Genomic DNA, 60,000 nt, shown 5'->3' with positions numbered 1-60,000 from the left:
CCTTTCTGAGTATGTTACTGTGATCAATAAATATTAGTGATTAGAAAAGTTTTTTTTTTAATATGAAATGCCTGCCATAAGCTGGAGTCCAAACCCAAAATATTTAGCGCTCCATGTCCCTAAGCATGCATTCTATATATCAATAAAAGTGAAATTGCCTGCCTGAGTGTGTGTTTGCCTATGTTTGTACATTTCCCTACCAAATTACTCTGCCAATTTTTAGGTCACTAACTCAAGATTTGACATAAGGGGTGTTGAGCTTGGGGAAAATCTTGTAAATTGGTTTCCGGCCATAAATTTGGCTGCAAAAATTCCAAACTTCAACGATTCGAGCTTTGAAAACTCTACGAACTCCTCCGTTAGTTCGGGCCTTAAAAAGTTGAAATTTTAGATGTAGGGTACTTGGACATGGATCAAACTTTTTTAATTTGATTTAATCCCAAAGCAATATATGTTAAAAAGGCAAAATTGGAGTCAAAGTTTAAAATATTTAATGTCTACATTCTCTACTTAACTTTTAACAATTTTTTTATCTAAATACTTGAAATTTTAGATGTAGGTTACCTGAGTCAATTTTTTCAATATATGTATGCATATGTACATAATGTAATGCGCAGTGCATAGGGCCCGAGTAAAGCCAGGCTGAACTGCAAGTAACTTTAAAATTCAAGGTTGTTTAATCGACAAATGTACATTTTCAAATGACATGAAGTAACATGTTTAATCGACTTACGTCTGCCAACCCATTTATTCAACATTGACGGTTTAGAAACTATTTATTCCAGGCTTATTCCTTATCTATCGAGTTTCATGTATGCAGGCTAAAAATTGACAAAGAGGAGAATAGAGATTGGTTAAGCATGTATTTCAATGTACGTCTGCTTTATACAGAGTGACTAAACAAAGTCTATATTTTCTTACTTATTAACGCAAATATTATTATTAACCGCTTTAATAAACGAAAAAACAAAACGGATATAATATTGGTCTCCATGCGATGTTTGAGGACATTGTTTAGTATTTATGAATTTAATATATAAATTATAATAAGCTGTTTATAATCTGTACATTTGTGCAATAAATTCCACGCTTTCAGACAGAAAAAAGAGCCTCGGCGGATGGTGGCGACCAGGCTAGCTCGGGTGTTGGTAGAGGTCAGGTTGGTGATGTTATCAACTGATGACCAGACCAAGTAGATAAGGGGCTTATTGTCATAAGAAAGAGAGGGGCGCAGTGAGAGAAGGGTGCAAAGTCCTAGCACTCCTTCTGAACCCAATCTACAGTCTCTTCGGATTGCAGTCATGCTGCCACACCCAGATTCTGCTAAGAGCCGCCTGGTCTCACCAAGGGTCGCACAGCGCTCTTCAGCATATCCAGGTGAACTTTGGTGTGGACTTTCAAGCAGACTTCGAAGATTTGAGGTTGCATGATGTGTTCCTCACTTGAAACCACACCAATAACCAATTACTAAATTATTAATTTTTTCATCATCCTGATCACGTACCCGTTAATCGTGGCAATCAATGCATTTTAAAGGTGCTGGCAATGGTCCTGTTGTCACAACTTGGTCGGTAAAGAGCGTGAGTTGTACAGATGCGCATCTCCGATCTTATTCGTTGATCATTGTGTCTCTTTAAGATATGATAAAAGGCTCTTATCCCTCTTGGAATTTGCATACGACTGGCCAACTAGTAGATAGTTTGCAACAAAAATAGAAAACGTGTTTTCATAAAAGGAAACGGGGCTATGTTGTTTTTTCTAGGGCGACAATATTATCGTTTCGACGCTGTATTATTCGAATGTAGAAGGGTTCCTGTGTTTTATTAACACTTTCATTTGGCAAATATGGTTAGCCATATAGTTGCTTTGTTGATTTTTCATAATTAATTCTGAATAGAATTTTCATGGCTGAATCCCCCAAATAATATTTCTTGTTAATTTCTTTTTGAAAACAAATTCCTCGCTTCTATCTGTGCGTTTCATCGACTCACTCTTTGCCAAGCAATCAAGCGCAAAGATAAACGCGTTCATCGGAAAATGGTGCATTGTGGACAGGAAACAGTACGCACTCTCCCGACAATTTGTCGTTCGAGGAATAAAAGAAGATCCCAAGTCTGCATTGCAGACGTTGACTTATGCTTCATATCTGTTCATTGTTTTGTAACTCTGCAGACAAAATCTATTAGAAATACGATGAATTATAAGGAATTTCCCATAACCTGTATAAATGGTATGGACAAAATAACTTGTTTCGTTTGTTTGTTTTTTTTTTGTCTCCCGAAGGATTTTTTCTAATTCCATATATTCGAAATTGTCATTCTTATAGTGTTTCCATATCGTCATTCATTTTTATCTTTGGAATTCTCATTCAACCATGTTTTCATTATATTTTTTTGTTTTTGTTTTTTTTATTCTTTAGTTTCTATATTTTTTTTTTTAAATTTTCATTGGAATGTCTTTTATTCCATCTTCTGGGCGTTTATATAATTTATATTTTCATTTTATATTTTCGTAATATTTGTTCTACATCTTCGGAAGTTTTATTTTCCTGTTTTAAACGGAAAAACATTCTACTTCCGCTTCAGAAACGAACATTTTTCTATGTTTTCTTTCTAATATGTTTCTTTGTATTTTCTTTTATATACTTCTTTTTCTAAAGGGGCATTCCTCAAACAGTCACTATGCATGTCTTTTTCTGCAATTCTCTGTTTGATGTATCTGAAAAAAATATCTACATGTCGTCGGTTAATCACACCCAGAAAATCTATGTTCGTATAAAAAGGCATATATTTTTATTTAAAATTCATATGCAACTATGAGCTTGCGGAATTTTATTTTGATTTCAAATGATTTATTATCAGTAACATTTCGCTTACTTAGTATATCATTGTAAAAAGCGTTTTTTATGTTCTATCTAATAGTTTATATTTCAATCGTTATAGAACGATTATGTCTTGCTTTTCCAATACAAGCTAGGCCCAAAAATGCTGAAACATTTCGTGATATCATCGAAGGCGAGAAACCAATCCTAAATTCGCAGCACAATAGTCGTTTTAAAAAAAGTCGTGATGGCCACGAGAGTCACAAAGATGATTAACGGCCATCACAGTTTCAAAACGATTAATTAAGATGCTTATTCGAAGTCAATTCATGCACACCTACTCGGAAACATGCTTCTGAATTAGAGGTAACGTATATGGCGATTCTAAACCACTTTATAGAGATCGGAAAGACAAAAAGAAAACTGGCTGCCTCACAAATTAAGAGACAATGATTAGAAACGCCGTTATAAAGTGTCATCGTCCCTTCTTTTACGCAATAAGAACGACACTTTCTCGACCGCCTTTTTTTTACCCGGTGGTCACCACTTATCAAGGCCCGGAAGCCACTCAGGGGTAAGGGTTATTGCAAGTACAGTACGTTATTGTGGATATTTAATTAAATGTTTACTTAATAGGGCGGTTCATTAGGAATTTGTTAACGTTGGACTTAAAGACATCCAAGTTTTAGTCAGGTGGGAAGCAGGCAGACGGAAAGAGTTCCACAGGCGTGCAGTTTTAGTTTGTTCATGGAATCTACTTTTTTATTTAGGCACAGATAAAGAGTGAGGGAAATTTTGGACACTGGATTCAGCTAGACGGGTGTTTCTCGTGAAGGATTGGCGAGGGGGACCAGAGATTGGAATTAAGACGAGCACCTGCCATGGAAATAACGATAACTGTGACTTGCGATGAAAAGTAGGTTCTTCTTTTAGAAAACTGGCGAGACTTAGCAGCGTAATTTGACACAGACGAAGCCCCACAACTATTCCTGAAGCCAGAGTAGCACCAAAAGGCTGTGGGTAGTCTGAGACCTATCTAATTCCAAACATTTTCTTTAATGCAGACGAACTCATCATGGCAGGGAAGCACTACCTTTGATGAAATGCATCCGAAAATTCGAAAACACTCATGATTAGTCTAAAGAAAAAGCTCAATTCTCTTGAACGTTGAACCGACCCATGTTGAATGAATTGAGTTACACAACTTTGTTTAATCCGCCATACTCTCCAGACTACTCACCTACCGACTTCTACTTTTTCAAGCATCTCGACAACTTTCTGCGATAGAAATGCTTTAAAAACCTAAATGATATCAAAAATGCTTTCATCAACTTCATCGCCAATATAACACAAGATTTTTAGATTACTGGCATAAATAGACTTGTTTTGCGTTGGCGAAACTGTTAATTCTGATGGCGCGTATTTCGATCAATAGATGTTTGTTTGAAACGAGACATTTTCATCTGAATTTTAAAAAAAATTTAAAAACAGCAATAAATTTTTTGTCAACCTGATTTATATGGATTCGTCGGAATACTTTTTTCTCCTGTTTATAACATTGCAGTCGATTTAATCTCAGATCTTCTTCAGGATTATCTTGTTGAATTCGGGAAAGTTTCTGTCGAAAACGGGAATTTGAACAGAATCATTATTATAATTATATAATATTATCATTATTATTATTATTATTAGTAGTAGTAGTAGTAGTAGTAGTAGTAGTATTGTTGCTGTTATTATTATTAGTAGTAGTATTGTATTATTATTATTACTTTTATTATTATTATCATCATTGTTGTTGTTGTTATTGTTATTATTATTATCATCATTGCTGTTGTTGTTATCGTTATTATTATTGTTGTTATTATAATTACTATTATTATTGTCGTTATTATTATTATTATTGTTAATAATAATAATAATAATAATAATAATAATAATAATAATAATAATAATAATAATAAGTTTTCAGTCAGATTCCAGGGAACACTTATTTTTTTTTTCTGCGCTCATCTATTTTATAAAATACAATGTGTGTAAAATTTAAGGAAAACCTAATGGACGGTTATTATATGGCAATCGTCTGGAATAACATACTCACGACGCCACTGAAAACGTAGGTCACTCTACAATAAATCGTGGGACCAATACTACTCCTACAACTACTATTACTACTACTACTAATACTACTACTACTACTACTAATAATAATAATAATAACAACGTTAATGTGGAGACACGAGCGACTTGCTCAGGCCAGACGAGATGAAGCATGAAGCGTTACATGACACCAAGAACGATGAAGCTGCACATCTATAAGTTATCTATCCCCTTCCCCATTACTCAATCAACACCCCTACAGAAAAACAAGAATGATGCCAAATAGTCAAGAAGGCTCAACGAGGATAGAGAGACCGAGGAGAGATCGCTCACCAAACCTCCGCTGGACAAATACCAAGAGAACGGGTACCTTGGGGAGGCTTATTGCCACTCGAACTCCACTGGAGACCAATGACCGCTGCTAGCGAAACATCAATAAGAAGACGTTGTTGCGATTATTCAAATTCATTTACAAATGGTGTCGTAAGAGGTGGAGAGTCCGGAAAACATGGGGAGACTTGTTGTCACTCAGCTTCCAGGAAACACCACAGTTTGTTTTAAAGGAGATCCTTTATGACCTGTATCTCCTGGTGAGCCAATAATAATAATAATAATAATAATAATAATAATAATAATAATAATAATAATAATAATAATAACTAGCGGATCTGCGGAAATTCCACGGGAGGCCCATTCGTATATAATATGTTTATATTTGCATTCTGAAGTGTTTAGTGTAAATGGAGACGCTCTGATATTGCAACGGTTTTTGTTAAAACTTCCAAAGTATTTATCTAAGCTAGCACGAACGTCCGATAAAGCCCAGTCGTAAATTACGCTTAAATGTGATATTTTAATTATTCCATGTTTCAAATATATTATTATAGAGTTAATGTTCTATCGATTTTTATATATTATCAACTTCCGATTTCAATACACACACACACACACACACACTCACACACATATATATATATATATATATATATATATATATATATATAAAGGGAGAGGGATAGCGAGATAGAGAGTTGTATAGATAGATAGATAGATAGATAGATAAATAGATATATAGACAGATAGATAGATAAATAGATAGATAGATAGATAGATAGATAGAGATATAACTTGTGTTCCTTCAGCCATAATCGAAACCGAAATCAATACTAATGAAGAATTCTTGATAAAATATTTTATAAGAACAAATAGATTACTGGAGTGCCATGAGTTATAATCGAAACCGAAACTGATAAAATTATTTATGGCAAGAAATGGAAGTGCATAACAATTACATGATCCGGATGTAAGCGTGACACGAAAAATCTCATATATGCTATTGTATTAATATATATAAAAAAAAAATTTGAAACGTCCAGAAACAAAAATGTATGTTAATGTATCCTAAACTCCTTCAATGATCATGAATTAAAAACATTTTAACAACAAACGCGAAAGATTACTTTGTAATCTACTATAATGTTTGTATATTTATAGATATTCCGCTGGAGGCTATCCAGGAAAAATCTACCTTGTTTCAAAGTTAACAAGAAAAACATATTCAGAAATAAACTACAATGTCGGAAGGATTTTTTTTTTTTTTTAACGAATTCTTTAAAAGAGTCGCCATTTTGAAAGACAAACAAACTGACTGAAATATAAATAAGCCGTGAGCAATTAATACGGATGTTCGACGAATTCGAAATTATTAATTATCGCTGACTGCTGTCAGTTTTTAATGATGGAAATTATTATTAGACTTTCCGGAGGTCAACCAGAAAGTCAACAAATATGCATCATCATCATCATCATCATCATCATCGTCGTCGTCGTCGTCGTCGTCGTCGTCGTCGTCGTCGTCGTCGTCGTCGTCATCGTCGTCGTCGTCGTCGTCGTCGTCGTCATCGTCATCATCGTCATCATCATCACCACCATCATCATCATCATCATCATGACTACTACCAAGAACAGTATCATCATCATAGTCAGCACACATCACTACCATTATCACCATCCCAATTATTATAACGCACTATGCGTTCTCAAACGTACCATCCTGGAAGATGGTTTACTGAAAATAACTGGAGGTATTCTTGGAATTCTTTGTGACAACAAGTCTCAGCAGATTTCAAATACTCTCCACCTCTTCGATAAGCTTTTTTTTTATATTACGTTGCATTATCGGAACACCCGCTTCTTATTGACTTCTTGTTAGTAACAATAGCTGGTTTAACTGGAATTTGAGTGACAACAAGTATCTTCAAGTCACAGTCCACTTCGAACTGATCTAGTGGATGTCTGGTTAGTACTTTCTTTTCTCCATCTTTTTTATCCTCTTTGACAATTTATGGCTATTTATTGTCGCACAAGTCGCTGCCGACGCTGCTTTTTTTTTCAGAAAGGAGGTTTAAATTGCTAAGAATTTTACGCTTTCATTTTTTTTTTATTCCGTATGGAGTTTCCTTATCTTTGTGTTTTATCATCATCATCATCATCATCATCATCATCATCATCATCATCATCATCGTCATCATCATCATCATCATTATTATTATTTATTTATTTATTTTTTTACTTACTAGGAATAGTCACACAACCCATCATCAAGAATTTCTCTTTGAAAACAACTTGTGGTGTTCTCTGGAGTCTGAGTGTCAACAAGTCTCCCCAGACTTCCGGGCCCTGGATATGACCTTAAACTTTATCCGATGGTGAGGCCCTATGTTGCGAGCTTTGTGGAGTGTGGAGTCCCCCCGTTCTTGCCATTGCTCGCAGGTCAACTCTGACCCGGAGTGGAAGTACATTTTAGAGTCCCAACTATGGGTTAAGTAGAAATCGACTCGAAAAAATATATTTTATTATAAAACTTTTCTTCAAAATCACTGGATTTTGCATTAAATACCATGAAAAGGGTTGATATGCCCTAAAACAAAAAACAACAAACCAAGCAACCAGACTTTTGGTACTTTTCACTTCTTTCGATAAATATTGCAAAAAGAATTTGCAATATCGCACAAGCCGTTTGCCATTAATTTCTCGTTAGCGGCGATCATTGTGGTTCATTGAAGTTTTGATAGCAATGGGCTTCCCCAAGGTCCCAGTTTCTTTTGCAGTCACCCAGCGAAGTCTGGCTAGTGGTTTCGGTCCTCGGTATTTCCATCCTCTATGACCCACCTAATTTTTTAGTGTGGTGCAAGTTTATGGGGACACGCACATAGAGGGGCTGGAAGGAAGGGACGAAAAGGGGGTATGCTTACAATTATACCATTTCAGTTTTTATGATTCTATGCGATGTTCGTTCATGTGCTTGAGCAGGTATTGTCATAAATCGTGTGTTAGTCTCCGCATTCAAGGTCTTTATTTTTTCTGCAGTTATTCTTATAGTTTCCCGTTTTATCTTCTCTCCTGAATATGATGCCAATCTCACCCGTTCTATTTTCGATATTATTATTATTATTATTATTATTATTATTATTATTATTATTATTATTATTATTATCATATTGGTTGTCACACAAGGCATAACCATTTCTATTGCCTGTAGTCTTTGGGGCGTTCTATCCAATCGGTTCGACTAATCTTATTGTCATCCAAAAAGTTGTTCTCATATTACAACGTTTGTAATCTGTGGCCTGCCATCCAGAAATGTAAAACTTATAAAAATCGTTTTTGCACTCTATGGTTTGCGATCATTGAAATGTAAAAAACAATATGTAAACACTATTGTACGAGAAAATAATACTACCCAGCAAAGTTCTCGTCGAAATATCGTTAATGACGAAATTGTGATTGAATTCCGCGTTGATACAATCGAGATTTGTTTTATTTCATATTACGGAATTCAGTTATTTTGATTAACGTGTGTATGCTTGAAGTTCTTTAAATCTTCAAATGTTTATTCAGGATATTTGGGTTTGTTGTTTTGTAGAGAAATATTGTTGTTATTTTTTATGGTTCTGCTCAACATACTTATTTTGCAAAGATATATTTTTTTAAATCATAATCAAATCCAAGTTGATGCATTTCAGGGCACGAAGCCAGTATCTCCAGAGAGCTTGTTATGGTTCTAGTCTGAATATCAATTTTTGCGACGGTCCCAGACAACGTGTTGGTCCGAGTGGTTGCAATATAACTCCACCGTTCGAGTATAACTTTATATTACATGACTGGTCATGGATAAGACCTTAAACTATATCCGATGTTGAGGCCTCTGCTTGCGGGCTTTAGGGAGTGTGGAGCCACCCTTTAATTGCCAGTACTCCCAGGTCCACTCTAACCCGGACTGGTAGTACCTGTTAGGGCCCAGCTATGGGTTAAATAGAAACCGACTTTAAAAAAATACAAAACAAATATATTCTATTCAAAATTGTTCTTCAAAATCACTGGATTGAACATTCAATAACCTGAAAAGGGTTGATATGCCGTAAAACAAAAACAACCAACCAATAAGAAAATACATATTACATGCTGGGGATATAGCGGCCAACACTTTTTTACATTTTATGCTGTGTCACAGAAGAAAAGTACACCATGAACAAAGGTTAAAGAAGCAAAAACGTTCGTATTATTTGGATTCATTAGACTACTCTACTTATTTTGAGTGGTTTTCAAAACGTGTGGTCGATGTAATCTTCGAACTTCCTCAGGTGTATCTTGTCGAACTCGAGAATGTTTCTGTCGAACTCAGGAATTTAAATGGATTTGGAGCGGAACCCTTTATTTGATGCACGAGGGTAGCATGCTCTTGTTGCGTCAGACATGTTTGGATAGTAATTCGCAATAGTATTTTTCGGTCGCTTACACTGAGGAAGTAACCTTCAACCTTCAGGGGAATATCACATTTTATAATTGATTTTCCAAGAACTCTGATCACTGCGCCATACAGCGTCAGAACGTCGGAGGTTACATCGAGAAAAACGTTGTTAAAATCACACTCAATATTAGAACAGTAGTCCGACGACTTCAAGCAATACGAATTACCAATCCTCATCTCAGAAATTCAGAAACGTCATAGCAAAAGTATTATTTCCAAAACCGGTATTAAAAACTACTTGATAAATGTATTGTCGCAAATCTGTTGCCGCATTGAGTAGAGTTTATTGGAAGAAATTTTCCATAGCGATTGTTTCTTTCCATTATATGATTGCATATTTTTCTCCGATTGTATCTACTAAAAATAAACAATATAAAACATATGTTAAGCATCAATTGTATTTTTAACGATACGCTGATGTAATTCACCAAAATTTAGAAGTTTTTTTGTATAATTATAAACAAACAATGACTTTTGGCTGCTTCTTAAAGTAGATAATTTTTCTTTTGTAAAGTTCTGCTTTTTAGAACAAAAAAAAAACACACGTACTCAGTTAATATACAGTGGCCTTCGATAAGTTTCCAGCCCTTTTCGTAGAAGAATTTTGAATTTGTCGTAGATTCTTGAACATTCAGTATTGCATTGTTATATATCTTATGAGATGACTGGCTAGTTTTATGATTTCAAGTTCCAATAAAAAAGTTACAGCAGGTATTAGAATACCCCCTACTGAAGCTTGCTTGTCAAAGCTGGTTAATTTTAAAATGCAACCTGGACGGGAAGGCACTTCAGGAGATAATTTGCAAAAAAATATTATCTTTTCAACTTGATAAAATGACACAGATATGTATGAATGTTTCCCATTGCGTTTGTACCATATTACATATCGGACATGAGATTATGAGAAAGATAAGATTTAAGGAAGGCAGGGAGTCTATTAATAAGGACGAGAAGTGTGGAAGGAGTAAGGAAGTCAGACAAGCAGAGTTTATTAGCCAAATAATTCAGAGATAAGGGCTGTCATGTGTCGATAGAGACGATGAGTGCACAGTTTGAAGTCAGTATAGGAACTGTAAATGTTAATCGTAAGAAACTAAAGATGTGGAAGATATGCACAAAAGTTCTCCCAATGATGCTAAGAGAAGATCAGAAAGAGGACGTTTCCATGACATCAGGAAGATGCTCAATAATTAGTTTAGTTCCTCATCATCCCTATAGTTCAGACCTATTTTCCTGTGACCTTTTGTTATTCTCTTAGTTTAAGAAACACATTGTCGTTATGATAGAATTTAGGAGATGAAAGATGTTGTTACGAGAGGATTTTTATGGGGTCTTCCACCAGTTGTTGGAACGATACAGCACGTACATTGCAGCCGGAGGAGATTACTTCGAAGAGGACTAGATTCCCATGTGTGTACTATCAACAAAATTGACTATACGAAAAAGTCTGAAAGTTTATTATTGAAGGCACTTCATATTTTCACGTGAAAACCGGTTATGAAAATAATAAGTAGGTCTAATGTTTTCTCATTTCTTAAAAAATGTTATTATTAAACTATTATCATGTCTTTTTTATATTAATACATTGATGATCTTATCTTTTGTTACCTGCTTTCATGTATCTTTTTACAGGTCAACCTTGTATAGTTTTACTTTAAGTTTTGCACTTACACCAGTAAAAAAATAAAACAAACTCTATCGACGACATTTGTCGTGGACGCATGCATTTTAAAACACTTTGTTTACCCAATAAACCGAAACAAATTTTGTGTTTTAAGTTTTAGAACATAACTTCTTGTAAAAAGAAACTTATAACTTTTCTGGTTTGTTCTGTCATAGTGACTCTCACGAGAATCGCAGAGCCGTGCCGAGAGGGATTTGGTTTCCTTGATTGAATGCGGTCTATTCCGAATGGTTACAGATGCGTCTTAAACCCACTCATAGACTCTTAACTCGCAGTCAATCTTTGTTAAAAAATCATTCACATCGCTAAACGCACTGATATAATCGCCGCATTTGGATTTAGCGGCATCAGAGCACAAGTATAAGACGCAGTATCTGTTACACTTAAAACACCTTCGATTATCTATCTCATACGTTCTAAAAATACTACGTGGATAATTCCCCCCCCCAACAAAAAAACTTCAATCTTTTTAGACAAAAAATAAAACATAGAAGAGCTAAGAAGACGGGAGTTGTACCATTTTAAGAACTTTTTTGTTCCAGAATGTATATATAGTCTTTAAAGTCAGCACAGTTTCTTATTCACTTTTTTTCCAGCGATTATCTAGAGCCTTCACACTTGGTCTATAAGTTGAGATCGCACTTTGTAAATCTCATCGACGAACTCATCCTCTAACTTTACGGGCATCTACTGCATCGGATTTGTGAAAGTTTAATCGGGTCACTTTTTCTGCATGGAGAAATAAAATGACGCATTTCTCTTTCTGGCGCCCAGGTTGATTTCTTAGAGTCGCAGATCTTCAAAATTTGACACTGTGAGATAAAAATTTCAGGCCATAGATGAACAAGCTCAGTCATCGACACCATGCAATTTGCAATCTCCTCGGGTCCATTTGGACGGTATAAAAAATAGAAGGAATTACTTATGAAACGATCCTGATCTTGGTAGAAATTTCCTAGGAACTGCTTTTAACATTCTTGAGTTTGTGTTCGTGAAGAATCGTCCAAAGTTGGAAGTATAGTTTTTCAAGGAAAAGTATTTTCAACAACAACAACAACAACAACAACAACAACAACAACAACAACAACAACAACAACAACAACAACAACAACAACAACAACAACAACAACAACAACAACAACAACAACAACAACAACAACAACAACAACAACAACAACAACAACAACAACAACAACAACAACAACAACAACAACAACAACAACAACAACAACAACAACAACAACAACAACAACAACAACAACAACAACAACAACAACAACAACAACAACAACAACAACAACAACAACAACAACAACAATAATAATAATAATAATAATAATAATAATAATAATAATAATATATATATACATATATATATATATATATATATATATATATATATATATATATATATATATATATATATATACATGCGTGTGTGTGTACACAGGGTGACCACCCCCCAAAAAAACACAAGCTAAATGGAGGACATCTAGAACATATGCTGTAGAACGGAGAAAAAAAGGCCAAATACCATTGTATTTTGATGCGATGTTTTGAATATAATAAACTAGTTATGACCAAAGTTACATGTGTTCGGTAGGCAGTCTAGAGTTCATAATTTAGAATCCACGGTTCGAATTTTACAGTCTACAGTTTAATCTGTTGGGACCCCGAGAAGCTGAAATACCTCGTGGGAACGGCGAGAGATGGGAATGAATCGCACATAAACCGATAACATGATTCCCACACTCTTTCTAAGAATTAGTAGAGAATCAGAATGCAACTTCGACCGGAAAGCCGAATAAATTTCAAATTTTCCAGAAAAAAATGTTATGCATGAGATAGTTATGTTCCAAGTGACCGACATCGGGGCGAAAACCACAAGGCGTTCGGTGTGATCCAGTTGATAATGTAATTGAAAAGAATAAGTGGTGGAATTTATCCTTGTCAGACTCTAGCATGGATGTCAAAGGAGAATTACTCTTAACCATACACGCGGCCGTTAGTACAGGTGGAGAGATGGAAAGATATCATTGGTATATATGTCATCTACTTCATAAATGTGAACCTAATACTTAACAAGTGAATACGAAGAAAATTTTGTACACCTGTGAAGGAAAAGGCAAAAATAATGTTTCCTTGTAACTAAATTCTTCGGTACAGAAAAAATAAATAAATAAAAACGCTAGATTTGGTGAAATAAGCTAAATCGTGTCACAGTCTGAATGGACGTTTAAAACATTATAACACCCAATCGAACATTTGTCTGCGACTGTATAGGGAAATATCATAGAAGAATGAACTACCTCGTGCGTACCCGTGTAACAGCGCGGAGGAGCGCATGACAGGTATATGCAAATATTGAATGGTGTGTGAAATAACGTCACGTTAAGGAAAATAAAAAAAAAAGATGAAAAGGAAGACAGCACGTTAGAGAAGACGATCATGTTGGAGATTGTGTGAGGTCACAGCCGTAAGGAAAAGTAACTCGTGTGTAATGAATGATTGATAAAGTTCTTTGTTTAAACCTGAAACTCTGGTGGAAGTTCTCTCCTATTTTTTGTTCCCTTTGCGACTGAGCCCACAACGTGTTGTGTGTAATGTTACACCCTAACACACATGGAATGCCACTTAAATTCAGGACTATGTGAAAGACATACGATTTTGGAGAACTACGTATTTAATCGATTTGATTGATTTTGTTTTATATCATATTATACTTCTTTTTTCGAATAGTTCTGTTAAAATGTTATGCGCTTCAAGTTCTTTATCTCTTCAAACATGTATTCAATGTTATAATCTAATTTCGTTTTAATGTCTTCTAAGATGTGGCAACAAGTCCTCTATTTTTAATTTCTTTTTGTTTTAGGGCAAATCAACACAGTTTGGATTATTTAAATCACAATCCATTTTTTTTTTAGTTGCATTATAAAATATTTAATCATCGTGTTTTGTCTGGTTGGCTTTTTTTGAGTGTATAATCATTGCTTATCATTTGTGGCTTTGATTGCAGTCTACGTAATTTTAAGAGAAGACGAAAACAAATACAATTATATCAATTTTATTTCAGGAAGCTGGTAGTTTGAGAGAGCCTCTTAAAGGTGACACCAGCACGTGTTTTGCAGACAGATGCAAAAAGGTGAATGTTTAAATTTGAAATATATTTTGCATGTCTTATTGCAGCTATCTTTTAAGTAATATTTTTTATGAATAAAAACGGAGATTCAATGAAAACAGAAATATCTTTTTTATGTGTTTATTTCTTTAATAATTAAAAAACAAGATATTTTGTTGCTATAGTAACAACAATAGCTTGTCATTTGACAATTGATAATACAAATAAAAATGCCACAAGATACATTAAATATGTGAATTGTTTCTGTAAGAATACTGGCATTTTACATTTGTCATGCATTCCTGGAAAAGCGATCAAGATTTATTAATATAGCTCGAAAAGTTCGGAATATAAAGAAAAAAAGTATTGTACAAGAAGAATGTATTGCTACATATAAGTCACTTTGTGTGTGCTTGTGAGTTCTTTCCCCATAGGTCCCGAAACGACTGAAATTATCTTTTGCAACTTTCACACAAACCTTAATTTATATGGCTGGCAGTGTTCTTAGGTATGTGTTGTACAGATATTTACCCGATAAGTATCAAAAATCCTTAAAAATCCGTTCTTTAAAATAACTTTTCCCTTTTATAGATAAAAAAACAAGTTTTACAGGGGAATATTTTGCGTTACACGGAGTAAGGGAAACAATGCAATTTTAGAAAATCACTTCTTCTTAAAAAATAAATTTAGTATAAACTTGAGATATAGCTTAGTGGCAGATCATTCGACTACAGATCGGATTGTCTCCTGTTAAAGTCCTGGTGTACTTCGCCATTCTATTTTGATGTTTTCCTTATTAATGAATTCAGTTTACGATGAAAGAAGAGGTGCCATTTAAAATCGCCAGAAATCATTTCTTCCTTTGTATATTTTAAAACTAAACATTAATCAGAAGAGACATTTCCAAACAATTTATTATCAAGCAAAATATCAGCTGACGTTATAGTGTAAACAAACACAGACGGAATTTTATGAACGACATTATCATTATTATTTTTTGCAACTTTTTGCGATATACCAGGCTAATTATTGCTCGTAATATATAATAATTAATAGAGGTCGATTCTACAATAATAAATACGCAATCTGCATGCATATAGCAATAATAAAAATAAGAATGCCAGGAAAAACAACAAGAAAAACAACAACAACATGCCAAAAGGTATGACAAGTGGGGGAAATAAAAAAAATAAAGGAAACGCACGAACTGAATGAAAGCAAAAGACGGAATTAAACAAAATAAGGATAAATAAACACATATAAGTGAATAACGATACAAAATTGAAAAAGGTAGATTTTTCTTGTTCAGTTAGACATCGTCGGATAAAAGTCATAAGTAATTCGAAGTTATACTCTTAATAGCGTCAGTATTGCAAATCACAAAGTCAACGTTCCAAAGACTGTAAGTTCAACTGATTAATACTTACCATATTTACTTTGTAGAAAGGGTTTTAGAGGTAAAATTTTCCATCCTCAGTGCGAACGATACTGAAAATACAATCACGAAATAGTTAAAACATCCGTAGAATCATGACTGACAAACAACAGCAAACACGTATTGTAAATAAAACAAAGATGTCCGTTGGAAATTTGTACATATACTAAAATTTGTCAGGATTCCCGACTTCGACAAGATTCATTTGAACAACGTGGGATGTCACGTCGGCGGAAACGTTGTGAGAATAGGAATCAAGATGAGATGAGTGAAAATCTAATTAAAATCTATCAAAACATTGTAAAACAAATGCCCCAGATGAGACCAGTGATTCCTTTTGAGGTTATGCCCATCAATCGTTATGACGATCCTTTAACTTGCGAGCTGTTTACAGCTGTCTAACTTCTATGAACTGAAAAACGGTCGTCAATCGTCGCAAATTCAATACAGTCCGTAAACAGTTCAAAACTGCCGTAAACTGCGGTAAAACCCTATTACTTCTCTTAGAACTGTTTGCAAACCAATTTGAAACGCACACTGACCTCGTTCGTCTGTTCTGTATGATCAAATAAGAGTTGCACCTTGATTAATAATTCTTGACAGTTTGTTTTGCATATCTTAGTAAATAACTATCTCTCCATTGTTCAGCTGATAAACCTATTTCTTATCCTTAGTCATATTTCTTTTCTTGTACACTCTTACCTATGCTGGGGTTGAGTAACCCATGAGAGACGAAATCGGTGGATATCTATCCACACCTTGAGCTTATAGATAAGTTCTTACTATGTTAAATGACTTCTTCTGTGTGTGTTGTCAGCAGTAACTCTTCTCCAATACTTGTTGACCGAAGGGGATTATAATTACCAGTCAACGTACATCTGTCATTGTCTTCTTACGTCGCGTCATGCACATGACAATATTAGCCGCGTTGTTTATCATTTAATCATTAATTCGTGGAATTTGTCGGGTTAATGTTGGCACTTAAAGGGTTATTCTTCGATGCATGTATTTAACGTCGGAAAAATATAATGGTTAACATCTACTAACTATTGATAAGTGATGATCGTGACTATTGATATTGAGGACGTGGGCAAGAAACCAAGAAGATGTCTGCGAGTTGTAAGGAATTGGAAATTTTGGATAGTTCTGAAAATTATTCATAATACAGCAGTGGGGAAGTTATCAAAAATAGAGTTGGGGATATCCCTTGAGACTTGCAGCGATCCAATTCCTAGAGATGAGCAGCGTTAAAGATGAAAATAAAGAAGAAGAGAAAGAACGTAACAAGCGTTGAAGAGAAAAGAGAGATGGTTAAAGAAGACAGATGAAACCAAGTGCAAAAGAAAGGAAAAGGTATAATTGTTATAAAGAGAGGAGAGGTGAAAATTAACTCGAAATCCGGTCCATCAAAAATGGAACCTGGAATTGGATGAGCTGGTCCTATGACGCAATTCGGTTTATGGGCCAGACCGTTGAATGGAGCAAAGTTCGAAGGAACTTAAACCCTGCCCGACAAAAATTAAACCCGGGAATAAGATGACGTAATTCGGCCGCAAGTAAGACCAAACGCAAACGCAGAGAGGGTCAGAATGTGGGTCGATGACGTAAATTGGTTAACGGATTACGAGGTCGAAAATTCATAAAAGTCAAATGATAAACAAAAGAACAAGTCAGTCAGAGAGTGACAGCAGAGAGGGGAGGGCAGACGACGTTGAACTGCCTGTCACGGTCGCAACCACACCCTATCCACCTACACTATCTCCACCACCACCTCCACCGCCGTATATATTAAAAAAACGTTTTCTCAGTCATATGATCCAATTCCGAATTAGTAAAAGTGGACGATATCAGTGGATATTTTGTCCAAACTGTTATATATTATTGCACTGTGAAATAAATTAAAACAAGTAATCCCTCCCGCCTGCAATGTACGTGTTGTACGGTTCCCGCACTTTCTGGAAGATTAAATAGAAGCTCTAGTGTGTGCGTGTCCTCACAGCCTCAGTTGTCTTCTAATGACAGTCTTTATGATTTTCCTTGAAATTAAGCAATAACCAAATCTCACAAAGAGCAAGATTAAGATTTTGTCTTAATATCTATCTTGGTCAAATAGTTGTGACAAAGATGGAAGAGTGGACTCTTAAATTGTCCTAGGGCAAATAACACTGATCAAATTTCGAGAGTGTTGACCTGTTCCGATTGAATATCTTCCTGATCCCCCCTTAAAACTTCAACATAGTATTCATTGTTGACTGTCCGTTTAATGGGTAACCAGTGCGTGTGGAGCATGCTCATGCTATCAAAAAAGGATAATAAGTGACTGGGCGGATCCGCTTTGTGTGGAATTCTTTGGTCAGGTAGAGCCAGCATACTTTCAATGGGAAATCTGTTTTCTGGCATCTAACGCATAGCAGTAGATCAAGCTTAAATCGCGTTTTACCAAAACATCAAGAACTGCTGCTTCCTAATTGATCAACTGTATCATCTCATTGCTGTCATGACAACGTCTTTTTCTGATCTTCTATGAGCACTCTTGTGACAAATTTCGCGCAAATCCTCGGCATCTTGGGTTTCCCGGGAATAATTGTCCCCACATTGACATACAACTCTTATTGCCTATAGACATACGGCGATCCATAGTCATAAAATTCTTTATTTGCCCACTCAAATCTGGTGCTCTGACTTTCTGATTCCTCCCACGCATCTTTCACAAACTCCTCGCATTGGATTTCTGATGCAACTTAAAAACCGACGATTCGTTTAAACAAGATTGTCCAAAAGCAGTCGGAAGCATTGGTACATTTCTGTCATTTTAATAAAATTGAATTTCCTTCCTATCGTTTTTCAAAAGCGTCTTCATGTCCAGATTGCATTTTAAAATTCACAAGCTGTTACAGTCAAGCTTTAGTATTGTGTATTTAAATTCCTTCTGTAGTTTTTTTATTTGGATCTGAAATCATAAAAATAGGTCAATCACCTCATAAGATGTGCGGAAATCAGATACTGAATTTTCCAGCGTCTACGACATTTTAAAATCTCTCTACAAAAATGTCTTGAAACTTATTGAAGGCACAACGTATTTTACTGCACCACAAGTTAATTTCAAAATGTCTGAAATGATGAAAAAAAAAAAATTAAGAGAAAGAGGACAATTACCACGTCTTTTGAAAGTGGACGGATACTACAAGAATCTTCGTTGAAGGTTCAATGCTACTAAACAGGCGGAGAAAGACTAAACCGCATTCATCAAAACGGAATGCTGCGAAGAAAGCACCGGATAACTAAATATATTTTTCAAAATCTGATAATGTTAAAAAATTAAGTACCTTTTAAAAAAAAAAATCAAGCACAGAAAAATACACTTGGTTTAATCAACGAAGGATCATTTGCGAGAAACTACTACTACTACTACCACACTACTACTACTACTGCTACTAATACTACTAATAATAATTAGAAGCAATAGAAAAAAAACAAGTAAAATAAGGCAAAGGAGGAGGGAAAGATAAAAGAAGGAAGAGTTAGATAACGATAAGGAAACCACGAGGATAACCAAAAACCATAAGAAAGAGATACTAAAAAGGAAAAGATGAAAAAAAAGAAAATAAAAAAAAATATGAGATGAAGTTCAAGAAGAGGTAAAAAGCTTGGCGCTTCTACACTATTAGGACGAATATTTGTAGTCGAAAAATAAGGGTTTCAGATAAAAAAAAAATGGTTTCTACTGATTTTTTGTCAATTCTAATAAATTACCATGTTAGCTTCCAAATTATGTCGTCGAAATTTCATGAATATTTCTGAATTATTAAAAAAAAACCAACTTTAATCGCATTGGATGGTGAAAAATTGCGGTCATTTTGTCTAAATCGAAACGGAAAATTACCTTCCTTTTGAATTCTCCTGTATCTTAGGATGGGTTTATTCCTATTCTATTTTAATTCAATATTACGATATCCAAAATATCGTCCTATTAGTGTAGAATCGCCAAAAGTAGCAGAGAGAGAGGGGGAGAGAGGGAGGAGGAAAGTAAGAGGGAAAAATGCATCACGGTGAAGACAAACGTCTGGTCCGCCGTGGCGACTTTTAACTACGTGTTCGAGGATATGAACACATTGATTTTAAAACATTAATGCGATAAATTTGAAAATGCATGAATTAATGTATGCCATTTAAAGTGAAAATGCTGGGTGTAATTTCTTTTTTCTCTTTTTATGCTCTTGCGACTGTCTCAGATACAACGTGTGAGTACAGTTGTAAAAACGTAACGACACCTTTGAAGAAGTAGCACTAGTATAGGCAGATAAGAAAAAAGATATTGGCTATGCTGATGATTGTCTACTGCTGATGATGATGAAGCCTAAGGAGGAGAACGAGGATTAACACAATTACAATACTGAAAGGACAGAAAGAGTATTCGTAGTCGTAGTCGCCGTAAAACTTGAAAAAGACGAGGTATAAAAAGCCAAACACAATGAAAAGATGGAACGTAATGAGGAGGAAGACTAATATAAAAATTAATTCAAGGTTAAGGATCAAGAACATAATAAAAAGCAGGAAAATAAGCACAATATAATAATAATGATAATCATGACAATTGTTATAATACTACTACTAATAATAACAATCTTTATAATAATTATCATGGAACAACAACAATAATAATAATAATAATAATAATAATAATAATAATAATAATAATAATAATAATAATAATAATAATAAACGTAAGAAAATAGATGAAGAAAATAAGTAAAAAAAAAGAAAGCAAAGAAATACAGGATGGAATGATAAAGGTGGTTCACTTAAACGAAACAACACTGCAGCGTTATTTTAAATTTTTATTGAAAAAAAAACATCAATTCAGGTAACTTGGTTATGTAGTAGAGATGACGTCTATTCAACGCAGCCGCCTTCAGCCTCAATCACCACCTTGATACTAGTCTGGAACTAGAAGCATGCCTTTTCCACAAATACCAGCGAATACTCGGTAAATACACGGCGGAGGGCATCGATCAGGATAGCTTTGTTATTGTGGGAGGTCATGTTGGTAATGTTATCAACGTATGACCAAACGATGTAATCCACAGGTTTCAGGTCGGAAGAGAAGTAGGCCCAGTGAGAGAAGGATATGATGTAGAACTTTATCTGAAGACAATCCTGGGCCTTTTGAGAGTTGTGGGCTGGTGCAAGTCCTTCTGCAACACCAATAGTCTGCCATTAAACACCTGATTGCACCATCGGATTAGCACACATCCAGGTATATTTTAACGAAGACTTTCAAGCCGACTCTGATAGTGCCGTTAATTTTGTTCAGGAAATAAAAAAAAGTAAATATAAATAAAAAAAAATTAATCACTACTTATCGAGGTTAAAAGTCATCTGAGAATAAAGATTAATAAAATAAGCAGATTGAAAGTTGAAATGATGGTTTTGTTGTTTTGCTTTCGGCATATCAAGCTTTTTCAGATCATTTAATGTCTAATTCAGTAATTTTGATTAAAGTATTATACTTCAAGCCGCACATATCTTCATACATTTATTCATGGTGTTTGCTTTACTTGTTTTTCATAAAAAAAATATTGTTTTTTTTTTTTGCATAACATCATAAAATACTTCAACAGGAACGGAAAATCAATAATAATAACAAAAATAACATCGATTCTGTGCATTTTAGACCAGGACGCCAGTATCTTCAGATATCCTGATCTGGTAGATCTAAACAAGTTATATGATGACGAACGCAGTGTTATTGGTGGCAAGCCAGTGATGTATTTTGAGGGGGCTGGTAATGGCCTTGTTGTCATAACGGGGATCGTTAGAGAGCACGAGTTGTACAGCGGCGCATCTCCGATCTCGCTCATGAACGTTGTTTTACGTTAAACAATGAGATAAGGCTTCTATCGCTCTCTAGATTTGTACATAATTGGATAACTAGTAGATGGTCTGCAACAAAAACAAACGGTTTACATCAAACGGAAATGGAATCATGTCGGCTTGTTAAGAGTGACAATTTTATTATTCCATCCTGCACAACAACAAACATAGGAGATAAAGAAGAATAGGAATATGACGGTAGATAAAATTGAAGTAAAGTCTGGAAACCGAAATTACGCAATAAAAACATCTTCAGCAAAAAAATATCTTCAATAAATTGAAATTTCAACAATTGTTATTGGTATGTCTCAATAATAATTCCAGTGTTAAATCTAAAACAGATAAAATCAAAAATCTCCTGACATCTCGATATTTTTTATTCGACCAAATAAATAATCTTCAGCGATTAGAATATATATATATTATATATATATTTTATTTTTAAAGTCTACGTTTTAAAATTCTTTCTTATAAATATCGGTTTCTTATTCGAAATATTTTTTTTTCTTTTGCTTCTTGAATAAAAGAAGAAAAAATATTCTTGTAAGGCAAACTGTTGTTTTCCGTTTCCGGAAAACAGTATTTAATAATTTAAAATATATATTTACGTTGCACCCTTGAGGTTTGGAACTGTTCTCTCTCGGTCGGTTTGTCATGCTTTAGTTTAAATCAAATAGCCGTATGTTACAAACGATAGATCTATTCTGTAACATTTATCCTCAATATTAATTTTTCGTTGACCTCTAATAAGATGAAGTATGGAATTGCATTACCTAGCCTCAGTGCCCATGGATATGCTCAATGTATTCTCTGTAAATGGTTTGCCTTGGCAATACATGTTTATTTCTATACAGCTTAAAGACTTAAAATGGACTGTTTCGTTACAATAAACGTTTGTTATTTTTATCTGCTTTTATGTAGCAATTTTATGTAATGGCTATTACAATTTTTAGCAACCTTATGCATTAAGAGTATATATATATATATATATATATATATATATATATATATATATACATACATATATATACATACATATATATATGCATATGCATATATATGCATATATATATATGTGTGTGTGTGTGTGTATGTGTGTGTGTGTGTGTGTGTGTGTGTGTGTGTGTGTGTGTGAATACACATATATATTTAAGTACAATAGACTAACAAATATTCGCGATCATCAAACGTGGAAAGTTTGTGTATATTTTCAGTTTACTGCCTATATTCAAATGCGCATCGATCTGTGTGAAATTGGATACTGGAAAGAGACGCAGATAATATTACATAGATACATAACATAATATATATATATATATATATATGTGTATATATATATATATATATATATATTATTTTATTTGTTTACTTGGGGTCACCGCCCATCTAAGCCCGAGATTAAGATATAATTAATGTAAGGTTATAGTTAAAGAATCCTTAACGAAGTAAAATGGGTAATTTGTTTATTTATTAATACGACCTAAAAAGCACTTGTTCACATAAGATTTGAATGCTAATATGTTGTATTCAGCCGGCAAGCAAGCCAGCGGAACAGTGTTTCAAAGGGGGTCAGTTCTGTAAAAGAAGATCTATTCATATAATCTGCGTCTACATTTAGATAGATGGGGGAAATCATATTTTTCTTTACACAGTGATCAGCACTTATCAAGGCCCGGAGGCCACTCAGGGATAAGGGTTATTGCAAGTTGGTTTTAGCTAGTCCAGTGTGTTGTTTTTATATAAGTTTGGCAAATGGGGGCCATAGATTGGGGTTTAGACAAGTGTTAGCCATGAAAATAGCAATAGAGCAGGGACAGGGTGATTTCGTCTGTTCCGTGGGAAAGAGACTGCAGGAAAGAAAAAAGGCCAGCCGGTTTTGAACTATATCAAGGCATGATAAGGTGCGTCCAACTGCTCCCGCCCAGATGTAGTAACATACGCTATTGTGGGGCGAACCTGACTCTTATACAAATAGAGGATCTCATTGGGAGTGAGCTATTTACTGGAGCAGAAGAGTGATACAAACATCTTTCCAGCGATCTCGGTAACCGATCAGAAGTGAATGTCAGTTCCTTAAGCTTTTCAAAACACTGAGCTTCCAATACTAGATCTAATTATTTCAATTAGGGTGTAGTGGCGATCGGACCGATTATAATGAAAGGTGAGAGGCTTGGTTTTCCATACATTTAAATTAAACAATAACCCTTTCCCCCTTGCACCACGTTCTCAAGATTAAAAAGAGAAATCAAAACGACCTCGGTTAATGCCGGCATTTGAAGTGTCGCTATAGATTGTCGTGCCGTCTGCATAAATGTCTACGACTGACCATAGAATATGATTTGGGAAACCATTGATAAAGATCAGTTGGATCCAGAATAGAACACTGAAGGGCAGCAGCTTAATAAACTTTGTGAAGTAGACCTTAATGCCACACTCAATAAAACGTTTTTGATATTTCAAAACTAATGCTCTAAAAACAAATCCTCTACCAAGGAATTCGGTTATCATGTGTGATATAACAGTCAGTACATCAGTTGCAGAAAGGAAACCATATTGCATGTCACTAAGCAAGTTGTTTTTGCCGCAGTGGTTGATTACTCTGTTTATCTCAGATTTCAGCAATTGACTCATAACGCACAAAAGACTGATTGGTCTATGCTGAAAGGGAGGTGAATTTTTAATACAGGGCAGACTGATAAAGTTTTCCAAAGCGTTGGAAAACATTTATCTTTAAGACAACGATTAAACAGATTTGTAAGTATGGGGACTAGTTCCGGTTAAATCTTAAGGGGCACTATGACTTAAATGCCATCGGGACCAGTTGCATTATTAGAATCAAGGTTTTTGATCAGCTTGGAAACATAACCTCGAGAAATTTGTATGCGCTTAGTGTGTTTCTATTGCAGGAGGGAAGACAGGGTGGTTAGGCGATCCTGATCGCAAAGGGTAGAATTTGCTGCAAAGTTCTTGGCAAAGGGTTTTGTTTTGTCATATGCTTACGAGATTACCCCAGGCCCATTGATGATGGTAGGGATAGAGGACACGCTTCAGTTCTGGACCCTGTTTGTTATTCGCCAAAACTGGTGAGAGACAAGCCGTTTTTTTGCTACTTTAATTTAATTGGTTTCAGATTTTCGCTTAGAAAAATTAGAAGCCACTTGATTTTTAAAAAATAATAATATTAAATAAATACAAAACTACGTAAAATAAATGTAATCTATGATAGATGAATCCTGACTACAAAATTATGTATATAATAAAGTATATAATTTATTTAGAGTTTTAAGCCCCAAATGCAAACGCATGTGTCCAATGCATCTTCTATAATATATTTTACACCGAAAATGCATCCCTTTTCTATTACTGACTGTTGACTCTATCCTAGGTTGCTACGTGTGTTAATTTCTCTATTTTATGTCTTTTGTTTATGTCATTATTTTGTTTATCTTTAGAAGTCCTTACTCTGATATATATGTATATTGAAAAAAGTGTAAACATTTAAGTATAAACTCCATATATATATATATATATATATATATATATATATTTATATATATATATATATATATATATGGAGTTTATACTTAAATGTTTACAAATTTTTCAATAGCCAGGGAAATAAATGATCCTGCCAATCTCGTCGGACGATATAAGCCAAAATAAATTAAATGAAAAGATTATTTTATTTTACGTATGGGAATCAAAAACCAAGAGTTGAAGTGCTGGATAAAGAGGTGAATGTGGGGGAGTAAGAGAACAGAAAAAGAACTGGAAAATTGGGGTCAAATTTAAACAAATTTGTCCTATGAGGTCTCTACCAAATCACTCAGCCAATTTTTGAAATTTTACATAAGTGTATTCAGACAAGGGCAAGCTATTTAATCGGATTTTGGTCAAAAATATGCTCACAGTAAGTCAGTAGTTCAAAAGATGTTATCATTGCAGTCTCTAGCAAACTATTAAGCAATTTTGGGGTCTAAACAATTGAAATTTTAAATAAAGGGTAATTTAGATATGCAGCAAGCTTTTCAATCAGTTTTTGAGAGGAAATCCGGCTGCCAAGATATAAAAGTTTAAAGATTTTACCTTTGAAGACTCTAACAAACACCTCCTCTAATTTTGGGTCTAAACACATTAAATTTCAGTACTTGGACATGAGTTAAACTTTTTAATATATACATACATATATACATAAATTTATGAATAGTACTATAGTCCGAACAAAGCTGGGCTGAACTGCTAGTATAGAAGAACTGTCAATGCGGACGCTGTTCATAAAGAGACGAAGCAATTGAGGATTTAATAAGTGAAAGCTTCAACAGGAAATGACTCTCATACTTCCAAAACTGATTAACCGTCTCTTAAGGTAAAATGCTTCTTAATACTTTGGAAAAATTCATAAGTCTGACTTGTATTGAAAAGTTCGAGAGATCAGTCATCTCCCTCTTAGAACAGACCAATTCAGGGTCTAATCGCCTTCCTTCGAAGAAGGATGTTTCATGGGAGTATGAAATTCACAAATGGCCCCCAGTAGCATGTATATCCCCGTTAGGGGAGATGATGACTTTAAGTTTTTGCAACTTTTTGCAGGGAGGTGTCGACGTCCTCCTACATACAGCACCTGGACTTCCAAATTGGTCACCCATTTTAGTAATGACCAGGCTCAACGTTGCTTAACTTCGGTGATCTGACGGGAACCGGTGTGTCAACGTGATTATGCCGTATAGTGATTATGCCGTATACGGCATACAGTCTCTTATGCGTCATGATTAATTTGTTAGAATATGCGATAAATAGATACGTAGTCAAATACCTACGCAAAACAATCTACTTAGTGACAAGGAAATATGGTTTCCGTGCTGCTAGATCAACAGCTGATATGTTTATCGAAATAGCACACAGGATTACTGAATCTTGCCTTGGGCTTCGTTTGTCGAGTTAATGCTTTTGACATTTATAAAGTGTTGTACTATGAATGGCATAAATATCAACTTCACAAGATCTCCAGTTATAGAATAGCTGGTAATATCCTCTCCATTACCAAACCTTTTTATCATTGATAAATTTTGTTAATGAACAAAAACCAGAAGCTCATAATAACAGAGTTCCATTCTAAGCACAACTCTCTTCCGTGAGTTTCATCAATAATCTCCCAAATCACGTTCTTAGATCATTCGTAGACGTCTGTGCAGACAACTCTACCATCTATGGCAAGATTGAAAAAGCTGGTGCTGAACCAATTTCTTTCGAACGCTCCCTCTACTTATGTTGAACAAGTGGTACAATTGGAAAAAGAATTGCTGATTAATATAAATGCGCATAAAACGAAGTTTCTTTTTTTCTATAATCAACGCTCTGGTCCCCACATGGCTCCTGTGTAAATTACCTGAATGGCTCGCGATTTGGGGAAGCACTGTATTTTGATAAGCATCTGGAACTGATATTCTCCTGATATGAAATGGATTTTATACATCAAACCCGTTGTCAAGATCATTGGAAAAATGTTTGGATTATTATTCCGCTACAGTAGATATTTACCTCCACTGCATTCCTCTACCGATAAAAGAACCTGATATGTCCTTAAATAGAATAATCATAGCACACTTTCCTACCTGGGTCGTATATAAAAACAAACTTCAAAATCTAAGGGTGATATCCTAATCTCCTCTCTGTTGTTTTCTATCTCATAGAAGAAGCGAGATTTACAGGCATATCCTTATATTCATGGCAGGTGCTTAACTAAGCTGTGCTCGATTGTTCCTTCTGTAGTTTTTTTTTCGGGATAAACACCCAATTAGCTGTATTAATTAGCAACAGTTTTCCATTACTTCCTTTCTATATTTTAAAATTCTTTAAATAGAATAGCACTTTATGAATAGAGGCAAGTGGAGCGATAGGCACCTGTAACGCGCAACGTCCTCAGCATCCTTGCTCAGTTAATGGCACACCAGACGAGGGACCAAAATGAATTGACACCGCCTACTTAGCGTCTGTCAATCGCCATTTTTTCGTGGAAACAATTTGATCATTTTTTCGACCTGCCTAGCCACCAAGACTCCAGATGAAAATTCCTGATAATTGCATAATGGTACGGGAAACTTTGTTGCCTGCATTTTATTTTTTTCCAGCTGATCTAGGATGAATCTGATAATCTGAATCCAAAAATCACCTTGACTTTACTCAGTCAGACCAAGCTTTCAGGCCCTCACCACGTGTCCATTTTTTACGTTCTTTACTAGTTCTAGTTTCTTTACCTGCACGTATGTATATAGCATATTAGAAGAAGTTCTGGTGTGTAAAATGTCATGTCAAGTAATCTTCTAAGTTGGAAAGTATTATTTAAAATTTTTATTTTCGGAGACAGAGTTTGAAAATATGGAAACAGACAGAGAGTCATATCGGCTTTATATATTAGATTATTATAGGTATTGTTTCAATCGATGGGATACAATTTGAGTATTTTGCAAATAAAGATATAAACACCAGTCTTCAATACAAAGAAATCTTAAAATAATAACATTTGCTTAATAGAAAGGAAAACGTTATGAAAAAAATGAAAAAAAAAAAGAAAAACCAAAACCTTGGCATTTGTTCATTGTCCAAGCGGATATTCAGCAAATGTCCAGGATACGGTTTCCAATTACGTCGACTATTTCCTTGGAACTTTCAGGGGACACTTTATAGCAGTAAATAATCGAATTCTTAAGTAAAAAAAAAATCTAGTCTACATTTTATGATGTTCTAATAATCTGTTCTATATCAAATAAATGGCCATTTTATTTTATTTTACACAAGGTTTTTATATCTTTTTTATAATATTAATAATAATAACAATAATAATATTAATAATAACAAGAAAAACGACAAGAATACTACGAATAATGATGATTACAATAATAATAACAACAGCCATAGTCTACATTTTATGATGTTCTAATAATCTGTTCTATATCAAATAAATAGCCATTTTATTTTATTTTACACGAGGTTTTTATATCTTTTTTATAATATTAATAATAATAACAATAATGATATTAATAATAACAAGAAAAACGACAAGAATACTACGGATAATGATGATTACAATAATAATAACAACAGCCATAATAATAATATAAATAATTCAAAAACAGCACCAATATCAACAGCAAAGTAATAACAATAACATTGACAATAATATTAATAATAATAATAATAATAACAATAATAATAATAATAATAACAATAATAATAACAATAACAATAATAATAATAACAATAACAATAATATTAATAACAATAACCATAAAAAAATAATAATAATAACAATAACAATAACAATAATTATAATAACAATAAAAATAATAATAATAATAACAATTACAATAACAATAATAATAGTTATAATGCTAATAATAGTAATAACAGTAATAATAATATTAATAATAACAATAATAATACTCGTAATAATAATAATAATAATAATAATAATAATAATAATAATAATAATAATAATAATAATAAACGATAATAATAATAATAATCGATGATAAAAATGGCTGGAATATTAAGGAAAACCCTTGACTGCGGAGAATACAACGCATGAACCACATGCGTGCACCAGACAAACTGCTGCAGAGGAAAAACAAGAAAAAACTTTACAGGGAATAAAGAACACTTAAGTTTCACATCAACAAGTTCTGCATCCCCTCCCATTACCGCCCCACCCCCAAAGTGTGATACGAAATAGCCGAGAAGGGGCAACGAGGATGGAAAGACGGAGAGGAGAGTGCTGACCAGACCTCCGCTGGACAAGCGCGAAGAGACCTGGGACATTGGAGAGGCTTTGTTCCACTCAAATTCCAGTATAGACCATTGCCCGTTGTCAGCGAAAAATCAGTGGTGAGTGGCTGTTGCGATAACGCAAATTTATTTGCAAATGTTATCGAAGGAGGTGGAGAGTGATTGACGTGTGAAGAAACTTGACATTCAGCTACTAGGGAACACAACAGGTGTTTCAAGCAGGTATTTTATGTCTTGTGTGAAAGCTCCGCGTGAGCCAATAATATTACTACAACTACTACTACTACTACTACTACTAATAATAATAATAATAATAATAATAATAATAAACAAAACGCGAAAAAATCGACGCTCCTATCTTAAGGAAACCAAGAGCAGATGAAATTAAAACAACTAACAGAGAAAGTAAACAAGCACATCACACACATCTCAAAGATGCAATAAGAGACGTAAAGAAGTTAATTCACGCGCAAGTTTGTAAGTATGAAATTAAAAACAGAAAAACAACCAGGGAAAGATGGACCGACAAAACTAGAATGAGAATTGAGACTAGAAAGCCAAGCCAAACATAAAAAAAAGCCAAACGATAAAACAGGAAGACGGAGTAGTAGAAATACGGCCAGTAGGGAGAGACTAAACAAGAAACATAGAGAACTGAACCAAAAAATTGCAACAAAAGAAGGAAGATTGAGACTAATATAAACACATCTGAAAGTGCAAGAAAAACAGGACATTGAAAACAGTGAAAGTCAATTCTATTAAAATGTAAACGGAGGAAAAACAAAAAGAGAACGACCAAACCAGATAGAAACAAAACTCTGAACAACGGGATCACAATAGAATAGTTGGAAGACATAAAAGAACAGCTATAATACATGACAAAAGAAATCACATAGAAAAAATGGCAAACTGGAGAGCCCCATAACACGACGGGATACAAGCATTCTGGTTCAAGACATTCGTAACACTATAGGAAAGATAGTTCAAAACCTGAGGAAATACAGAAATAAAACGTGGTTGATGAACTGGCAAAAGGTAGAACCACACTAGACTTTAGAATACCCTTTCGGGTTCCTGCTTCCCCAACTGTACCGACATGCAGAAGTTCAAGTGTAACGTGAACCGCCATCTTGCTGCCCAACTCCCCGCATAGTACCCCTGTAGCTTATGTCCCTAATAGTAGCCCCTACATCAAAGTGGCAATGTGCCTTGTTTTGGGTGAAAATGTAATGAAAAGAAAATACAGAAGGACACAGAGAAAGGAAGAACTCGCATAATATCTAGGCCTTTCACGTACTTTACAACTATATGGGAAATACGAATAACACAACTGAGGGAACAAATCTATCACTCCTTTAATAAACTTCGACTATTTTCGAGGAATAGAAAGAATGCAAAAAGGAACAGGTGAGCCATGTATTGTATCCCATGAGTGCACAGTGAACGTGGCATAGAAATATGACTAAGTTCAGCATTCCCCCCCCACTCTATTTAGCCCCGAAAGTCCCAAGAGGATGCGAAATCCCGGTGAAAATGAACATACGGTGTAGGCCTTAACATATGAAAATTTGAGTTCGGACTCATGCAAAAATAAATGACCAAGTCCATCGTTTGCTCTCCCTATTTATCCCCAAAAGTCCCCAAGGACTTGACATATAAAAATCTGAGTTCAGCACCATGCGAAACTGGTAAATAGACATACATAGAAAATGTTGGACCTATATGGTAAAATTATCCCCAAAATGGAGTGTTTTTATAAGCCGAAAAAGAGCCCAGAGACCCACACAAGAGTTATCGTGAAGTATAGACCAACAAAATTATATAGAAATCAGTTGCACAACTTTTCAGAAATTTTTATAAAAATCCAATTCATCAATTTTTTTAATGAGCAAAAAATGGCAATTTTAGCCATTTAAACCCGAAAGGAACCCTTAGGGTCGCAACCTGAGATTTTCCGGAAGATCCTTCCTGTTAAATTTTTACTCATATCATGTTAAATGTTTGTGCAGATTTTCAAAAAATTCCAAGGCATAGCTGTTGAGAAAAGTGTGGACATACGAAAGGATGAACGGGCAAGGGGGAAATTACAGGTCCAGCCTCCTTGTTTCGGGATCATAAAGAATAACATATGATCTGCTTTGTATAGATAAAAAGATCCCGAAGGACGTAAAAAAGGAGGAAGAATTTAGCCATGGCAGACATAGAGATATACTAGAACAAACGCGTCCGACAGAATCTCCGAAGCATGAATAAGGGGGTGTCTGCGATAAAAAAAAAATGCGATAAGAACATGGAGACTAGAACTGACAGTTGATGAACAACACACAAGAGATATTAACATTCAACAAGTCATCTTATCACCATTACTGTTCATCATAGCCATGATGCCCCTGAACAATATACTAACAAATGTGCCAAGTCGTATATATATTCTTCAATACAGAGAAAATTATAACTCAGTGATGTTCCTGGGCGTTCAGAAGCTTTTTGCAAGGACAAAAAAATGAATTAGAGACACTACTGAGCACTAACAGGACCTTCAGCCAGAATAATCAAATAGAGTTTGGCATGAAAAAGTGCGCACTACTATTTATAATCAAGGGAACACTGGAGAAGATAGAAGGCATAGAACTACACAACCGAACTGAGATGAAGACACTAGGGAAACAAGACACCTATGAATACTTGGGAGTTATGGAAGCAGACACAATTAAAGCAGCAGAAATGAAAATGAAAGATTGGAAAAGAATATCTCAGATGAACAGGAAACTAAATTATATAACAGAAACATAATAAAATGTATAAATACACGGGCAGTATCTCTAGTAAGATACTCTGGACATTTCATAGGGTGGACTAAAGAAGAACTGACACAGATCGATCAGGAGACCAGGAAACTCATGATCATACATAGTGCACTATACTTAAAGGATGATGTTGACCGACCCTACGTGAAAAATAAAGGCGCGGGGGGGGGAACTGATTTTTATAGAAGAGTGTGTGAATGACACACACATAAAAAAGAATTAGGAAAATACTTAATGCACAACACTAAAATGATAATTATGGCAGCGAGAGAGTGAAAAGTAAAAAAAAAAAACAGAAAATAAAGAGACAAATAATAAGAGCACAAAATAAAAATAGGTGGGGAAACTACACGGAAATTCATAAGGATGACACAAGATGACATTAACGAAACACTTGGACAGTAATGCGAAAAGTACACGTAAACCGAGAAACTGAATCCATAATGCAGCACAAGATGACTCGGTAAAAACTAACTACATCATAGCAAAATCGACAAAACACAAGTAAACAACAAATGAGATTCTGTTGACAAAGAGACGAAACGATAAACCATATTTGGCAAGCGAATGCAGCAAATAGGTTCAAATAATACAAGAACAGGCACAACTATGTTGGGAAGAACAGTAAACTTGGAATTATGCAAACCACTGGCCATAAACATTGAATCAAGATGAGATAGTCAGAGTAATGAACTGAATGACAAACCTTCAAACCTGTAGTCTACAAAATGGAGCGTTTGTTCTTGACCGCGTTAAAACTTTGTATTGCAGCTGCGATCATGAAGTTGTTTGAAGGTGTTTTATCTGCGATAAAGAATCGATTTTATATTAATTTGCATGCTCTTTCATGCTGGATATGTTTATTCCAGCGTCCATAAGACAAGTGTGAACTAATAGACAGAAGCGGCGGCAAAAAAGCACATTACGAGACATGTTTATCTCTATGCCTTATTGTAAGCAAGGTGCGTTTTGTAGTCAGAGTTGTAATGCTATATATTGAACTGTTTATTGGGATGCTAAACACCCATACACTCATATCATACATCAATGTACGCTAAATACAGACAATTCATCTGAAGTAATATATTGTGTACATACATGTAAACACACTATTGATGAAAATATTACAGTGACTAAACTCTGGAGCACTGTACAAAAAAGTATTAAACGAGAGATTATTATTCGCCTTGTGGACCATATTGGTAGAATATTCTTTTACTCACATCTGAACGTAAGTGGCTACTATTTGTGACCATACCTATGAAAGATTAATCAATTTTCTTTACGTAACATTTGCATTTCTGCATATCAATGCAGTCAGGGAAGCAAGCAGTAAAAAGGCCATTCCAGAGTCTACCTGTTCGAGGGAAGGAAAATATTGCAGCGAAACGCTTTCTGACATTTACCATCCATTTGTGGCTCCATTTTACTCCCGTCTAGGAGTAATTTACTCAGGATTTTGTAATCGTATTAGATTTGTGTACATCCTTCTTTATGCATATTTTACGATCTACTAGTATATATATATGTATATATATATATATATATATATATATATATATATATATATATATATATATATATATATATATATTATTTAAAAAAATAACCAAAAACTTAATGTACTGGATATGACCTTAAAGTATCTCTAGTGGTGAGGCCCAAGCTTGTGGGCTTTGGGGAGTGTGGAGCCACCCTTTCTTTTCCACTGTTTCCAGGTCCACTCTGACTCGGAGTGGTAGTACCTGTTAGGGTCTCAACTATGGGTTAAATAGAAACCGACTTGAAAACAACAAATATTCTATTAAACAGTTTTCTTCAAAATCTTTGGATTCGGAATTAAATAACCCGAAAAGGGTTGATATGCCGTATAACAAAACAACCAACCAACCAACCAACGAATGAACTCACCAAAACCTTAGCACAATTCCATTATATATCTACAATGATATATATATATATATATATATATATATATATATATATATATATATATATATATATATATATATATATAGAACAGCAAGTCTGACATCCATCCCATGCGAATACTCTTACGACAAACTACATAAACTGATTGAAACATTAATGTTTGTAGCATGTTTTAAAGTATTATATCCTCAGCAAATATACCCATCTCGGACAAAATATTATACAGAGGGTAGTTTATTTATATAAAAAAACAATTTGGCTCAAAAATCGTCACACGAGACACTCCTGCACTAATGTCGTACTGCTTAAATTTATGTCCATCAATAACAACCTGGATGGTCCTAATAATTATCTAATTTAATCAAACAATTTCCAGATTAAAGTGTACTAATTATGTTTGGAACATAATGTTATTTCATCGTCAACAGTATACTTTTATACTGTTTTTTTATTAGTCGGCATAAATGATGGGTCTGAAATTAATTAATTATCTTAGAAACATTTTGTTAAATCTGTAATTATTATAAGTTAAAATAAAAAAAAAACATTGCCAGTACCAAGGTTTATATGATAAATATTTTTTATTCAATAATAACCATTTTCCTTTACCTCGTTGGAGTTTCGTTTATTTTTACATAAAAGAAGAGAATTAGATTGCGAGAAAGAAACGGGCTGACTGAAATAGAGTGAGCAGCATTAAAATGTTTAAGTGAACGTCTCAATAATAACTTGCTTTTATTGGATTTGAAAGAAAAAACGTGCTATTATAAGCGGAAAACTTGTTCTGCGTATTCATTTCCACAGTCGAGGTGTTTTAGGAAATATATATATATATATATATATATATATATATATATATATATATATTTAAATATATATATATATATATATATATATATATATATATATATATATAAAGAGAAAAAGCGAGCGTGCAGAATTTCATTATTTAAAAGGTCAACTCAGCAAAAAAGTGCTTCCCTTGTACTTGGAAATTATTAAAAGAGTATTTATGAGGACTGTTCAACAAGAAATTGCTTGCATTTTTTCAAGTTCAATGCAAACTATCTCTTGTGCAGTCCTCATAAATTATCTTTTAATCATTTCCGAGTACAAGGAAACTTCTTTTTTGCTGAGTCGACCTTTTTTTTTCAAGACCATGCTATATCGTCCTGGAAGCAGCCTTTAAGTACTGAGTTCCAGAAACGCATAGGTCAAAGAGAGAACCGTTTCTCATAGTAGTATCGTTCAAAGTGCCAAAACAACGAAAAGACAGTTGTTGTTCTAGCACTACACATTACTTGCGTTTTTAGTTTAAAACTTCCGTTTCCTTATTCTATTTGCTGATAGATATATTATAAGTAATTCACATGTAACTTTCAATTATTTTACAAACACTTTACGCGTAGCAGAAGTGGACGCATCTTATTGACACTTACATTCTTTTAAACTACGGATTTATCGGATAAGAGTAAATTGTATTAGAACGGTATGTGATTGCGATGGGAAAATTGATTTGTTCCATATTTTCTCTTTTGTATTAGATTTTGTGCTGGATTGATCTTTTTTTTTGTGATTGACCAAAGAAAAATACAAAATAATGTCGTAATTTTCTGGTGAACAGGACAGGGAAAACGTCGGCATTTTTATATGTTCTGTTTAGGATCTTTGTCTTTTGTAAAAAAAAAATACAAAATAAGTACAAATATTCTCAAGCATTAAATCTTTCAAAAATTGATATCTTTGAAATTCAATCAGTTTACCGATATTGTATATACACACACATATAATATATATAAATATAAATATATATATATATACATTTTGTCTATGTTTTATATATAATGAGATAAGATATATGTGTGTATATATATATATATATATGCTTCGATTAAAGTAAAATTATATATGTATATATATACATAACAATAAGTACAAATATTCTCAAGTATTAAATCTTTCAAAAATTGATATCTTTGAAATTTCATCTGTTTACCGATATTGTATATACCTACACATACAATATATATATATATATATATATATATATATATACATTGTGTCTATGTATTATATATAATGAGATAAGATATATATATATATATATATATATATATATATATATGTGTGTGTATATATAGATATATAGATATATATATCCTTCGATTGAAGTAAAATTATATATGTATATATATATATAACATATTATAATATCGTCTAATTTGTTAGAAATGACAATAAATTTCTGTTAACAGATATAGAGCATGTATGCGCCTCGATTACATTCTAGTAACCAAAGTAAAATATCACTCTGAAATCGTAATTTTTATTTCTATATTTTCCGTTACCATCTGACACAGACTTTGCAACTCTAAACGATGTAGGTGGGAAATTCTCTCATTGTTATTTTATTATATGATTTGTCCTATTTAGATTTACTGTTCTGCTCATTTTGCTTAATCGATCTTCATTTGATTTGATTTGTAGCACTGTGTCTATTTTTATATTTGATTGTATTTGGAGATCTGCACCGGTTAAATTGGACGCCGAACTGGGTAAAATTATGGGAAGTTTTCATTAGTAATGTTTACTTTGAAGGTCTTATTAATGATTATATAAATAAAAAGGTTGCTGATTTTAAATCTCCTAACAAATCTGGCCCTATAAACTGCTCTGTTTGCTTAAAATTGCCGTGGATAGGGGGCAATTACACAAAATTTAATAAACAGGTTGTTATAAGTGTTATTAATTGTTTTACTCTGTTTCCTTGCGTTTGGTATATACTAGTAGGCATGCTTTCCCTTTTTGTACACGGATCGTTTGCCTTACATCCAATATAGTAACATTATTTATGAATGTAAATGCCAGTGTGATGCTGGTTATGTCGAGCAGACTTCTTTGCATTTGCAGACTCGTATAAACCAGCACGTTTCATCAAAGATTATACCAGGGTATAGCGGGTTCTGTGAGTCTCCCTTCCTCTACAGTTTTCGACTCCGCTATTAGCCAACATTTGAGCATCCGTGTTGTGCAAATCAGTATAAAATAGAGCGGTTTGAGATGCATTTATAGTGGATTCTACTAACCATTATAAAATTTTAGAAAATGGCTCCATTGCAATTCGTAAACCTTCTTTGTGCCGACAGAAGGAATTTTTAAAAGCGTTAAATCTCTACCACCCCCCGGTGCTCTTGTAATCGATTTTTCCACGGTGTATTAAATTTAATTCTTGAGCTTAATCGTCACTGTATTGCTCTTTTTTCGTCGTTAATATTATTTCAATGCTACCGATTTCTCCTGATGAGATCATAGCTGAAAGGGCTTTTTAAAATGTCTGCTTATTTTCAAATGTATTTATAGATTCTGTACCTCCAAACATGTATATATATATATATATATATATATATATATATATATATATATATATATATATATATATATGCAGGGTGAACAGAAAGTCCTTGGACCAATTCAAAAGTGGTTTATTAATAGAAAATTACAAAAATATAAATTAAACATGAATGAAAATTATAAGTTAGGAAACCAAGAATAAATTCAAATTATTTATTTTCAATGTGATGCCCCTTCCTTTCGATTAGACGTGGAATTCTCTGCCTGAAGTTACCAACCGAGGCACGCAGCGTTTCCTGAGGTATTTTAGCCCATTCACTCAGAAGAGATGTCTTCAAAGCATCAACATTTTGATGAGCAACAGAACAGACCTTTGCCTCCAACAAAGACCACACAGAAAAATCCATGGAATTCAAATCAGGCGATGCAGGAGTCCACATCTCCTTACTCCAGAATCTTGGAAAATGACGTTGGCACCAGTCCTGAGTTTTTCTGGAGGTGTGGGATGGTGCTCCATCTTGTTGGACGGTGAAAGGCTGATCTTTGAAGTGTTTCTTCATCTCTTCAAATGCTGGAACATAAACATCGTTAATGTAGCGATCTGATCTGTGTTGATGTTAACCCCCTGCTCCACGAAAATCAGAGACGATTTCCAAGATTTGGAGACAGCAGCCCACTCCATGAGGGAAGACGGCTTTTGTCGGCGAAAAACTATTCTCACGGAGTCATCAATATCTGCTGAAGATTTTGCGTAAACTTTGTCGTTCTGATGGTTAACAGTCGCTTCAATTGTGAAGAGTTTTTCATCAGAAAAAACGATCTCTCGCTCTGCCGTGCCAGCCTTCAGTTCTCCAAGAAGAAGCTTTGCTCTTTCAAGTGTCTTGTGCTTTTGGGCAGGTGTGAGGTACTCTCTCTTTCTCATCTTGTAGGGGGACAACTGGAGATCGTTTTTTTACGATCGTTCTCATCGAGGTCACGCTCACATTCATGTCTTTAGCCATTTGTCTTGCAGATATCTTCGGGTTCCTCCTTACCCTCTCTCGGACAGCTTTAATCACCTTCTTTGTTCGGGCAGTGCGAGGTCTTCCACTCCTAGGACGGTCTTCAGATGTACCAAGTTCCTTAAATCTGTTAACAACATGGTACACGGTGGATTTAGCCACTTTCAAGAGCTTAATAATCTCTGAGTTTGTCCTTCCCGCGCAATGAAGTTGAATTATGGCCTCTCGTTTGCTCATTTTTCTGAAAGTTTAAACAAAATTATTTTAATATTTTTGTTGAAAATAATTAGATCAATAGTTAGACTAAATACTTACTTTATTCGAAAAGAGAAAAAGCGATTTTAACAATATTTAATTTTAAAACTAAAAATGGTCCAAGGACTTTCTGTTCACCCTGTATATAATGGACTCTCCCGTCGTTTTCGATGCACGAGGGCCAAACATTCGTTCTGTTTCACTCTGCCTCCTATGTTTGTGCCGCTTGTGTGACACGAAGCCAGCTCTGCTCCCACAAACCAAGCCACACGACTCACAGGATACAGCCTGGGGAGGTGCTGTTCCTTCTATTGCTCTACGAAGATTTGTTTGATTCGATAGCTGTGTGTCAATGTATGTGTTAATGCCCGCAAAACATATTTCCCTCCACAATTTTCTATCTGCAGAATCTTCTTCAAAGGTTTTTTGGGTTCAGGCCTGCGTGCTTTAGATTGTCTTTCAGCTTATCCCTGTACCTCAGAAATGGACGACCCACATTTCGATTAGCCTATTTCAGTTGACTGTATGCTAGTTGGTTAGGAAGACGGTTTTCATCCATGCGAACAAAGTGACCAACCCACCGAAGCTGAGACTTCATCAGGAAGGCCTCAATACTTAAAATATCGAACCGAGCAAAGAATCCCGAGTCAGGGGCCTTGTATTTCCATGTTAATCCACATATGCTGCGAAGGCAACGCTTATGGAATGTATCCAGTTGCTCAGTCTGCCTACGGTATGGAGTCCAGGCTTTCGATCCATACAGGAGTATCGAAACAATCACTGCACGATAAACTGAGATTTTGTTCTTTGGAGTCAAACCTCTTTCATTCCATACTCTTGACCGCAGTTTACCGAGGGCATCAGTCGCCTTTGCTCAATATCTCATCATAAAGTGATGCTGAGGAATTCACCTTACTTCCGAGATATGCAAAGGATTTAACATACATTAGAGGCTGTCTATTCACTAAGATTTTCTGAGGTGTTCCACATATTCTGGTCTCGGAATATTCACACCACCTTGCTGCAAAGGGGTGGGCTTTGCTTGGTAGATAACTTCTGTCCATATATATATATATATATATATATATATATATATATAACATGCAATAAATAGATATAGTAATTCACAGACAGACTGTTTCATAGCAATAATTGAAACGTGACTACCTATGCAGTGTTGTAACCGTTACGCTATTAAGCCGCTACTAAGAGCTGGATGTTGAATATACATAACCAGAATATGTTGTATATGTTTACATATTTTTTTAAGTTCAAATAAAATAAATATATCTGTGATTCTTTTCTTTTACATGGATTTCACCACTCATCAAGGTCCGGATGCCACTCGAGGATAAGGTCTAATGGGTATACGTTAGTCATTATGATTTTATCGTAGTAAACATTAGTGGGGGTTTTGTAACTTTGATTACTTAGGGGGACAGTTCAATAAGAACGTGTTCACGTTGGACTTGAAGACAATCAGATTGTAGTCAGCTGGAAAGCATGCACATCGAATGGAGTTCGACAGACGAGCAGTTTTAACACAGAAGCCCTGTTCATGGAATCTACGTTTAGGTGTGGGCACAGATAAAGAGTGTGGGAAATTGCTGATAGTGGCTTTAGCTAGACGAGTGTTTTCCATGAAACTCTGCATAGATTGAAAATAACGATAAAGCACAGAAGGCCTGCTACGTCTCTTCTGTGGGAAAGAGGTTGCAGGGAAGGGAAAAGGGCATCCCCAACTAAGCTACGAAGTCTATTATGAACGCTGTCTAGCCAGGATAAGCTACTTCTACCAGCTCCTATCAAGATGTGGCAACAGTACTCCATCGTTGGCCGAACCTGGCTTTTATATAGGTATAGAATTGCATCAAGAGTGAGATATCTTCTGGAGCGGTAGAAGGATGCCATCCTTTTTCAAGCGACCTTGGCAATGGATTTGATATACGTGTTCCATTTCAGATCGGGAGTAAAGGTTAAGCCCAGAAGCTTGTCAAAACATGAAGCCGCTCCAAGACGGGAGCCATTCATTTCGATTGATGGCAGCTGGGCAACAGAGCGTTGATGATGTAAAGATAGAAGCTTGGTTTTCGATGTATTAAAAGTAACCAGCAACTTTTTCCTCATTGTACCACGTGATCAAGTTCAGAGGAGGAGGGATTCTTTGCAAACAATGAATTTCATTATTTTTCACAAGTGTTTTCTGCTTTTTAAACGTATTTCCTCTCCTTACGTTACGCTGGCGCTAGCCTACGCTTTTTCGCTTTCGTCTATTCCGCCAAGTAACTTGTTTCTCTCTTCGCCCACATGGTGTAATTTCTCTTCTTTTTCTTGTGATGCAAGCTCTCGAACACTTGTTAATTTGCATAAATTTTTCAACGGTTGTTGTTAATATTTATGCTAGCCAACTATCCTTTCACTGCAGCCGATTTTCTAACACGCGCTCAATGCGTGCTCTGTTATAGACAGCTTCTATTTATCAACAAAAAATGTCTTCTGTATTTTTATACCAACATTTATTTTCTGATGAGGATGAACTTTCTACCTTTTTTCATGTAATTATAATGAACCATAATCTCAAGAATGCCTTTGCATAGAATATAAGTATTTTTTTTGTTGTAAACTTGATTTACTTGTTGTTATTCTTCTTAATGTTTTGACATTGGGATCAGCCAGTGTAATCCCAGAACTGTTGATATATGCTGCGCCACAATTGTTTCTCACAGGTGCAGCCATCCTTTTAATTGGTAATCATTGTCTTTACAAACCGAACGTATTATGTACAGATGCTTTTCGAACTGATATGGTATGACATTGGTCGCACGAACGCGCGCACACACACACACACACACACACACACACACACACACACACACAAACGTATCTCAATTACGCACCAGTTATCAGCCCTTGTCGTGGTTTTCAATTTGTTTAATATGGGGCGTTCTCTACTTCCATTTACGTACTCTATCTATCTACCCCTTTCATTCGAGCCGTCATGCGGCGCACATTTCTGTTTGCCTCGGCAGGCAAATACAAATGTTTAAGATACAACATATGTACATTCCTTTACACCGTTTTATATTAACGAATTTTCGTATACACATATGCACACATGCACAATGAATCTTCTAACTTCATACATGTATATACAGCACACTTCTAAGCGCTACGAACACGTTCAAATGCATACATGCTCGTTCGTATGAACATACACGCACGTGTGCATAAAACACTCTCTTATAGTTCTTACATATTTCAAGTTGAATAAAACATCTTATTTGTATATATTATAACTTAGTCTTAACGTTCTTTCTTTCAATGTTCCTCTTCAAATTTATTCGATAAACTTGGGTTTTATTGTTGATTGTTTTTGGTTGGTTTGTTGGTTGGTTGTTTTTGTTTAACGGCATATCACCCATTTTCAGGTTATTTAATGCCGAATTCAAAGATTTTGAAGATAATTTTTTAATAGTGGTTGTTTTCAAGTCGGTTTCTATTCAACCAAAGATTTTGAAGATAATTTTTTTAATAGAGTATATTTGTTGTTTTCAAATCAGTTTCTATTCAACCCATAGATGGGACCCTAACAGGTACTACCACTCCGGGTCAGAGTGGGCCTGGGAGCAATGAAAATTAAAGGGTGGCTCCACACTCCCCAAAGCCCGCAAGTTGGGACCTCATCACTGGATATACTTTAAGGTCATATACAGGACCGATTGTTTTTGTATCAGGAAGAATGGATATCTCCACAAGTGACGACATTCGAACTTCAACGTAACACTCTCAACAAGATATTTAAAGCGCTCCCAACATATCAATAACTACGTTCACTACGTATGTCATAATTAGGGCTATGACACTACATATGTCATAATTAGGGCTATGACAGCAGCATATTATTCTCCTTGTTTTGATTCTTAAGTATATATCAATTGTTATCTAATATGTTTTCTTATGTAGAGTGATGTGATCCTCGGTTGGTTAATTGTGTCTAACTGCCGGATTTACACTCGAGAATAAAAAAAAAATGAAAGGAATATGCCGTTGTCATAGCCCTCGGCATAATTAATCAATATTTTTATAGTGCTTTAAAAGAACGACACCTCCCAATTAAATTTCCTATAGTATTTTATTCTCAACCTCTACCTCGACTCTACAAGATCCTAAATTACATCCTCAAAAATCAGTAAATATGCTTCACCCTTTGATATCCATACCTTCATTTTTTTATTTCCATGTAATTTTCCACTAATTTAAGACACTCACCATGTTGCGTGCTTTTCTTTTTGATATATTGTTTTGTCAGTATTTCCTATTTGATATTTGTTTATTTGTTTTTCATTGGGTTTCGTTTATAAACTGTCCAATATCCTTAGTATTAGTTGCATTTATAAAATGAGCTGGACACATTTGCTGTAGTGCAAAATGATACATCGCTCACATTTTACGTAACCAATTCCGTGGTTGTTATAAATATTATGTTACTGTGTAGGTTTCAACCTGTTTAATATGAATTTATTTATTGCGGACTGTCATTCTCATCTTTATCATCAACTAATACACATAAGAATAATAGTCCACAATAAATAAATTAATATAAATAATACTCATATCAATAATGAGTTCGAATAAAAAATAACATATATACTGTTTAATATGGTCTACCATATTCGTTATTCTAGACGTGCTATCCGGCATTGCCCAGAAACAAGAGTAAGTAATTTAGTAACTAGTTTCGTTTGGTTAATAAAAAATTATTTCATATGTTTATGAGTGTTTTTTAGATAAGGATTGGATTATACATTCTACTGTTCTCATTGTGCGTGTTATTTTCGCAACGTTTCGCCTGATGTAAACCTCCAACATAAGGGTCTACTTCACAAGATTTCCAGCTACGGTATAACTGGAAATGTTTTCTCAATCATTAAATCATTTCTCTCCGATAGGCTCATAAGAGTAGTGGTAGATGGACAAAAATCGGAGGCCTGCAATATAAATGCTGGAGTCCCTCAGGGGTCAATCCTGGGCCCAACTCACTTCCTGATCTACATCATGACCTCCCTAAACACATACTTAAATCATTCGTTTACATCTATGCTGATGACACGACCATCTACGGCAACACATCAAACGCTGTAAATGATAAAGTTCTCTCTGATTCTCTCTCCTCTGATCTCGAGCGCGTGGTTCAGTGGGGGGAGATGTGGCTGGTTACCTTTAATGCATCCAAAACCAAACTCCTATCCTTACATCATCAACGCTCTGATCCCCAGCTGGCATCAATTGTGATGGATGGCTCTCGTCTGGGAGAGGCCCCGTGTTTTGACAAGCTTCTGGGTTTGACCTTTACTCCTGATCTGAAATGGAACACGTACATCAAGTCTGTTGCCAAGGTCGCTGGAAAGATGGTGGGATCCTTCTACCGCTCCAGAAGATATCTCACCACTGATGCAATTCTCTATCTATATAAAAGCAAAGTACGTCCAAGGATGGAATACTGTTGCCATATCTGGGCAGGAGCTGCTAAAAACAGCCTATCCTGCCTTGACAGAGTACAAAATTGAATTCGTGGCTTAGTGGGGGATGCCCTTTTCTCTACCCTGACACCCCTCTCCCACAGAAGAGACGTTGCGAGCCTATCCTTGTTTTATCGTTATTTCCATGGCAGGTGCTCGTCTGAACTCAAATCTCTGGTCCCCCCTCGCCAATCTTTCACGAAAAACACTCGTCTAGCTGAATCCACTGTGAAAAATTTCCCCCACTCTATATCTGTGCCTAAATCAAAACGCGGATTCCATGAACAAAGCTTCTTTCTTAGAACTGCACGCCTGTGGAACTCTGTTCCGTCTGCCTGCTTCCCACCGGACTACAACTTGGATGTGTTCAAGTTCAACGTAAACAAATTCCTAATGAACCGCCCCTTAAGTAAACACTTCATCAAATCTCCACACTAACGTAATGTACTTGCAATAACCCTTATCCCTGAGTGGCTTCCGGGCCTTGATAAGTGGTGATCACTGTGTAAAAAAAAATAAAAACATACTTCAGGTGCACCTTGTCTAATGCTGATGCTTGTAGAGAATTTTGAGCGCAAAAAATTAGTTAAGTATTTCTGGTAGCAACTAAAGATGACTCATTTCAGATTTCGACAATATATGAAAATACTACCACCAGGCAGAAGATGGATGGCAAGTGATTTTATTAGGAGGTGCGTTTGAACGAGTATGCAAATTGGCAAGTGTGTCCAAGCTTATGTTTGAAGAAAAAAGAATAAAAAGACACCACGTGGTCGCGAAGAAAACGTTGAAGCAGAAGGAGATGGAAGTCTAAAATGAAGGCGAGATTAGGCCGGGTATGGGCAGCGTGCGATCGGAAGAAGGAGAATCTCATCAAGTTAGATAGACGTGTGGCAGCGAGAGACGTTTTAAGTTGTGTCGAGATGGAAGAGTAACGGTTATACATGCTTTGAGTTAGAAAAAAAATCCTACCCTGATTTATATTTATTAGTTCCCTTTGTTTGTTTGTAGTTGCGACGCTACGTGTATTATGTTACACATTTACTGAAAACAGTCGGAGGTTATATAGGCCAATAGTAGTGCAAATACAACTGAAAATCAGAAAAAAGTATTCTGAATAATTATTACAAAAACAAAAAACGTGATCGAGATAGAATTTACGATAAATAAATTCACGAACGCGGGTTACATTTTATTTAAAACGGATGTATGTGAGTAATGGGTTTACAAAAAAAAAGATGCTAGATATTGACTACGTCAAAAACAAAACAAGCCCACTCACTTGCTCATAAATTAATAAGTAAAGCCTGTTGTATACATTTGAATATAAAACAATAGGGGCAACGAAATACTTTTGTATTCATAAAGATGAAAGTATTTTTTTATTATCAAGCTATCTGTTTTTTATACTTTATTAGCACGCCGCTCGGCGTTGCCCGGTAATAACGTACGCATACATATTATATTTTAATTCATACAGAAATTGAGACAAGCGAGTATAATATATTTACTAAACAGTCCACTCCTTGTAAGTAAAAAAAAAATATCCGAGAGCTAAACGGGAAACAAAAACCTAAAGACAGCGAATGAAGTACGATAATCATTCGGCCACCATGAAACACTCTTCATAAAATGTTTTTAAACCGACTTCTAGTTAACAATTTATCTGTAGTGTGAACTATTTACGCATACGCAATCGTGTTATAGCAAACAAATAAAAACCCGACGGCACCTGCGTACCATTTTTTTTTTTTTAATTTAATTTGACATGTTTGAAGCCCATTTTGCGGATGAAAACTGGTTAAAGCGTTGCCCAACCGTCTGAATTGCCAAATAACCTTGGTCCTGGATATTACCTTAAACTATATCCAGTGGTGAGGCCCCAGTTTGCGGGCTTTGGGGAGTGTGGAGCCACCCTTTAATTACCATTGCTCCCAGGTCCACTCTGACCCGGAGTGGTAGTACCTGTTAGGGTCCCAACTATGGGTTGAATAGAAACTGATTTGAAAACAACAAATATACTCTATTAAAAAAATTATCTTCAAAATCTTTGGATTCGGCATTAAATAACCCGATAAGGGTTGATATGCCGTAAAACAAAAACAACAAACCAACCAACAACCAAACAACCAAATTTCAAGTTTGTAGATTAAAACTGCGTTGAGTATAAAAGTTGAGAAATGTCTTCTCATACACACGTTCTCACATTTATATCTATGTAGTAAATTATTTTTATTAGTTATTATAAGAGTAAAGAAGTTCGGAGGTTACATCGGCGGAAACTTTGTGAGAATAACCCTACAGTTTAGAGCAGTAACTCGAATAATCCAAATAATACTTGATAGATTTTTTTAATATTTGCAACGACTGCAACATAGCAGTCTCTTATACATAGTTTCATCTTCCTGTCCAACATGACTTCAAGTACAAATCTTTAAACGCACGTGTGGAAAAAATCCAATAAGTACATCCACCTGCGTCAGTTTTAATCATAGTATGAACTAACCTCATAGTAATGTTCATCATTATAATGACAACGTCGTTAACCAATTATGCTTTTTTACAGATCGGACTTATTCGGTTAAAAAGATAGAGTCCGCAGTGAGGATAGGGCTGGGAAATTTAGATTTCAGAGTAGCTGGTTGTAGAATTGAAGAAAGTGTTGCTGATGGTTATCCGAGGCAGTAATGTGACTTATCAAGAAGTGATTCTATTTAACTCAACGACATTCAATGTTAATCGACGGAGAGGTAATGCCGACAAATCCAAAGAAATGAAAAGAGAATAGGATGTTAAAGTAAATTTAGTTTTCAGATATCCTTCAGCTCAATAAAGAATCTCATTTCTCATCCTCACCTTAACATATCAAACTAATCCGTTTTGTTTTTTCTGAGAAGTGCACGCCTGTGGAATCCTCTTCCATTTGCCTGTTTCCCACCTGACTACAACTTGCGCGTCTTCAAGTCCAACATAAACAAATTCCTGATTAATCGCCCCCTTAAGTAAGACACTTTATCAAATCTCTAATACCAACTATTACTATGATATTATCCCATTGATTATTGTACACAAAAATAACCCTTATCCCCAAGTGGTTTATGGCCTTGATAAATGGTGATCCCCATGTAAAAAAAAAAGTTCAACCCTTACAAGGCATATCGCTAAAGGCTCCTATTTGGGGCCATCTCTAGGAAAATTAACAAGATATTGGTTTACATTACATTTACATTTCTGCATTTAAGTACAGCCATGAGAGCAGGTAGCAAGAAGGGTATTATGAAGTCTTGCTGTACGAGGTCAGAAATCTTTCTGGCATAAAAAATACTTCAACAGTGAAGAGGAGTGTTTTGTTGTAAACGGCTCTGCCGGGAATACGTTCTTTGAGGAGGGGCACTAGTCCAACGAGTTCATCAGATCACATTCCATTAAAATACGTGTAAATAAAATACTCTCTTTATGAGGGAAAGAGAGAGAGAGAGATTAGTGGTAGATGCACCACAGTACAAAATTGAATTCGTGGTTTAGTGGGGGATGCCCTTTTCTCTTCCCTGCAACCTCTCTCCCACATAAGAGACGTTGCGAGCCTGTCTTTGTTTTATCGTTATTTCCATGGCAGGTGCTCGTCTGAGCTCCATTCCCTCGTCCCCCCTCGCCAATATTTCACAAGAAACACGCGTCTGACTGAAACTACTGTCAATAATTTCCTCCACTCTTTATCTGTGCCAAAATCCAAACGTAGATTCCATGAGCAAAGCTTCTTTCTTACAACTGCACGCCGGTGGAACTCTCTGCCGCTTGCTTGTTTCCCACCTGACTACAACTTGGACGTCTTCAAGTCCAACACAAACAAACTCCTGACAAACCGCCCCCCTAAGTAAGACACTATATCAAACCCCCCAATACTAATGATTACTACAATACTATCTCATTGATTACTGTAAACGCAATAACACTTATCCATGAATGGCCTTCGGGCCTTGATAAGTTGTGACCCCCATGTAAAAAAAGCCTACATATGGCAACACTGGTCCATGCACGAACGAAGTGTGGCTTTGTAGCGGTTCAGGATAATCTCAGGTGTGAGAAATTTTCTAACACGATATAGGGAACCCATCTGCTTTGCAGAAGATTTCGCAATATGCTCAATATATTTGTTCTAGTTTATATTGCCTGGGAATGTAAAGCGGCGGTGTTTAAAGTAAGACTTCTCGGGTAGAGTGTTATTTGTCATAGATATCAGTGGTTGGAGAGGGGTCGTGCCATTATTACATGAGAGCAACTTAGTCTAACTAGCATTAAGTGGTATCGTACTCATACAGCCCTATTCCGCTACGGTCTTACGAGTTTGCTAATTCATTTAAAAAGATAGATTGGCCAGTGAACACAGTAAGGGATGAGCAGATCCGATTTCTAGAAAAGCTGTTAAAGGATTAAAGAAGGTATTGCTGATGATTATCTATAGTACGTGTGTGCCTTATATAGAACACATTTTATTAAACCCGTGACAGAATGAATTCCAATTTTAATCGACAAATAGGCAGGTGCGACTGGTCCAAAGAGACGGAAGAAGAATACGATTTTAAAAGCAAAATTATTGTTCAAATACTCAATCTCAATAGAGAATATCGTTCCCGTTCGTTTCTAACTTTAACCTTAATATTAACAATAGCTCTAACCTCCCGAGCGAATCAGGCACACACACACACACACAAAAAAAAAAACGATGTTTACATGCCAAGCAGAATTTACCAATTATACGAGTTGGCATGACATAAAATTGTGCTGTCTGGAATTTTGCTCATTGTGTTCTGAAGGTGTTGAACTGGAATATTAATATAAAATAAAGGAGTCTTGATGTGATGGTGTCCATATGGCCTGTCCGAGTGTGTTTGACGCGCTGTGAGTGCCACCGATGTCGCCTTCTTGTCTATGTTAACGAAAAGGTGGCAAAACAATTTCGGCTTCTTCTTAGACATTGTCGAATTGTGAGAAGAGAAAATAGTTTAATTCACAACTTACATTAATGACTATCTGTGTAGTAGATTGAAAATATGTGGAAAGAGAAAGAGAAAAAGGACGCTGCGGAGACAAATATAATAAATAATATGGAGAAGTGACGTTAGATATAGAGAGATGAGAAATTATGATAATAAATATATAATATATAATCTATATAATATATGTGATAGAGCATCCTGTCTATTTCGACATATAAGCCTCTGTAACGTAGTTGTATCGTCGCAAATAGACAGACATATAAAGCAAATAAATAAAAGTCTGGATCGGCATTTTTTTCTTTTTTTGAACAAATGTGTTTTTTCTCTTTTGTTCCAACATCACTTAAAAATCTCTCGCCACCTCCCATCTCCCTCGATATACACTTTTCTTCTCCGATCTCAAGCCGGCGGCAACCAACCATTTCTCGTCCTTGCTCTATACGTCCATTTTCTTCGACGTCCACTTTGTTTCTGTGTCGAGCAAGTTCTGAATTTTTCTCTCCTTTTTTCCTTCTTCTTCTCGCGCATACTTCCTGATTTGCATATGCGCGTTTTCGACCATTGCTACTGCTTCTAATCTCCCCGAAATCCAGCCATCCGTCGATACCGCCGGTATCTTCTCACACTCTTATATACCCTATGTTACACCCCAACATATGTAACTTTCTCAGAAATCCACACACATCATTTGTTTATATTAGTCAAGGTATTGTGCAGAGCCAACAATACATTTTGGTACAACTGCAAATCTATGTCGGTGCAATATATGTCACAAAACAAAGCGGACAGTTAACCGCAGTTTATACATCACAGTTTTCATTCTCTTAGACGTATGCCTTATCGAGGACCAGGGCTGCTTATCAACCAGTGTATTAAACATTTTTCCAGATACCATCATGAACATTATTAGATCAACCGCGTCGTACATACAGCCCCTATCCTTTCCAAATTGTAACCCATCCGATACTGTAAGGTTCAACGTTGCTTTACTATAAAGAAGTATGAAACATAAGATATATACAATTAATTATGTGCATGCGCGTGTGTGTGTGTTTGTGTGTGTGTGTGTGTGTGTGTGTGTGTGTGTGTGTGTGTGTGTGTGTGTGCTTTTAAAGAATACATATGAAGACTGCAAATTAAAATTTATAAGAGTATATTGCTTGACTGGACTCAGTAGAGTGATATAAAGATTTCCTTAATCTTTCAAAAATTGCATCTTTTCATCGTATGAAATATATTAGGAACGGATTGCTACAAAGAAACTATGAATTTACTGATACTGACATGAACTGAAATTGCATTATATAAAAACTAGTCACATAAGTAAAAAGACAGTTAGTGATCGGTATTGCTATATCATCATGTCAGGTTTGGTCATGATCGGTCCAATGATATGGACTTTATTTTACAAACAAACACATGAACGCTAGTACTTTATATATAGACTAGCATTTCTGGTTGAAGGGGTGTGTGGAGAAAAAAAAAAGTGGTATTAGGCAGGCAGGCACGAACCTGTACCGCGAAGGAGGAAAAGGGCGTAAAAAAACCGTGACGTCTTTGCCGTTGCGTTCATCGCCAAACCTGAAGTGGCGAAGGTTTAAACCAAGGATAGTCAATCGAAAAGAGGAGGCAACTTTCGAAAATATGGGCGAAAAAAAGCGACCCCTCCTTTTGGAAAATTGCTTAGTTGAGGGTGAAGAATGAATGTGTTAGTTAATGTTTCGATATTTGTCGCCCGAAGGGTCGATATTTAACACGATACGCATCTAGTAAAAATATGTTGCTTCGATCCAAAGTTTTAGGCAGACATACATACATTTAAACAGACATATTAGATTTATATTATAGACAACCTGGGTGCCCGGCGTTGCCCGGGTATTTGGAGGTGTGTGTTGATCAAAACAAAAAAATGGTGGTTGGCAGGCAGACGCATACCCGTGAGGCAAAGGTGGAAAAGAAAGTGGAGGTGTGTATAAGAGTGTCGGTAGAGCAAAAAAAAAATAAATAAATAAATAAAAAGAAAATTGCGAGCGCAAAAAAAATGTAGGGGGCAAGCAAGCCCGAACTCGTACCGCGAAGGAAGAAAAGAAAGTGAAAAATCGTGACGCTTTAGTTGCTGCGCCCATCGCCAAACCGGAAGTGACATAGGTTTATTTTAAAGCTAGACAAGCGAAAAATGCAATAAGTGTTTAAAATATCAGCGAAAAAAGCGACACCTCCCTATAGAAAATGCCTAGTTAAGGGTGAAGAGGCGTGTGGACTATTTTTTTTTCAATTTCACATTTTACACCGATTTTCCCCGGATAATACCAGCATCTAATGTTTCGCAGGGGTTTGAATATTCTATATATTAAGATTCATGTCTATATATAAAAAAACTGGCAGAGTGGTTTGGTAAACAGCATTTTTAAGCAAACATATATTCGAATACATATATATTTATAAAAAGAGGTTTGTGTTTACTAGCTTTTTAGGCAAATATTTCGTAAGTCAATATTTTCCCCACTATTTAACTGTGGCAAAATCAAAACGTAGATTCCAGGAACGAAGCTTCCATGAACAAAACTTCTTTCTTAAATCTGCACGCGTGTGGAACTTTCTTCTATTTGCTTTTTTCCCAGTTGACTGCTGCTTGCTTGTCATCAAGTACCACATAAACAAATTCTTGCTGAACCGCTCCCTTAAGTAACCCAATCTACCAAAGTTCAATCACTAACGGTTACTGCGATAGTATCCCATTGGTTACTGTACACTCATAAACTTTTATCCTCGAGTGACCTCCCGGTCTTGATAAGCGGCGATTCCTATGTAAACAAAAAAGTATAAATCATGTAGAATATCTACGTGAACATACTTACACGTTTAATTAATGATGATCATCCCGCAATAGTCGAAAGCATATAATCATGACTTACATAAGCCTTCTAGCACGGCCGATTAAATAAAAGGTCTCGTTCGTAATTCCGTGCACATACCTGCATTCGCTAAGATATTCTTGAAGAACGTCTGTTGAAACCTTATGAATATAACACCGAAAAAGAAATGGTAAGCTATGGAATGACCTATAATAACATTAGATGCGAATAAGCAAGGAGACACTACGTTGCCCGGGATTTATTTTTGATTAACGAATATTAAAAATTTCCATATTTTAATTGCACTTGAAATGGGTTAAACTCCTTATTTTCAATTAAATCGATTGATTGAATGTTCGAGTTGAGAGGTAATTGCAGGGGGTTATTTCTTCTATTTGTGGACCGGGACACGACGGGTATACCTGCCGGTACATATATATATATATATATATATATATATATATATATATATATATATATATATATATATATATAGTCCCTCATATCCTGTCAGTGTGGCTACACCTGCAACTACCTCCAACCATGATCGAAACCCGACCGCCCATATGACAGTCAGAGCTTCTAACCGTTGCGCTATTCGGCTGTTGCAATGATGGTAGTGAATTAACAATGGTTTAACATTGTCCAAATACCTAAGTTTTTAAATTGTTTACACAAAGAACGCTAATAATAATGTGTATATAACTTCCCAATATGCTTAGCCCCCCCAAAAAATTATATATATATATATAAAAGAGATTTTAAAGTATGCTACCAATGATTATTCCACCTGAATGGATATGAAACGATCGCAACAAACATTGTTATGATGACTGAACTTGTGCATTAATTACGGAACGTCTCTGTGTTGTATATATAGACGATGTGAAACTCTTAGAAAGAAACCACTTTCAGGGAAGTGCGTCAGGAGCAGAGAAGCAGTATTTAGTTTTTTTGCCAAAACTGTATTTAGAATTGTTATGAATATGTAGATAAATCACTTTTGTACTACAAAATATCCAAAATGTTTTTTGTATGATTCCTGTTTTCTTAAGGGTTACAGATTTTACACATAAACTTGGAAGACTTTTAACAATCGAAACAGATATATATATATATATATATATATATATATATATATATATATATAAAAGTGAACGTGTCTGTCTGTCTGTGTGTCTGTGTGTCTGTCTGTCGGTGTACATTTTCCTATGCAATAACTCTGTCAATTTTTAGTCTATAGACTCGAAATTTGAAATACCGGGTACTGAGATTTGGGAGAATCGATGTGACGGGTGTCAGCCAGAAATTTGGCTGTTAAGGGGTCAAATTTCAACGATTTGACCTTTAAGAACTCTACCAAACTCCTCCGACAATTTTGGGTCTAGACACTTGAGATTTTAGATATAGGTTCCATGAACCTGGATCTAACTCCATAAAGTGATTTGAGCACGAAACAATAAATTTTAAGGGGTCATAATAGGGGTCAAAATTTTAAGAAATTAACCATCTTTTTGTTTTTTTGCTTTTTTTGCACAGCATACACCTCCAAACACCCGAGCAACGCCGGGCACCCCTGCTAGTATATATATATATATATATATATATATATATATATATATATATATATATATATATATATATATATATATACACTTGTGCCCGATATTATTCATACCCCTCGGATCTTTGAGATTTCTATAAGATTATTGCTCAAACCAGAAGGTAGACAATATTAAAGGGATTTCAAACAATAAATCAAGCATAAGCATTTAATTTAAACTCAACAAATAAATAAATTATGCAAGTTTGAAACATTATACAAAGAAAAACAATAATGGCACTAGTTCAAAATTATTCATACCTCTCTTACTAATAGTCAATAGCATGCCCTTTATTCTTAATAACTGCCTGTAACCGTTTTGGATATTTATCAACAAGGTTTTTACAAGCATCAACACTGATTTTTGACCATTCTTCAATGCAGTAGTTCTCCAAATCCCTCAAATTTCTAGGTTTCCGCTTTTTAACCTCAGTTTTCAATATGTGCCAGAGGTTTTCGATAGGGTTCAAGTCGGGACTCTGGCTAGGCCATTCCAAAACATTAATTTGATTATCCTCAAACCATTTCTTGACTATTTTGGCAGTATGTTTTGGATCATTATCCTGTTGAAGGACCCAGTTTGGTCCTAAATGGAGCTTCTCCGCATCCTGTCTAATGTTTTTCTGGAGTATCTCCAAATATTGCTCCTTCTTCATGGTTCCATCTATCTTGACCAAACTACCTGGACCACTAGCCGAAAAGGAGCCCCAAAACATTAGGCTACCACCACCATGTTTCACCGTGGGTATGGTGTTCTTTGGGTTGTAAGCTTCTCCTTTCTTCCTCCAAACGTAAGAAGCATCCATATGGCCAAACAATTCAATTTTTGTTTCGTGAGTCCACAAAATACTTGAGAAAACGGACTCTGGAGAATTCACATGGTTCCTAGTAAACTTTAGACGTGCTGCAAGGTGTTTTCCGGTGTGCAATAGAGTCCTTCTTGGTCTTCTTCCTTTCAGACCATTTTCATGCAGAGTCCTTTGCAATGTTTGCCTTGATATTTTTATGCCAGAAGACTCCAGATTTTCTAAAATGTCCTTAGTAGTGGTGGTTGGATTTGCATTAACACTTCTTACAATATTCCTGGTGGCTCTAGCAGACAGTTTCCTTTTCCTTCCTCTACCAATCAAGTTGTTTGTTGTGTGGTGGCTCTGGAATTTTTTGATGATGCTCTGTACTGTTGCTGTAGGGACCTCAAATTTCTTGGAAATTGACTTTTAACCTAAACCGTCCTTATGTGAATTCGCAATTTTAGTCCTAAGATCATTACTAAGCTCTTTTTTCTTCCCCATTCTAATAATTTGTATTCTTTTATTGGTTTTCAGTTGATATCATTTTAATTTCTGAAAAATGCAAAAAACGAAATGAAATTAATCAAAGGTTGTATAAAAGCATTCAAAATAAGAATCAAACAGGAAACAAACAGTCAGAAACTCGATTAATACTGAAAAAATAAGGGGGTATGATTATTTTTGAACATTGCAGATTTTATAAATAGCTGTATATTTCTTTTATTACAAGTATCCCGAGATTTTAAAATGACGAAAATGATCAGAAGAGGTTTATTAAGAATATGTATCAATATGGACGTAAACAATAAATTCTAACAAAGTTACACCTAATAAACTCAATTTTCAAGGGGGGGTATGAATAATATCGGGCACAACTGTATATATATATATATATATATATATATATATATATATATATATATATATATATATATATATATATATATATTAGGACTATCCATTTATCTAGTGTTTCCTTTTCAGATTAAATATTTTTTTAACTCATTTCAGAGTGTTTTTAACATATTTCATTAACTGTTTATTCATATATATATATATATATATATATATATATATATATATATATATATATATATATATATATATATATACATTCCAGTTTGTAAAAGTAAAGTTTCCTCTATATGGAATAGAAATTTACATTATCTCATAACATTATATGTATGATACTAACTTAATGTTTTCCAGAGATAAAGTAGCCAATGAAGTTTAACGATGTTAACATAGGAGTGCTCAATACCGAAGTGGTACAAGATATCCTTTTTATTTGTTTTAACATCAGTAATGATACGTCGCTACAGATTCAAAGACATGTTTCAGTCAGCTTGTTATTAGTAAATAGACACCTTTTCAGGCAGTATAGCATTTTAATAAAAAATATGTAGTTTTTACCTGATATACGTAATGGTAAACTATAATGTAATATAAATACCATTACTTACACATTGATTGATTAATCCCAACTGAATAAAAATGGCCAATACACAATACAGAGTAGAGGTTAATTTTCGTACGGTTTTAATTTTCTTTCTCGCTCTTATGTATATATATATATATATATATATATATATATATATATATACATATATATATACATATATACATATATATATAGAGAGAGATAGACAGATAGATAGATAGATTGATAGATAGATAGATTGCTAGATTTGTAATTGCTTATTTAAATCTAAGAACATATTGCAATGTACGCACACAAATTTTCTGATAACATAAATTCTATGAAGATAGCTTTTCTAAAACATTTGTAAAGTCTCGTAGGAGTATATACTGGTGCACGAAAATAGCAGTGACGGATGAAAAGTACAAGACATTAAGATGTCTGACTCTGTCAAAGGAAAATAAAACACCACGAGAAGCGGGGGGGGCGGAAAGAGTAGGAGTAGGCCAGGAGATTAACAAAACCTTTATTACGGAGAACAAACAAACATAGAAAAGAAAAAGAAAAAGGAGAAACAGTATTTAAAAAAAAGATAAAAGTAAGGAAAATTAAATTATTTAAATTTGCGTTCGATTATATGTTTTTCAGCGAACGTAAGCATTAACTTTGAAAGTATCTGTATTTTTATACCCGCAATACTATAATCAATATACTTAAATTTGTATTACCTTTACTGCATACATCATTTATATATTCTTTACCTTGGACTGTAAAATTGGAGCTCCTTTGGAAATTTGCTAGTTTATCGCAAGGTCAATCTCTCATTGGTTTTTCATCTTCTAAATTACTGTAGCCAAAGCAATAAGTCGGCGTTTCCAAAGAAATAACGATATTTTATGGTTTGCACAGTCCGAATTTGCATCTGTAGATTGGGTTGGTCCTCCTTTGTAATTTAATTGCTGTTTTGTATATAATACAATTGGTCTTCTATTTACGTTTGAGCCGTCAGGCGTTATTATTAACGCAATTGCCGAGGAGATCCGTAATATTTGGCTCGCAAATAGCGCATATATATATATATATATATATATATATATATATATATATATATGTGTGTGTGTGTGTATATGTATATGTATATATATGCTGTTTATATATATACTTTTTTATTTTTAATATATAAACGAGGTAAATGCTCACATCATAAGGGCAAAGTTGTTCAAATGAGTATGATTTTCTTACATTATTATATAGTGGGGTAAACAATGTAATTGTTCTTATTCTTATTTGGATTTGTTTTGCTGGTTTAATAACAAACACATGTTTCTATAATATTGTTCTTAAAGGAATATTAATTCATACTAGACATTAATTTTTGGAGACTTGCAACAGCAGCGTAGAAACTGAAAATTATCCCCGATCGAAATCATTCCTATGCAGTCACATATTACTCCCGACCCTCCCGTTTGTATTCAATACCCAGAACACAATTATCACTGGAAACTAGTGAGGGGAGGATCCCAGTATTTTCTCGATTCTGATGCAATTTTTTATTCGGAGCTAAATTCCTGATTCCAATACAATTATCGATTTCGATTCTTCATAAATCTCTAATAGCTATAAGATAATTATTTCCACTTTATTTGTGTAAATACTCATGTTAAATATGCAGAAACTTTCCTAAACGTCTGAATACATTTGTGTAAGATGATCTATGGTTTTTAGCTTCGCTGGTAATTTAAAATCAATCAATATTTATTATTTAATCATTGTTACCAGCAATGGGAAATTTTGGTTTAAACCAAATCAAATAAGAAAAGACAACGAAAAGAATCATTTTGGCATCGGAAAATAGGACTCAATTTTTTTTATTCCGATACCGGTTCTGATTTCCGATTCCGATTCTGAACCCTACTGAAAATACAAAACATAAATTAAGTGTCATAGTCATATGTACTGTCGATGCAAACGGGAAAATACACACACACACACACACACACATACACACACATATATATATATATATATATTCAATGAGCCTTTACCTTAAATTACGCTGAGTTAATCTTGACTTTTTAAAGCGGCTCAATTTTCATTTAAAAGAGTTAATAATAATACGGATAATAATAATGATAATAATAATTGAACCAGATTATGTGGAATATGTGTCATAGTATACGAAATGGTTGACACTCATAAATACTTCAGTCCAGTGCAAAGAAGAACGAATAAGAAATTTACAGTATGGAACGATAGAATTGTCTCCCTAAACAAAAACGACATGATTCCATTTCTGCTTGACAAAAAACAGTTTTTTTTATTTTACTTGCAGACCATCTTCTAATGGCCAGTTGTATACAAATCTCCAAAGCGATAAAAGCCTTCTTTTTATGTCTGAAAGTGATATAATGTTCAACGAGCGATATCTGAAATGCACCGGCATACAACATGCTATCCCTCGATCCAAGTTATGACAGCATGACCATTGCTGCATCCACAAAAGGCATCGTTGGATTGCCACGAATCAAAGAGACGTGCCTAGTCTGAGAAAAACAAAGTTTACGGTTATGGTCTTTGGTATTGTTTCAGGTGAGGGCTTCATTATATCATCTCACATCTTCGAGTCGGCTTGAAAGTCAACACTAACTAACTAAATTATGGGTGTTATCTATTTTATTTTTTTCTTTCATCATATTTTGCTTTAGTTTTGATACCCCCAAATTCAACCCAAACTTACAACCCTTTCCTTTTCATAACCTATCATATTTTCATAAATCAGAGTCCATTTTCTGTAGGCTGTTTTTAGACCCATTCAACGACGGGTACTTTTCCTAGTATATATATATATATATATATATATATATATATATATATATATATATACATATATATATATAGTAAGATTCAGACACTTATAATAGTACTCTAAATTAACATAGAAAATTCAAAACAATTCCGAATAAATTAATTTTGTTTAATATTTATATCATCTCACATCTCTGAAGTCGGCTTGAAAGTCAACACTAACGTGGACTTTGATGTGCAATCAGATGGCCGCTGGCAGACCCTTCTCACAGAGCTCGATTTGGCTTCAAAAAAAGTGTTACGATTTTGTACCAAACATTCATTGGCTTCCCCCTCCCCAACCAGAACCTGTTTGATTACTTCGTTTAGTCATACGTCGAGAACATAACCAGCATGACCTCCCACAACACCAAAGCTAGCTCGATCTCCGTTAACTGCCGAACTCACGCCGGCACTTGTGGAAAAGGCATGCTTCTTGTTCCGGATGCATCTCAAGGTGGTGATTGAGGCTTGAATCGGTTACCTTAAATAGATGTCAGGTCTACTGCATAATAAAATTATCTGAAATAATTCTTTCAATATTTTTTTATAAATAAGCTGCAGTTTTAATTTCTTAATATCGACACATTGATCGTTTCATACTTCATTGACATTAAGTACATGACGAAGAACTGTATCTCCCTTCTTGACACGAGCATACAGGAGAACTATACAACTACGTTCGCCATTATCGACATGCAACTTCCAAATCAGCTTGCTGACACGTTATTTATTCTCAGACACAAAGACCGATACAAGTCAACCTCTACACTTCTATGACATTTTCTTTTTCCTACTACGATTAATTTTAAGAGATCTCGAGCCATACTGAAAGAAACAGAAATTCTCAGATGTAATAAAAATATACTTTGACGCTACCTAATTTGCAAGATTTAAAACACAAACATTGAAAGATGAGGTACCATAGATAAAATATAGTACCCTCTTAATTATTGTAATGATTTAGGGCCGGTTTAGAAGCCTGAGTACCAGTTACACTTGGC

General features: G+C 34.9%; 1 pseudogene; it reads right to left on the bottom strand.

Annotated features, from left to right (window-relative positions):
- Window positions 1–26,448: 26,448 nt before the first annotated feature.
- Window positions 26,449–26,566, bottom strand: LOC145260168 (5S ribosomal RNA; annotated as a pseudogene).
- Between the last annotated feature and the right edge of the window lie 33,434 nt (window positions 26,567–60,000).

Source organism: Euprymna scolopes, chromosome 35 (genome assembly GCF_053919585.1).
Source record: "Euprymna scolopes isolate OS-2025 chromosome 35, ASM5391958v1, whole genome shotgun sequence".
NCBI lineage: Eukaryota > Metazoa > Mollusca > Cephalopoda > Sepiida > Sepiolidae > Euprymna > Euprymna scolopes.
This window is presented reverse-complemented; position numbering and strand designations above follow the sequence as displayed.